Source organism: Myodes glareolus, chromosome 22 (genome assembly GCF_982192425.1).
Source record: "Myodes glareolus chromosome 22, mMyoGla1.1, whole genome shotgun sequence".
NCBI classification, from domain to species: Eukaryota; Metazoa; Chordata; class Mammalia; order Rodentia; family Cricetidae; genus Myodes; species Myodes glareolus.
Genome location: NC_142047.1, coordinates 6,398,005 through 6,470,093, shown reverse-complemented (window position 1 = coordinate 6,470,093; position 72,089 = coordinate 6,398,005). Strand labels below are relative to the sequence as shown.

Genomic DNA, 72,089 nt, shown 5'->3' with positions numbered 1-72,089 from the left:
GGCTCTCTCTCACACACAGTGTTAAATAACAGATAGGGCTCACACACATACAGTGTTAAATGACAGACAGGGCTCACACACATACAGTGTTAAATGACAGACAGGGCTCACACACATACAGTGTTAAATGACAGACAGGGCTCACACACATACAGTGTTAAATGACAGACAGGGCTCACACAGTGTGAAAGGACAGACAGGGCTCACACAGTGTTAAAGGACAGACAGGGCACACACAGTGTGAAAGGACAGACAGGGCTCACACAGTGTTAAAGGACAGACAGGGCTCACACGGTGTTAAAGGACAGACAGGGCTCACAGACAGTGTGAAAGGACAGACAGGGCTCACAGACAGTGTGAAAGGACAGACAGGGCTCACAGACAGTGTGAAAGGACAGACAGGGCTCACACAGTGTGAAAGGACAGACAGGGCTCACACAGTGTTAAAGGACAGACAGGGCACACACAGTGTTAAAGGACAGACAGGGCTCACAGTGTCAGTAGACGTCTCCTGGGCCACTGCACAGCACTCTTTTATTCAGTGCTTTCCTCTCTCAGGCAGTTGAGGAAAACAGGATCCTAGCCCAGAAACACAGGAAATGGACAGTCTGGAATTCCTGCCTGACTCTGGTGCACAGGACAGTGCCCACAGGCCCGCTGCATGCTATAGTTGTAGCGGCTAGAGATGCAGAAATGAGAAGATCTGGAATTGTCTCTAAGCCCACAATCTAGGAAGAGAAATCCTTGTATGATCAACCTTAAAAATTCAATAGGAACTCACAGAGATTCACTTGCCTCTGCCTCTCAAGGCCAGCCCCTAGTCTACAGAGTGAGTTCCAGGACAGCCAGGACTGTTTCACAGAGAACACCCTGTCTTGAAAAACCATAAGAGAAAAAAAAAAATGATAGGAAGCCAGGCAGTGGTGGTACATGCCTTTAATCCCAGCATTCAGAAGGCAGAGACAGGTGGATCTCATGAGTTCAAGGCCAGCCTGGTCTACAAAGTGAGTTCCAGGACAGGCTCCAAAGTTACAGAAAAACCCTATCTTGAAAAACAAATAAAAAAATTGATAGGATGAACAGAGTTCAGGAACAATTACCCTTCCTGCTGGGCCAGTATGAACATGTCCCATCTCTTTAGTGCAGTAGCAGGAAGAGGTGAACCAATAGGTGGTCAGTGAGGCCCCAGGAAAAAGGTCTGGGGAAGTGAGTCTGTGCCTTCAGCCATGGGAGGATGTGCAGAAGACACCCTTACCAGACATGAAAGTGATGTTGGACCTCTCAGCCTCTAGAACTCTGAGGAATACGCTTCTTTTTCTTCTTCTTCTTCTTCTTCTTCTTCTTCTTCTTCTTCTTCTTCTTCTTCTTCTTCTTCTTATTATTATTATTATTATTATTATTATTATTATATTTTAAACAATAAAATAAAGTTTTGTTTCAAAGAACTTGCAAATACATTTTAAAACAAAGCTGGTGTAAATGATATGGCATGGCCGTGATGCCTGTAATCAACACAGTATTGCAGTGACATATGAACAGATATATCATGTTACACCAGGTAATTTGAATATAATTGGCCACCCTTCATAGGGAGTGGCACAATTGGGAGGTGTGGCCTTGTCAAAAGAAGTGTGTCACTGTGGGGGCAGGCTTTGGGGTCTCGTTTGCTCAAGCTTTGCTCAGTGTGACAGACCACTTCCTGTTGCCTTCTTATCAAGATGAAGCTGCACCATGTGTGCCTCCATGCTGCCATGTTCCCTGCCATGATACTAATGGACTGAACCTCTGAAACTATAAGTGAGCCATTGCAAACAGTTTCTTTATTTTTTTAATTCTATTGATTTACCAGCATATTTTATAATTGGATTTTTCTTTACAACTGAATAAAATTCCATTGTGTATACACAGAAGATATTTATTAGTTAAAAAGCATCTAGGGGCTGGGGAGATGGCTCAGTGGTTAAGAGCACTGACTGCTCTTCCAGAGGACCCGGGTTCAATTCCCAGCAACCACATGTCAACTCACAACTGTCTGTAATTCTAGTTCCAGGAGACCCAACACTCATGGCAAAACACCAATGTATGTAAAATATAAATAAATATTTTTTAAAAAAGCATCTAGAATATTTCCATTTCCTAGTTAACATAATAGAGCAGCAAAGAACATGGATAAATCAGTATCTCTGCAGTTGGATATAGAACCCTCTGGAAATATGTCCAGAAGTGGATGCTGAGTCAAAGAGTAGCTCTAGTTTTAATTTAGTGTTGCTTAATTGTTTTGTTTGTTTGGGGAACCACAATATTGATTTCTACAGTGGCTACATCCGTCATCACCACCACCAGCAGTGAATAAGCACTCCTACTTCCCCCACATCCTTGCCAGAATTGTTTTCTTAATCTTAGCCATTCTTTCTGATTGTGATAACATAAAATGTCAAAGTAGTTTTGATTTGTATTACCTTAGTAGCTAAGGATGTTGTCTATTGTTTCTTTTTTTTAAAGAAATAACAATGTGTATTTATTAGGAAAATGACATTCAAAAAGTACAAGATTTAAAAAATTGATAGCACAAACATCATGAAATCTAGAAAATTAATAGCCTAGTTTTAAAATCAGTGCTTGGTCTCTTGATATTATTTTTCATTCCTTTTATTTTCTCATAACATTTGGTTTCATTTACTTTTATTTTTATTGAGCTATACATTTTTCTCCACTCCCTTCCCTTCTTCTCCTCCCCACTTCTTCCCTCTCCTATGACCCCATACTCCCAATTTACTCAGGAGATCTTGACTTTTTCTTCTTCTTCTGTAGATCCATGTATGTCTCTCTTAGGATTCTCTTTGTTGTCCAGGTTCTCTGGAATTGTGACCTGGCCTGTAGGCTATTTTTTCTTTCTTTCTTTCTTTCTTTCTTTCTTTCTTTCTTTCTTTCTTTCTTTCTTTCTTTCTTCTTTTTCGTTTTTTGCTTTATGTCTAAAAGCTGCTTATGAGTGAATACATGTTATAATTGTCTGGGTTACCTCACTCAATGTGGTTTTTATAGATCTACTCATTTGTCTGCAAAATTTCAAGATGTCATTTTTTACTGCTATGTAGTACTACATTGTGTAAATATACCACATTTTCTTATCCATTTTTCGGTTGTGGGGCATCTAGATTGTTTCCAGGTTCTGGCTATTACAAATAATGCTGTTATGAACATAGTTGAGCATATATCCTTGTGGTATGATTGAGCATCTTTTAGTTATACACCCAACAGCAGTATTGCTGGGTCTTGAAATAGATTGTTTCCTAATTTTCTGAGAAATCACCATATTGATTTCTAAAGTGGCTGTAAAAGTTTGCATTCTTACCAGCAATGGAGGGGTATTCTATGTTGTAATAAGGAGTGGCAGGCTGTTTCCAGCCACCCAGCACCTGACCGCCCAGCTACCTCAGTCTGTAGAGCATGAGACTCTTAATCTCGGGGTCATGGGTTCAAGCCCCACATTGGGTGCCACTCTGTTGTAATGAGGAGTGGTGGGCCGTTTCCCGCTGCCTGGCTCCTGGCCACCTGGCTAGCTTATACCCCAAAATAATAACACACAAATTGTATTCATTTAAACACTGCCTGGTCCATTATTTCTAGCCTCTTATTGGCTAACTCTCACATCTTAATTCAACCCATTTCTAATAATCTGTATGTCACTACGAGCTCGTGGCTTACCAGGAAACATTCAGCATGTCTGACCTGGCAGCTTCATGGCAGGTAGCTCTCTCTGACCATGCTTTCTTTCTCCCAGAATTCAGTTCTGTCCACCATGCCCATCTAAGGACTGCCCTATCAAAAGGCCAAGGCAGTTTTCTTTATTCAACCAATGAAAGCAACACATAGAAAGAAGACCCTTCTACATTAGTTCTCCTTACCCCACATCCTTTCCAGCATAAGCTGATATCAGTGTTTTTGATCTTGGACATTCTGACATGTGTAAGAAGGAATCTCAGAGTTGTTTTGATTTGCATTTCTCTGATGACTAGGGATGCTGAACATTTCCTCAAGTGTCTTTCAGTCATTTTCGGTTCCTCTGTTAAGAGTTCTCTGTTTAGGTCTGTACCCCATTTTTTATTGGATTATTTGTTCTTTTGATGACTAATTTCTAGAGTTTTTGTATATTTTGGAGATCAGTCCTCTGTCCGATATGGAATTGGTAAAGATCTTTCTTTCAATTTGTAGGCTTCTGTTTTGTCTTGTTGGCTATGTCCATTGCTTTATAAAAGCTTCTCAGTTTCAGGAGGTCCCATTTATTAATTTTTGCTTTCAGTGTCTGTGCTACTGGGGTTATATTCAGGAAGTGTTCTCCTGTGCCAAAGTGTTCAAGTATACTTCCCACTTTCTCTTCTGTGAGATTCAGTGTGGTTGGATTTATGTTGAGGTCTCTGAGCCATTTGGACTTGAGTTTTGTGCATGGGGGTAGATATGGATCTATTTTCATTTTTCTACATATTGATATCCAGTTATGCCTGCACCATTTGTTAAATATGTTTTTTCTCCCATTTTATGTTTTTAGCTTGTCAAAAGTCAGGTGTTTGTAGGTGTATCTGGGTCTTCAATTCTATTCCATTGGTCCTCCTGTCTGTTTCTATGCCAATACCAGGCTGTTTTCATTGCTGTAGCTCTATAGTGAGTTTGAAGTCTGGGATGGTGATGCCTCCAGAAGTTCCTTTATTGTATAGGATTGTTTTGGCTATGCTAGTTTTTTTTTCCCCGTATGAAGTTGAGGATTGTTCTTTCAAGGTCTGTGAAGAATTTCTCTGGGATTTTGATAGACATTGCATTGAATCTGTAGATTGCTTTTGGTAAGATTGCCGTTTTTACTATGTTAATTCTGTCTACCCAAGAGCATGGGAGATCTTTCCACTTTCTGGTGTCTTCTTTAATTTCTTTCATTAAAGATTTAAAGTTCTTGTCATACAAGTCTGTAGAAGGCCGCAACCACACTCTCCACCATAGATGGCGCTGCACCGCCAGGTGAGCTAGAAAGCTCACACGTGTTGGTATTTTTCCACTACTCCCAAGGTTTCACCTGGGACTGGGAGCAGTTGACCAATCCAGGAATGACACGTCCAGAGCAGGGTCTGTTTCCTTTATAAGGGATGGGTTCCATCTTATCTGGGTCCCCGGCCATGTTGGCTTATGCTCTAGCTCCCAAGAGGATTAAAGCCATTCCTGCAGAAGGATCCTAGTGTTCCGCGTGGTTCTTGCTGGCGAGACGGTAGCGTGGGACAACTGGTGCCGAAACCCGGGACGCCGAGGAATCCTGACCACCGCACCGACGGGGATCTCTTGGATTCACCTTGGATTCAGGAAGGATTCAGAACTGCGGGTCTGCATAATCAGAGAGGTAATGTCTGTTCCTGGATTTTTCGGTTTTGAGCTTGACTTGTCTCCGCATTGGGAAGGTTTCATACAGGCCTTGATGCTTATCTTAGCAATTCTCTTATTTTCCGTCAGAAATTGCTTAAAAGATGAATCTTGCCAAGCGGTTGTTGCAAAGGCGGAGGAAATTCAGGACAGAATATCAGAAACTGAATGCAGTGGGAGGTTAGATGCGCGCGTGAGAAAAAAAATTAAGGAAAAAGGACCCTCCAGGAATTCTAAGGAAGTAAAAATGGGGGAGAACATTGGCCCACAAGGCCAAAAGCTTTCTGGTATCAATAATAAGAAAAAAGGAAAGAACAGTAATTTGCTGATCGAAAGTGACCTTGAAAGTGACCATGAAAGTGAGTACGAAAGTTCTGGCTCAGGAGAAGAGGAAGGAGAACTGGATACAGAGGAGGAAGTAGAATTAGCCAACGGCAGGGCCATGAGGTCATCCCAAACGGCCCATCCGCCTCATTATAGGCTACGCCCTCCCCCAATTGCCCCTTCGGCACCTCCTTATGAGGAACGCCTTGGGCCAAAGACCTTTTCATTTATCCCTGACAAGGTCAAGAGAAAGCTACACTTGGCCTTCCCCGTTTATGAAGGGGAAAACGGGCGAGTACATGCACCTGTGGAGTACAACCAAATCAAAGAGTTAGCAGAGTCAGTCAGAAAGTATGGAGTGATTGCTAATTTTACCTTAGCCCAGTTGGACAGATTGGCCTTGTCTGCCATGACTCCAGCGGACTGGGAAGCAGTTGCAAAAGCATCGCTCATCAGCATGGGTCAATATTTGGAATGGAAAGCGCTGTGGCACGAGGTAGCCCAGGAACAGGCCAGAGCTAACGCTCAGGCCTTAACTCCAGAACAACAGCAATGGACATTTGACCTCCTGACTGGGCGAGGGCACTATGCCGCTGCCCAGACAAACTACCCTTACGGCGCCTACCGCCAGATAGCCGATACAGCTGTAAGAGCATGGAAAGCCTTGTCAAAAAAGGGAGAAGGGAGCACTCCGCTCACCAAGATTATACAAGGGACTCAGGAGCCTTTTTCAGATTTCGTGGCAAGAATGATTGAGGCAGCAGGACGCATTTTTGGCGATACTGATACGGCCACGCCCCTAATTGAGCAGCTCATTTTTGAGCAAGCCACGCAGGAGTGCCGTGCCGCCATAGCACCTAGGAAAAATAAAGGGCTACAGGACTGGCTCAGGGTCTGTAGAGAACTAGGAGGACCCCTGACGAATGCAGGTTTGGCTGCAGCCATCATGCAGTCACAAAAACACCCTTTTAAAGGGCCAGACAGAAGAGTTTGCTTTAAATGCGGGAAGCCAGGACGCTTAAAAAGGGACTGTAGGTCATCAGAAAAGGAGAGAGCGCCCCCTATGCTTTGCTCACGCTGTGGTAAAGGTTATCATAGGGCAGAGCTCTGCCGCTCCGTTAGGGACGCCCATGGTAAAATCCTCCCACCATTAGGAAACCCACAGATTGATGATCCAAAAAACGGGATGGCGGGCCCTCGGTCCCAGGGCCCCCAAAAATATGGGAACAAGTTCGTCAGGGCAACGACCGAGGGACCCTCGGAGGCAGAACAAGAGTGGACTTGTGTGCCTCCACCGACTTCTTATTAATGCCTCAAATGGGGGTACAGCCCGTTCCTGTGCAGCTGCCTGAGCCCCTACCCCCTGGAAGCGTGGGCCTGCTTTTAGGACGTGGCTCGCTTACCCTACAGGGATTAATCGTCCACCCAGGTCTTGTTGATAGTCAGCACACTGCTGAGATACAAGCCCTATGCTCTTGCCCTAGTGGAGTTTTTTCCATCAGTAAAGGAGACAGGATAGCTCAGTTACTGCTTCTCCCGGCAGACATCCACCAGAGGCCGGAGAATAGATTAATGGGGTCAACAGGACAGGATTCAGCCTACTTGGTTGTTAGCCTTCAAGATCGACCCAAACTGCCCCTTTGGGTCAATGGTAAATGCTTCGAAGGCATTTTGGACACCGGCGCGGACAAAAGTATTATCTCATCGCGCTGGTGGCCACAGTCCTGGCCAGTTACTGAGTCGTCTCATGCCCTACAGGGCTTGGGCTACAGTGCAAACCCCGAGCCAATAAATCTTAAACCTTATATCAACAAACAAGGCCTGGGTTTTTCCTAGGCGCCACTGGGACAGCACAGCCTATATCATGAAAAACAAAGACCCTCAATCAGTTATCTACCACAGTGGCTACAGCCCTGGATCAACAGGCTACCATAGATACATCTATTAGAGGTAGAATAAAGAACAGGTGGATATCTTATGGCAGCTTGCCCAATTGGACTGTAAATGGAAAACTCCAGCCTTATGTGTAACCAATGTACCATATGAGAACTTTATAAAAGTGGCTAACTTGTCCCGAGAATTGTCTTTGTATCTTGCAGGAGAATTTTGATGATTTGCTGTCCTCCTTGAGATGGTCCATCATGACAATCAACTCCACGCGAGTGGACATAAGCCTGGCCAAAGGATTCCAGTCCTGAATCGTGTCTCTCATTCCCCTACTTCAAAGAATGGGTGGGGGTGGAAATGTTTTGGAACAGTCCTATGTTATGGATTAGTGTTTCTCCTCTGGATGGTCTGCTGACTCAAATCCCAAAGTCGTAGGGACAAAGTGGTTTTTGCAAAGCGCTGGCTGCCCTGGAACAGGGGGCCTCTACTGATATGTGGTTATCTATGTTAAAGCAGTAAGGTTTAAGCCAACCAGCTCCTGCACCCCTAGGACTGTGGTCCATTGCACAGGGTGGAGTGCTTGGCTTAGCTAGCCCTGAAGGTTGTCGAGCTTAAGAGCATCGCACAGAGAATGACCCTCTCTGAGAGATAAGTCGCTCTGCTTAAGGATTTCCTGCCGTATATTCCCTTTCCCAGAAAATTGGCAGAGGGCAGGCCGGATAGGTTCCAGGTGTCATGAGCCTAGGGACAGATTCCGTGTAAGCCCATTTTAATGTTTTCATTTTGGGAAGTGCGACCTCTATCTTTACCTTCCTAGGGAGTTGCCTTTCTGCAAAGAAGTAAAATTAGGGGGAGATGTAGAAGGCCGCAACCACACTCTCCACCATAGATGGCGCTGCACCGCCAGGTGAGCTAGAAAGCTCACACGTGTTGGTATTTTTCCACTACTCCCAAGGTTTCACCTGGGACTGGGAGCAGTTGACCAATCCAGGAATGACACGTCCAGAGCAGGGTCTGTTTCCTTTATAAGGGATGGGTTCCATCTTATCTGGGTCCCCGGCCATGTTGGCTTATGCTCTAGCTCCCAAGAGGATTAAAGCCATTCCTGCAGAAGGATCCTAGTGTTTCGCGTGGTTCTTGCTGGCGAGACGGTAGCGAGGGACACAAGTCTTCCACTTGTTTGGTTAGAGTTACTCTGAGATATTTTATGCTATTTGTGGCTAATGTGAAGGGTGATGTTTCTTTGATTTATTTTTCAGCCCATTTATCATCTGTGTAAAGCAGGGCTACTGATTTTTTTTTGAGTTAATCTTGTATCCTGGTACATTATTGAAGGTGTTTATCAGTTGTAGAAGTTCCCTGGAGAATTTTGGGGGTCATTTAAGTGAACTATCATATTGTCTGCAAATAGTGAGAGTTTGAGTTCTTTTCAAATTTGAATCCCTTTAATCTTTTTTTGTTCCCAGGCGGAAAGCCAGCCCCAGAGTGTCCAGGGGCTGTAAACACAAGTACTATATTGAATAGATATGGAGAGAGTGGACAACCTTGTCTTGTTCCTGATTTCAGTGGGATCTCTTTGAGTTTCTCTCCATTTAGTTTGATGTTGATGGTTGGTTTGTTATATATTGCCTTTATTATGTTTAGATATGTTTTTGTATCCCTGCTGTCTCCAAGACTTTTATTATGAAAGGGTATTAAATTTTGATGAAGACTTTTTAAGCATCTATTGAGATGATGTCATTTTTTTCCTTTCAATATATTTACATAGTGGATTACACTGACAGACTTTCATATGTTGAACCACCCCTGCATCTCTGGGATGAAGTCTACTTGGTAATGATGGATGATTTTTCTGATGAGTTCTTGGATTCAGTTTGCCAGTGTTTTATTGAGTATTTTTGCACCAATGTTCATGAGTGAGATTGGTCTGTAATTCTCTTTCTTAGTGTGTATCTTTGTGTAGTTTGGGTATCAGGGTAACTGTAGCCTCATGAAAAGTGTTTGGCAATGTTTCTTCTGCTTCTATTATATGGAACAATTTGAGGAGTATTGGTATTAGTTCTTCTCTGAAAATCTTATAGAATTCTGCACTGAAACCCATCTGTCCTGGTTTTTTGTTTTTTTGTTTTTTTTTTTTTTGGTTGGAAGACTGTTGATGACTGTTTCTATTCCCTTAGCTGTTATATGTCTATTTAATTTGTTTATCTGGTCTTTATTTAATTTTGTAAGTAATATTTATCTAGAAAATTATCCATTTTCTTTAAGTTGTCCAGTTTTGTGGAGTACAGGTTTTTGAAGTGTGACATGATTATTCTCTGGATTGAGGGATATATTTGTACAGTTTATAAATTACCCAGAGAGGGGCATTGTGCTGCAGAAGCCTGAATGGTTTATGGCACTTACCTACCAAGAAAAATAGGAAAGTTTCAGCAAGGAGCCATTTGAAATCTACCTCAAAAGTCATGTAAGTCTTTCAGAGCAGCCTAGTTACGGTTGCCAGAGGAAAGGCATGAACACACAATGTTGAGCTTACCCAGGGGGAAAGCCAGCCCCAGAGTGTCTGGGGGCTGTGAACACACAATGTTGAGCACACCCAGAGGGGAAAGACAGCCCCAGAGTGTCTGGGGGCTGTGAACACACAATGTTGAGCACACCCAGAGGGGAAAGACAGCCCCAGAGTGTCCAGGGGCTTTGTGGGCAGAAATGTTTCAGGGACACAACTCCTCTTTCCCAGTTTGAAAAAGTTTTAACTTTTAACTCCTAAATTCTTATTAACGAATTTGTTTCACTCATACCTGCTGGCACACCTATGCACACAGTCCTTCTCCTTGGGAGTCACTAGTGTTCGTGTGGCTACATGGGAAAAGCAGGACTGCAGGGGGAAGAATTCCAAGATGGAAGTCTGATGTTTCTTATGATTTGTCACTCTCACGTTGTCCATATTAAAGCAGACCTGGTTATACTTGGAACTGGGATGTAACATTTGCCTGACTTGTCCAATAAGATAAGCCAGTTTAGGTAAAGTGTGTGGGTTTGCTCTAGACAACTCTCTGAGCCTGCAGTCCTTGCTCGCTGTTAGAAGTGTCTTGGTAGGAAAAGCAGGAGGAGCTGCGCCAAATCAGAAAGGTTTGGAGGCCAAACCAGGGCAAGGAGGGTTGGCTGCTGCTGATAGTCTGTTGCCTACATCTATGGCCAGATCTGTTAGCCTTACCAAATGCAAAACCCAGCAACTTCGGGGGCAGTGGTGGTGCAGACCTTTAATCCTGGCACTCAGGAGGCAGAAGCAGGTGGTTTTCTGTGAGTTCAGTGGCATGCTGGTTTACATAGTGAGTTCTAGACTAGCCAGGGCTATACAGTGAGATCTGTAGGAAAAAAACCCAAACAAATAAAAACATTGTTTTGGCTTGTAACTCCCAAAGGGACACCGTTCATTGTGGTGCAGAAGAAGGTGTGACTACAGAGATTAAAGCCAGCCTGGCAGTTAGGAAATTGAAGAACAGAAGCTGAGCCAGCCAGGTTATAAAGCCTCAAAGTCCACCTCCAGTGACATACTTTCTCAGTAAGGCCACAGCTCCTAAATGTTCCATAATACCAAACAGTGCCACCACCTGGGGACTGAGTGCTTAAACACCTGAGCCTGTGGAGGACATTGCTCAAACCACCACCGAGGTCTTCATGCATGTATTTGTTCAGAAATATTTCATAAAGATAAATAATGGGAAGGTTCCACATCATAAGAACTTTAAGTTAAAATCACTTTTTAGCAAGTTATGGGGTTTGGATTGTTTGTTTTAGACTTGTTTCCTTTTTCAAAGCTCACAGGCAATGAAATATAAAATCATGTGCAGATAAGCTAAGAGTCCTAGTGAGACACTCTCTTGTTCCTCATTCTTCTCTCCAGTCCAGGCTGCAAAGAGCCTTCTGCCTAGACTGGAGATTAGTAACAGGCGTGAAGCGCTAGGGGTGGAGCTCAATTAGTAGACTGCTTGTCTGGTATGCAGGAAGCCCTGGGCTCTGTCCCCAGCACTGGATAAACCAGTATGGTGGCGCAGGCCTGTGATCCTAGCACTTAGGAAAGGGAGGCAAGAGGATCAGAAGTTCAAGGTCATCTTTGACTACATAGTAATGCTAAGGCCAGCCTATCTAAAAATAACTATTTTTACTATGTGAGATTTTATAATATAAGAAATGGGGGGTTAAAAAGAGAAATAAGAGGAGGAAAAGGGAGAGAAGGAGGAGAAAAGAGGAGGGAGATGAAGAGAGGGGAGGAAGAAGAGGAGAAGCTCATCTCTTTGTGGCACTCCTAGCCTCGCAGATCCAGAGGAAAACTGGAACACTGTGCTACCTGCAAGCAGAGTTCTTCAAGGTGTGTGCTGTCTTCTGGTTTGTAGCAGCTTTCCTGCCCTCCTCCTGGGTCCCCAACTTAAGTCAGCATATTGAGTTCATGAAACCTGTTTGCTGCAACAAATGCTGAACATGCAACCACCATCACATCCCTGGAGGCAGTTGCAGTTGCTTGGGGCAGGTATATTTTGTTTGGTTGTGGGGATAGGAACCTGAAATGGTAAACTACAAAGAGAAAGAACACTTTAACATTATGATGACAGCCAGGATTGTCAGCAACTGGCAAGCAGCACCTGGGGTAGGTCCTTCAGCAGCATATGGCCTCTGCCAAGGGGTTAGCGCTGGTGACCTGGGCTGCATGTGGTGGATGGCGGCAAAGTGACCAGTGAACAAACTATGAATCGATGACTGATAGACTGCAGGAACAAACCCAGGGATTCACAGACCGAGTTTCCAGTAATACCCTGGACTACTCCAATACGGGAAAGAACATGCTAGAAGCCAAAGAACAAAAGTCTAAACGCACAGAACTATTTCCCATTGGGTGACTTCACATCTTTAAAATAGGAATTTGCTAGCCATAGGAGAGTGTCACTGGGCTTCTTAGTCTCACAGTCTCATGCTAGCAGCACAGAGTCTCATCTCACAACAACTGCCTGCAAGGTGGAGTCAGCTGCCAGCTGCCAGGAGCTAAGCGGTATGGCAGGTTTCTGCGGTCTCACACAGGCCTCAGTACAGAGAGGCTAATCAGTCTTGTGTTGTATGGAGGGTTTAGCCTTTGCTCATACAGACAAAAAAGATTGGTGGGCCAGGTGCATGCTACCTGATGGCAGCATTGGAGGGGGTAAGTGTGATGTTCGTTGCTACCTCTACCATGTTGAAAAGCAGAGCAGGGCAGAACCAACAAAGTGGCCACTTTAGTCCTAGCCACGCCCACTTACCTGTTTAAAACAGTGATCAAAAAACAATTACAGATAAACAATAAAGACAGAGTCAGACCAAATTGGAAAAAAAAAAAAAACAACTTTGAAGGGGCCACAGTGTATTAAAAAATGCATGTAGGCTTGGGAGAGAGGGAAAAGAGTATAGATAGTTATAAAAACAAAGAGTTTTAAAAACTAAAACAAAATCATTAACGAGACAGTAAAAATAATATAAAAGAAAAAACAAAGATGGAAAAAGCACAGGGAGTCTGGATCCTGTTTAGTATTGTGTTGACTGAATGTTTTGATGGCTGGTGGACAAGAAACAGCTGCTGGGAGACATGGGACTGAAAGAGAGACTGATACAATGTAACACCCTAAAGGTTTTCAAATACCTAAGCTTTAAGACAGAAGTCAAAACTATATTTGTAAAATGGAACTTAACAGATGCATTGCTTTGGAGAAGGGGTTCTGCTTTTGTTTCCACAGGGAGCAAGAGGCTGTGGATTCATTCTAGGTTAAGATGGACCAGTTTTGATCAAGGGAGACCTCCTGAACCTTGACTGGCAATATCAACAAAGGTTACCACTGCTCCTCCTAGGACTGGGTCATTATCTCAAAATTTTATTAGGGACCCTAAAGATACTTCGCCCACAGAGAGCAAGTAGCAGTTTGGAGAAAATTCTCAACAGTTTTGGGGGGTATGGATGGTCTTTGGTTATTTTGTAGGTTATGGATGTTTGTTATATTTAGGGGAATACAGAATAAAAAATGACTATTAATCTCAGATATTTTCATTGGCATGAATTTTGCATAGTGATACAAATTTAAAGTTAATTTTGTTATACTGTAATTATGCTTCTATTCTTGTTTAAAGAATTTTTATATATTGATACAAATTTAAAGTTATTGTCCTTATACTGAACATCTGTTTCTATTTTTGCTTAAGATATTACCTATACAGCTTGTTTAATTATGCAATATGAAATTTTAGTCCTTAAAAGATACTCAAGATAATAAAAAAATACAGGCTAATAGTCACTCATATCTATCAAACTTAAAAGTTATGTTAATTAGATTTTCAAGGTAATACAGAATTATATTTCAGATAGTTAGGTAATCTTCAAATACTTCAAAGACCTAAAGAATATGACAATTAAAATGTTTTAATAACTTAAATTTTCTCTACACGAGCCATATCTGCTCCTGGCAGCACCAATTACTTCAAAGAAATGATGGGCATCAAAGAAACTCATTATGGACTTTGCCTTGAATGTGGCAAACTAGCCATTTAAGCAAGAAACTGTTCTTGCCTGGACTGCTTTACAGTATGCTGCATAAACTGGACATGCAGAACCCACAGGGAAATGACCACTAAAGTTTGTCAAAACAAGGCAGGATGGTCCTTCAGGGTTCCTGCTTCACAGAAGAAATTGCCAGACATTATGCAGGACACAGAGAAAAATGACTGACAAATTGCCAATATAGGCAAGACAGTCCTTCAAATGTCCTGCTTCACTGAAAAGTCTGCCGGATACTATGGGCCTGTAGGCTCAAGATGGATGCCCCAACATTATAGAATTCTGGGTGACTGTCCAGGTAGCAAGATGTCTCTGTCATTTTTAGAATTCTGGAAGTCGCTTGCAATGCATTTTCTTCTGGGGTATCTGATGGAGTTGAAGACTAGATAGTTATAATTACAGTTTTCCCTAGTTATGATAAAAAATAAATTAGATATAAAACTTTAGACTCACAAAGATAAGATAGATGATAGAGTATTTTCTTTAACTTCATCAACTGCAAATAGACTAAATATTATACTGCAATTCTTGCTTGATAACCATTTTGCTATACGTAATTTTACAATGTTAAAGTTAAAATCCTTCCTTGTTGATTAGACAGAAAAAGGGAAATGATGTAGGATGTCTCTATATGCTCTGAATATGTTTTATGACCACTGGTTAATAAAGAAGCTCATTTGGCCAATAGCCAGGCAGAAGAGAGTCAGGCAGGAAATCCAAGCAGAGATACAGGGAGAAAAAAGGCAGAGTCAGGGAGATGCCAACAGCTAGCTACCAGAGAAGCAAGATGTGAGGTAACAAGCCATGAGCCGCATGGTAAAATATAAACTAATTGGGTTAATATAAGTTGTAAGATCTAGTTGATAATAAACCTGAGCTAAAAGGCCTAAAAGTTTACAACTACTATTAAGCCTCAGAGTGGTTATTTGGGAACTGGTAGGCGGGAAACAAACCTCCAGCTACACCAAAGCAAAAACCGAGGCTGTTATTCCATTTTATAGGTGAGATATTGATTCCTAGTCCTCTCACATCTTGCCCAAAGTTCATAGGGCTTTTAAACTATGACAGATGGGGGTTCCTCAGGGAGACTTGGCTTCTGAGTAGCATTGCTTCCTATAGAATGATAATAAAGATAATTCTACATTCATACACCAAGATACTTGTGACATGTCAATGAGGTGGAAAACAATACAAAGTTAGCAAGTGTTGTAGGGAATAACACACAGGAAGGGCTGAACACACATCTAAGGAGAGAGACAGGATACCTGTGTTCACAGCGGCACCCACAGGAGCTGGTAGAGTGTGACAGTGAGAGACAGCAAGGGAGCAAGAGCTAAGTCTGAAGCAAGAGAAAGCACAGAGCGGGCTCCGGTCTGTCCCCTACGGACACCCAGCTGTGTGTTCCTCCAAAGTAAGAAAGCATTGCTTTTCTTTCATAAATCTATCGGAGGTCATTTCACATTAGCAGTTTGGCTTGACCTGACATATTAGTGGGACAAAATCCATTACACTGTCATTCCTCAGCCCCGACTAGTATAGTTATATTAATGCCACACACAGGAAAGTCTTGTGGTGACGTCTGTGGCTATAAATCAGACATTTTGTGTTCTTTGGAAAATTATATCTGGGTTGCCTTGGGTATAAAAAATAAAATGTATGAATTAAATAATCTCTTAGATTTCTTCCAATCAGAGTGCTTAATGCTTTATTTAGACCAAAATAAATAAATAAATAAATAGAATAGAATAGAATAGAATAGAATAGAATAAGCTGCTCTTAAGACAGCTTTACGTGGATTCAGGTTTGGTCCATAATCGCCACCACTGACACCTTCTGCATCACTCCTGATCTGAGAGTATCCTCAGACAGCATGATGCTGTTGAGCTCAGGGTTCCAGGCTGGCTCTGGACCTGTTCTTCACACTCTAAGGAAAGTTCACCTGCAGGGACCCATCAGGACATTTTTTCTCTTCATTCTGTGGTCATGAACTTCCAACAAAACTGACCAGTATTTTTACATGGATATTGCTGACTCTGGCACCTTTATTATAACAAACATTTTAATGTTTTCATAGATTAAAATGGAAGTAAATAAATTTCCTACAGATTTCTTAAGTGCTCAGATTGTCACTAAGAAAGAAATTTCTGCATTTCCTTTAAGTTTAGCTTTATCTTTGCCTGTTTCCTAGGCAAATTTCTTACACTTTCTAACATCAAAAACCAGAAGACCACAGGACATGTGCTCAACTATGTTCATAGCAGCATTGTTTGTCATAGTCAGAACCTGGAAGCAACCTAAATGTCCCTTGACCAAAGAATGGATAAGGAAAACGTGGTACATTTACACAATGGAGTACTACACAGCAGAAAAAAATAACATCTTGACTTTTTCAGGAAAATAGATGGAGCTAACATTATTTTGAGTGAGGTAACCCAGACACAGAAAGACAATTATCATATGGACTCACTCATAGGTGGTTTTTAAACATAAAGCAAAGAAAACCAGCCTACAAACCACAATCTCACATAACTTAGACAACAATGAGGACCTTAAGAGAGACATACATGGATCTAATCTACATGGGAAGTAGAAAAAGACAAGATCTCCTGAGTAAATTGGGACCATGAGGATCTTGGGGGGAGGGTTAAGGGGGAGAGGTAGGGAGGGGAGCGGAGAAAAATGTAGAGCTCGATAAATATCAATTAAAAAAACCCTGAAGAATTTGGTGCTAGTTTCTTCACATATCCTTTCACTCTCCTTGCTAACAATGCAGATAAACAGTTTTTACACTGACATAGACGCTTTTCTTTCCCTCCCTCTTTCCCTTCCTTTCTTCCTTTCCCCCGGTATGCTGAGGACCTAACCCCAGGCCTGGTGTGTACTAGACAGACACTCTACCACTAAGCAATACTCCCTGCCAACCATCACATGGGAATGCTTACGTTCTGTAAAGCACCATGGACATACACTGTTGATAAAAGAACCCATCAACACAACTTTCCTAGAGGACAATCTGCTCGCAGTGAGGTAGGAAACTGGCCAAGTATGGGCACGTACTTATCATCAGAGCACTCTCTGAGGAGGCTGGGGCAGGATGCTGGACAGTCTGAGGGCAGACCAGGTTACTTGAGTGAGCCCAAGTTGATTATGGGCAACATAGTGAAATCTCTTCCTTACTATCTCTCTCTCTCTCTCTCTCTCTCTCTCTTTCTCTCTCGTTAAGCAGCAAATGTTAACTACATGACTGCATGACTTGGGCAAGTTCATGCTGAAGAGTCCCAGTTTTCCCATCTGTAAAATAGGACAAGAATTTGCTTTCTCACAGCGATGCTGTAAGGACTAGGCTAGGCACTATAGCAGTGCTTAGAAGCTGTTGTCAGAAGAATGATTTAAAAAAAAAAAACCACATTACCAAGGTCTAAGATGCCAGAACAACTCAAAAGCAAGAGAAGTTGGCCAAGAGAAGCTTGGCTACATGAGGAGGGGTGAGCAGACCAGCAGAGGGACCTGGAAGGAGGGTTGGTAGTTTGCTGCAATCACCCAGACATAAAATGATGCTCTAGTACCCCTCAACTGAGCTGCTAATAGAGGAAACAGAAGAAAATGGAAGAATACATAAACTATGAAAACAGATTGTTAAGGAGGCTAAAGAGGAGTCCAAAATGACCGGCAGTTAGAAAGCTAGGAGAAAAACACAATCAATACAGTACCTGAAAGGGGGCATTGGTGACAGTCAGTGTTATAAATGGTGAAATATAGTCTGGGCATTCTCTCTCCAGCCAGCCTTTACTAACCGCCAACAAGTGCTGGTCACATGCTAGGGGTATAAAGATGAACAGCAGCCCTGTCTCTCCAGGGCTGGCAATGGAGACCAATGCAGCAGTAGAAACTACAAAACGTGACCACACACTGTTACTGCAGCACATGTTTAAAAAGCGCTCAGTGATCACTATGTCATATCGCCGTGTATGCACTTGATCCTGCTGTAGGCACTTGGCTGATCAGCTCTAGGCCTGCTGTATTTTCTGGAAACCTATCTCTAAGCCCCTAGTGAGTAGGAACCATCTTACAATTACTTAGTCCCAGTGCAGGACCAAGCATGATGTCAATCACATGTTAAATAATTTAGCCAAGGGCTGGGCCGATGACTGAGTGGATAACAGCACTTGCTATACTGGAATGAAGAGCCAGATTGAATCCCAGCACCGCTATAAAACCCAGCTGGTGAAGCACGCTCCTGGAACCTCTAAGTCTAAGCAAAAACACAAGAGCTAGGGAATGAATTCTTTATACTCTCCCCCGTGACCACAAGGAGCGGAGTCTTTTCCCAATGGCTCCTGAGTACAGCTTGTTCAAACCCTTTAGGATTTGGAGAGTCTCAGATACACCAGTCGGAAGGGGAAGCTGTCCTGTCCTGTCACTTACTCAACAGTTACACACAGCAAATTCTTAGCTTTTTTGTTGTTGTAATTTCAATTGGGGCTTCTGATATAAACACTGAATGATGATTTGGACTAAGGTAAGCAGTTTGTGATAATAAACTTGTTTCTCTGATACTATTTTACGTAAGCTTTCAAAAACTGATTTCTCCTTTACCCAATTGTATTTTGCCAAACATGCCAGCATCTGTTCCATTAGCAGAGTTTGCAATAAAGGAGTCCACATGGACTTGACCATTTTTGTAAACTACTCTATCTCCATTGTTCAAACGTTGTACGACTTTTATAAAGTTCTAGCATATGTTTATACTTCTGTCTGCTGTATAGCCCTTAAACTACTGCCAAGAAAATAAAATCCTTCAATACTGCAGATGATAGTATTCATACTGGAAAAAACAAAACAGCATGACAATTTAGTTAAATCAGAAAGTCTAGCTTTTGCTAGATAGATAAGAATATGTAAAAGCAGGAAGTAAAACCAATACGTTCATGAAGAAACAACAGACAGAAGAAAATAATCAGATCTCAAAGTTCTCCTGTCCCACATTTATATGAAATTGTAAGGTATGAACATAGTTGAGATGATCAAATCCATTTATGAATTATGCTGAGCAGGGCCCTCTTGAGGACCAGGGGAAGGAAATACATTTCCCCTTCTTTTCACAATGACTTGTTTTCGAGGAGGACAAACCAACCCTAATAACTATTGTAGACTGGCTATGAGAACCTCAAGGCCACACCATGCTGAGATTGTTCTACAAGGGCAAGCCAACACTCTGGAGTACCATTTTCTCTCAAAACAAAAGTCAGTACAGAGATGGGCATGTCACTCTGCAGTGAAGGAATTCTGCAGACTGGACCCTTGGCCTGGATGCTGTCACCCAAGAGCCACTGTGATTATCAAAGACTCTGTTCCCAGGAGCTTGTTTCTAATGAAGTAGATTATACCCTGCAGGGTGATAAGCCTCACACACACATTGAAGCTGCTGTTTCCAGACCGTAAGGAAATCCCTTTTGTGTCTGTCACTATCTGTCACATAATTAGGAACTCCTAGCATGCATTACATACTGCCTCGAACAAGAAGCTCAAGATGTGAGCCGTCTCTGAATGCTGAGGGGAGAACACGAAAATCAGACCACATGTCCACCATCTGTATTTGTACTTGTCAACAGCTCTGTTTTGGGATAAACACGTTTGAAGTAAGAATCAATTCAGCTTGGAAGATTAGCCAAGGAACAGCTCACAGACCAAAACAAATGTGAAGTCGGACAGTTTAGAGACGGAGCACAAGTTGTTTCCCACCAAACATTGTGTTTGTCACAGCCCGAGAGGAAGATGGTGGCAACCAGGGTTTGGGGGCACAGGGACAAGGAAAATGTATTTACTCAAGCGGAAAAATGTTCACCCTAGAACAATTGTCTTTGCTACAATCCAAATGAAAACCATTCATGGACTACAAAGAAACTACAGTTAAGAAAAAGTAATTTTAGCATACAATCTGTTTCAGAATTCTATCACATAAAGGTATGCACAGGGGACGATGTGTACTGGTCCAGGTGCATAATGTGGTCCTTTATTACCATAAAAATGGTGGCATTTCCCGGAGTCAATCTTGATTAAAAGTGGTGCTGTGGATGAAAACACTGCTCTGCAGCAGAGCTATTAAGCTGGAAATGGCAAGGGGGAAATAAAGACTTACACAATGGAGGAGAGGTGGTGGGGGGAAGAGAGCAAAGCCGGGGTCCCACACACTGCAGGAGAGGTCGGGGAAGAAGAGAGCAAAGCCGGGGTCCCACACACTGGAGGAGACAGCAACAGAATTGCGTTCAGGGACAGTTGATGGAGTGAATGAAGGGACACAGTAACCTGGCAGCCTCACACACTCTACAAAACAAATGAGAACGTGTGCTCCACTCAGAGATATCCATTTTCTCCGGAAAAGCAGCCATTTGTAAAAGAGCAAATTGGTGATTTGTACTTACACATTAGTCCCTTTTCAAGTCTCTGTCAGGAAGTGATAAATTACTGAAGCTTCAGATAAAGTGTTTTATTTTCAGTGTGTACACCATCAAACCTTACTAAACATTTCTCTTTTTTCCTGAGTTATTAATTGTTTCTGATTACTGTTTAAGTGAGACAAATGTCACATACACCTCCCCTCTCTCCCTCCCTAACTTCCCATCTACCCCCAGATCCAATCAGGCAATTGTTAAAAAAACACACTCCATGTCCCAAGACAGGAATTCTGTTTAGATTGAAAGAGGGGTGAGGAAAGTCAGAACAGTCTCCACGGTCTTCCAGTGTCCACACAACCAAAGCAACCAAACACAGTCTCTAGAGTGCAAGCCTCAGCATCAGGAATCACACGACCTCAAGACATGCTGGTGCCAGGCAACATTTCACCAGAATACAACCCTTTCTCCAAGGCCACGTGCTAAGCAAGAGTCAGGAGAAACTCCTTCCCAGTTATATCTGAGCACTTGGAAACTGAGTTATGTACTCCACCTCGACCACAGCCCATTACACAGAAACAGCTGAAAACCTCCTGGCTGGGCAAACCAAGATTTACACCGATTTATGCCACTGCTCCTGAGAGGAAGCAAGTCAACACAAGATGCCTACCTGCACAGAACTGGTGGGGCATGGCTCCACAATTTCTAAATCAAGAGATTCCCAATCTTTTGTGGAGATACCACCACTAGATTGTTCAATAAACGACACTGCTGGAAACGGGTAAAATAATGCAGGAGAGTTGTATTAGTATTTTTGCTTTTTTTTAAATTTTAATATTCTGTACAGACAGGAGTAAATGTGAACATAAAACATTTAAGATTAGATTTGTAAAGTAACACTTCCGTCTTATTTAAACGTCAATTAAAAAACAAAACAAAACACACCAACCACTATGAAAACAGGCAGCAACTAGGGTCGTAAAAGAACAAAAAAACCAAGCTCTTCATAATAAAGTACATCCAAGTGTGAAGAGAGCTGCTCCTGGCGTCTTCACATCCTTCGCTTCTGTGTACTTATATACAGCACTGAAAAGACAGAAAGAATTAACGATCACTCCTACGTCACAGTAGCAGATTTAAAGACAAGTAGGGCCTGGCCAACACCTCTGCATAGGACTTCTAGACCAAGCAAGAGAAGATCAGTATAAAATGAGTTTTGAGTCTAAACCTGGCTTTGATATCTGACATGATTACAACTAGTCTTATGTATACATGTTACTGACTTTACAAATTATGACCAGAAATTAAAAGTGAATGTGCCTAAAAGACTTGTTTTGTAATTAGCTGTATCACAATTAAGCAGCTAAATCCTCTAGGCTAGATCTCACAAGGAGAATGGCCAGCACATGTGGCTGGAGAGATGGCTCATCACTGAAGAGCACTTGCAGATTTTACAGAGCATCAATGCTGGGTCCCCAGTACCTACAAAGCGGTTCACAATCCTCTGTAACTTGAATTTCAGGGAGTCCAGTGACCATGTCTGGCCTCAAGTATCAGGCACACATGTGATTTGTTTACATGCACGCAGAAATACTAAACAAAAGAATATTTTCATCTATCTCTCCAATATAAACTATAGTTTCTGTTCACTTTTATAATTTCTAGAGGAGAAAGAAAAAGAGAAGGTATTTTTAGGAATAAGCAAGTGCTTATCCTGAGATTGCTAGCAGTACCAACCTTTGGAACCAGCCAATGTTTAACTTTGCTGGCCACACCACAACCAACTTACTGAGCACAACAGAGCATGTGCTGCATAGAGACAGGTTCAAGGAGGCAACTGGGCCACTGGTCAAGCAACCACCTCAGGTGTACCTTTCTCCTACCCCACACATCCTCAGACACAGACACGCACGTTCCAAGTGAACAGCAGATGTCTCAAGAACCCAGCACAGACCAACCAAGTGAACCCAGATCCTCTTTAAGAGTCAAATACAAGTTGTTGGATAAGACAGCTGTCACCGAGTACAACATGGAAGTGAGAAGAGCCACTGCCAGGGAAACTACACAAGTTGGATGGACATCAGTGTAGGAGTACCTCCTGCTGTCAGTATCTTGAGGTGAGAATTTCCGAGCAAAAGATGTCAAGTAATACAAATATGAAAGTACAAGAAATTCTACTGAAATGCAAGCAAGAGACGTATATAAGTCAGGACTTTTTTTTGAGTTGCACACACACTTTCATATTGCTTATGACAGGGCTGAATAAAGCCATGCAGGAAATCCAAAGAGATATATAGAGAGAATAGGTAGAGTCAGGGAGATGCCACGAAACTGTTGAAGAAGGATGCCCAGAACCTTACCAGTAGGCCATTGACTTGCAAAGACACACAGATTAATAGAGATGGGTTAATTTAAGATATAAGAGTTAGCTAAGAATATGCCTAAGGTATTGGCTAAACCGTAGTAATTAATATAGTTTCTGTGTGATTATTCGGGTCTGGACGGCTGGGAAACTAAAGTACAGTCTCCATTCACATATTGGCGCCAACATGGGGCAAGAATTTTGACATACAGCCTAAGAAAGTTTAAACTAAAATAAAACAACAACAACAACAAAAATACGACTTCTAGACCTGCAAAAATGGGAGTCAACTGCAGCTTCTTGGTAGCTGCATTTTTCTCAGATAGGCTCTGTTTGCTGGTGGTGAGCGCAGGCATGGCTCCTTTAAGAGAAGACTTCCTGACTCAGCATTAGCAGCAAAAACTGCATGGCTTCTTTAAGAGCCGACTTCCTGGTTCATGCTGGTAGCAAAAATAGCTCTGGCTCTTTTGGGAGGTCCTCTGCATCCCTGGAGCTGGGTAGTGAGCATGGCTAGCAGAGGAGGCGAATACACCTCTGCCATGTTAAACAGGGTGGAGCCAACAAGCAGGTACAAGGAGTTGGTCCTAGCTTGCTGTAGGAAGTCTTACAGCTAGTAGTTACCCGCCCACTGGGGTGTGGCCTCTTATATTATATAAGCCGATGTACAATCTCTGTTCTGGTAGAGGAGTTCGGTTTCTGGTCTCCGTTCAAGCAGGATTCTGATTTATGAGTCTACCCCTAAATAAATAACCATCTATTTCTCAATTCTGAGCTAGTGTGGGATTTCTTTTAAGCATCCCTCTTCACTAACCATGCCCGCTTATCGTTTTAAGAAGTGTTTCTGGTCAGACAATGATTATAGATGCAGAATAGAGACAGATTCAGACAAAAGTAAACTTTTGAATGGGTCACAGTGTATTTAAAAAATGTACATAGGCATGGGAAAGAAAGGAAAAAGTATAGATAAGAGTACAGACAGATATAGATTAAAGGAGTAAAGATAATAAATCTTAAAAAGTAGTAAGTAAAAAAAGCCATGTAAAGATGAAAAATACAGTTTGCATTATGCATATTATTGTGTTTTCTTTGAATTTTTTGCAGAGAAACATTTGATTTTGGGGAAGCTGATAAGCTAAACCAACACACAATTTTAAAGATGTCTTGACTTTAAAACTTGGGTCTAAGGATATATTGCTTTGGAAAAAGAGGTTCTGCTTTTGTTTCCACAGAGGATGAGAACCTGTGGATTCCTTTAAGGCTAATGTGGCTTGATGGAACAAGACCCTCTGAAAGGACTCCATGAATCCTAAAAATACTTTACCCAACAAACAGCAGGAATCTAAGATATAAGCACAACAAACAAATAAAATGAAAGGGGCCTTACCATCACATAGAAACCCCCAGCGCCCTCACATAGGAGACAAAGTCTTATTCTGAATACTACCACAAGGAAGCGGTTACCATTGTTTCCGCGGATGAACGCATCCCCATACTTATTCTTCAGCTGCCCATTTACATACTCTTCCGTTTGCTCCAGTGCTATATTCATGTAGCCATCCAGGCAGGCCAGGACCCCTGGAGAAAAATAAGAAAGAACTGAAATTACAGGGGATATCTTAGAACCGACAATCACTTTATTCATTAGCCTCCAAACACATAATATAAAAATTCACACTGTAAACAAAACTCAATAGACTTAAACACAAAAGGAGCTTTTACTCTGTGCCAATCTGAATGAAGGCTGGATGGGTATAGCATGAGAGGAGTCACTGCATCCACAACTCCACAACAGGCAACCAACTGTCACTCCGCTCCTGGTATGTGTGATCACCACAGCAACTTTGAAAGCCTTCACAAAAGTATAAGCATTAGAATATTCCAACCGAAATGCTCTTCTTTGGGAGCTAGGGACAGACATAGCAACTATACATGGACAAATGAGCCTCCAACCCAGTGACATTTGTTACTTTAGTCACTGGGTGAAATACGGATCTGGCAGATTTATCTCACTCTTGCACGACGCGCATGCAGCAGATGAATGTGCTCCGGGTTAAGAGGAAGTCTCCACAATCTGTTAAGATAACAGACAGCAGGTGCTCCTGAAAGAACAGCTCAAAGCTGTGACTGCAGTCAAGAGCAGCTTGTGAACAGACAGCAACATACTGCATTACAACACATTGCATTCCGTTTTGTCAGTGTTAACACTATTTTTAAAATCAAAACTAATAGAGAAAAATGGCTACAAATATTCCAGAGAGCTTTCAAGGAAAACAGCTCAAGTGAATCATTATTTGTGTTAAGATGGTATAAATTTCTAAAATCTGACCAGGTGACGTTTTTCTAATGATGAAACCAGTAAGCTTCTAATTCTCAGCCTCTAATCTAAAATGGTATTTGTAAGAATAAAAACATAGTACAGATTCAATTGAATTAACTAAGCCAATAGTCCCATTTAAAATCTTAACTTCATTAATATGCTCCTCGCTCTCTGCTTCTGCCCCCATTATCCTCTACACAGAGGTTTCTTTTCAAACCCGTGTGTGTGTGTAATCAGAACACAAGACATTAACCGAGCAGAATTCTATGAGAAGCAGTAAACTTGCAAAGGATCAGACTGGACTGTCAACTATCAGGCACAATTACTTCTCAGCCAGAGAAGCTCAGGACAGCTTCTCAGTTGGCTGCTTCTCTAGTGGGTTACATTTAAAGACTATTTACAGATTAGCAAGAAAGTCTAGGATATGATATGGAATTAGTCAAAACAGTAATTCAAAACATAATGCAACTATTACTTGCTGTTACTAAAAATATCTAATCTTATTGCCTAGCACGTGTAAGGCCCTGGGTTTAATCGCTCATACTGCAAGAAACTAACACAAAACAAAACCGTTCAAGGTGTTAAAGTTGTAGCTCTTCCTCTTCTCCAAGAGCAAGAAGAAAAATGACAAGCCAGAGAACTGTTACAGAACACAGGTTCCGCAGAAGGCCTAAATAACAAACTAAAACATGTATTAACCTTTTATAAACAGAAACACTTTCCCTAAAGAGAAAAGAACAAAAGGCTAATATAGCCAACCTCTTCAAAGAGCGGATATTGAGAAAGTACCACACACAATGTGCCCATCTTACCGGTTGTCAAATACATGGAAATCCCTATCTCTCTCCTTTGGGCTTACCCAAAGCTTATGGCTGAAAACTGGGCAAAGCGGCGCACACAACCATAATTCTCATTCTCTATCTTTCTCCGTGTCCCTGTCTCTATCTCTCTGTTTATCGGACAGGGTCTTGCTGTATTAACAGCTCTGGCTGTTCTGGAACTCTCTCTGTAGACCAGGCTGGCCTCAAACTCACAGAGAGCTGCCTGCCTCTACCTCCTGAGTGCTGGGATTAAAGGTGTGTGCCACCACCGCCTGGCCACTGGGGATGGGAAGGGACCAAGACAGAAAGAGAACTGCCCGAAGACAGCTGGGTATTATAGCAAGATCCTGACTCAAAGGCCAAGCAAGACAAAAAACATTGGCAATATGCTATTAATGTCAAGAAACTAAGAATAAAACAAAGCTATTTTCCCTTTATTTTTCAAGATTTCATCTTACTTTAATGATGTGTATGTGTACAGGTACATGCACATGAGTAGAGGTGTCCTTGGAGGCCAGAGTTGTGGGATCCCCTGGAGCTGAAATTTCAGAGGCTGGGAGTTACCCAATGTGGACACTGGAAACTGAACTCAGGTTCTCTGTAAGAGCACTCACTATACACTTAACTGCAGAGCCACTTCTTTAGTCCCTGCCTTTTCTTTCTGATCTACTGGGGATGGAACCCCACCCTCCCGCTTGAATCCCCTAGTACTGGGATTTCAGTGAGTTACTAAATATTTATTTCAGTCTTATGTTTGACTGTATGTGCACGGTGTGTCTGAAGAGTACTCAAGTTACTGATGGTTGTGAGCTGCCCTGCGGGTGCTGGGAGGAACCGACTCGGAGTCCTCTGCAGGACCAGTGCTCCCACTGCTGCGCCAACTTTCCAGCCAACACTGATTTCTTAACAAAGCTCTCCAGTCAAGTCTGTGTTCGCCCTGGCTCCTCACTTCCTTGGTGAGGGTAACCACAAAATCTCAGATTATGGAAAACAAAATGACAATGTAGTGAAGTGACCAACACACACTGGGCTACACGTAAATGTGCAGACAGAGGAAAACCTTAAAAAAATGTAAGGAAGAGACAAAGAAATGTCAACAAAACTTTGCTGATGAATTAGCCACCACTCTGAAACAGTCTAAGTAGTTTAGCACACCTTAATTCGAGAAGAGTAGAAATTTCCTAACTGGTAAAACAGAATCTGGCATTATTCCAGAGAGCTGCTTTTGAAGCTGTTGTCACTAAGACCCAAGCTCTGCTTCTACTCCATACACAACATTCACCTTCAGTGGCCTCAACTTGGCTCTCAGTAGTCTTCATTACCCTTTTGGGTTTTTGTTTCTTTTTGTTTTGAGACAGGGTCTTATATAGCCCAGGCTTGCTTCAAAATCTGATATAGCTGAAGCTCTTCTCAAACTCCAAATCCTCCTGTCTCTTGCTGGTGCTGGGATCACAAGAATGTACATTTATTGTACCCAGAGCTCCTTACAAAGGATTCTAAGAACAAAGACGCATTTCTGGGTATACATTATATGACCGAATGGCCATGCTGTAAAATGAGTCTGTCTAAATAACAGTTGTCAATCTTGAACTCTTCTGCAAAAGCAAATACTGCTGAGCCCAGGTGTTCTTCGGTTCCCAGTGTTTCGTAGCAAAGCTACTTCTGCCTCCCGAATTGGTGCCAGGGACTCAGGCAGAAGAGCTCCCAGAACAGACAGGAGATGGACTGAGCAGACGCTGCGAGCCAGGGCCTACACTACCGGCAGGCTTTACAGTATGAAATGAGCCACCTCAGAGGCAGAAGACAGAAAAATTGTCAGTGAGCAACATTTTGGTCTACCGAGTACGTTTAAGAGGTTAAAAAAGTAAGAAGTCATAGATTCTTAGTTACGGTAGTTAGGATCAAATATGAAAATCCTACCTCGATAATCCACCCCAGAATTTAGCTTCACCACAACTGGCCGTCCAATGATCTGCTTTAAGAAGTCACTAGGGGTTTGCTTCCGCAGACTCATTCTTAACAATCCTGGTCAGAAATAGGAAAGAGCAATAAATGTATACACTAAAGTTAATTAGTCACCAAAAAACCAAAACCAAAACAAGGTAACACAACACTCTCGGGTCTCAACATATCTATAGGAGACAAGCCATCAAAGGACTTGTATGATGTCCTGATGCACAGGACAGTCGGGCTGCTGCGCACGTCACCTCACACAGCCCTGCAGCAGCCCAGCGCAGTCTTAGAGCTCTTCACAGAGCAGTTATTCCTAATCACGTGTACTGCTGTGTCACATGCAAGACACCCATATAGCCACCTCTGGCAACTCTAACACCATAAACACAACATGCGATCTCCGTGAGAACCCTAGGAGAAGGCATAATATTCTCATTTTACTGAAGAAAACAGAATAAAAAGATTAAATGACTTCTGTTAAATTGTGGTGAAACAAAAATATGGTACAATATTTAAGTTAAGTCCAACTTAAGCCCGCATTATACAAAGTAGGCCCACTCATCAACAACTGACAGCTAAATGTTTCTCTGAAAAGTCATAACTAAAACCTAAAGTAAAACCAGCACTTTTCCAAGTACTCTACATGTAAAGATTCATTTAAAGTTCACTATCCAATGAAGCAGCATTAGTGTATGCTATGTGCGTGAAAAGATACCTCCTGAGTGCACATGAGTGTGGAAGCCAGAGGCTGTTGATGCATGTCCTTCTCAGTCCCTACCCACCTTATTTTCTGAGATAGGGTTTCTCGCTGAACCTAGAGCTCACAGATGTGGCTAGCCTGGCTGGCCAGGGAATCCCCTCCAGAGCCCTCATCTGCCTGCTCTGCTCTCCACATAATTGCAAGGGATTTGAGGTCCTTATGCTTGTTCAACATCAACAAACAAATTTTCTGACAGCTACCTCCCCAGCCTCATTTATAGACAGTTGAACACCCTGCTCAAGGTCAGAGGTGGTTAAGTTAGACTGAATTGCTCAGGTACAATTGTGGTAGGAGTGCTCCGAGCAAACAGGGAAAGACTTAAAGAAACAGTATTGCATACCCAAATTAACTGGACCAGACATGTCAAGTCCCATCACACCTTTCAAGCTTTATCTTGTTATGCAATAGTTACCCCCCTAAAATGTTTCAATAAACAAAGAAAACTATTAGTCAAGTAAGCAAAAGTCAGAGACTAGAAATTGCTTTTGTTTTAGTGAAATTCAGCAACGTCTCTTATATAGCTGTCATGCATCACGGAGCACTATTTTAAGGACTTGCCCCATCTCCAATTCTAGATTTTTGTTTTTAATCAAGACCACACATTCTTCCATAAATAGCATTGTTGATTTCACTCCACGAATATCCATCCAATCCACCCAGTGTCGTGTAGACGCTCTCCATGTCCACGCATGGAGAAGTGGCCAATTGGTGAAGCTGGGATGCTAAGTGGTAGATCTCTCAGCAGCTCAACCAAAGTGGACACACACACACTGTGCAAGGCAATCAGAAAATATGTGCCAGACTTGCACTTCAGAAACTTAGAATCCAGAAGTCAAACTCTGTGTGTTAAGGACATGAATAAATCAAAGGGACAAAAAGGGAAATAATTCTCTTTACCCAAGAAGTATTCAGGTTAAATAAAAGAAAATACAAATTTTTAGAAATTATCACTTGAACCATCTATAGCTGCTAACATGATTTCTGTTAAAAAAAAATCAACTGATTATTTTGCTTAGCAATTTTTAACTTTTCCACTAAGCTGTCGGCTCATTTTCTTAGGTTCATAGTCTTAAAAAATGTCTAAAATTACAACTGCTATTTATCCAAGATGCTGGCCACACAACAATCTTACTTGTGTTGTTTTGAGTTTAAAGAGAAAAATGGCAAAGTAACAGATTCAGTACTTTTCATGAGTTTAGTAAAACAAACAAATCTTCCCCTTCATCTACAAGCCACATACATGTGTCTTGCACATGCGCTGTTTTACAGCTAAGAACTCCTAGGGACACCATTTGAGTTGGGGTTACTTCCAATCACAGAGGCCAAATTCTACTATTCCAGTTCACTCATGTACAATCCGGAATAAGAAAAAGGTCTATTTGCATTAGAAGCCAAAATCCAAACCTAGCAGGGAAGCTGGCTCACTGGGTAAAGTGCTTGTTGTCCAAGCACAAGGACCTGAGCTTGGATCCATAGCACCAGGTAAAAGCCAGAGGCACTGAGACATCTGTAACTCTGGCACTAGGGGGCAGAGACAGGAAGATCCCGAAAGTTTGCCAGGCAGCCAGTCTAGCTCCAGTGAGCTCCAGGTTCTCTGAGAGACCCTGCTCCTCCTTACACACACAGACACACACATACACACACACACTTTTTAAAACCTAGTTCATGGTAAATGCAGAAATTAATTTCACTGGTGCTGTATTTTTGGATGAAAAAACAAGTGAAAGAAGAAAACACAAACCTAGGCTTTAAAAATGTTAACGGCCCGCACCTTTTAGAAAGCAGAAATACTCTTCCTTCTAAGCTTGCGAAAAGTAACACCTCTATTGAACCTCATCTTTATTTCAATCACCATCAACCTCTTCCCAGGGCAATCCACACTTAGAGTGCCTACTAAGCCTCAGATGTAGGTGAGGCTGTAATGGTAAGAAATGGCTTTGGGGCCTTGTGTTTACTCTCCAGAGTCTACACTCACACAGAAGTGGCAAATTTCATAAAGACTGTATGCTTTCAGGTGAATCACACACAGAGGTCTACCAAGAGAGGACTGAGCCCAGATGTGGCACACCAGAGGAGGATTGCTGAAAACATGAGCCAAGTTTGACAGAAAAGTCCACTAGCTGCAGAGAGAAGCTCAGCAAAGGCACTGGATATTCTAAAGTGAAATCTACACAAGCAAAACAGAGACGCTGTTGAAGCGCAGGGCAGGACCACATTCGTTCTCGGATAACAGAAGCACAGGCTCAGCTGGAATCATCTGGACCATCAGGAGAACCCAGCCAGCATGTGCTAGCATGTCTTAGGAACTGGCTAGTTGGAGGATACCATGGTCAGGAAAACCTGAGGGCAGGGATCTGCTGTGTCCTACTTCCTATTTACGGTGGCAGAGTGCACATTAATTCAGACTCCGCCTCTGGTTTCCCCGCATGTGTCACTATCTGCACTTCCTAACAAAGGCCTTTTCTGTAGAGACTCCGAGCCACATGAAAGGATGGGCTGAAAGCAAGGCCCTCATTTGTTCTCTCGAGTACATTCTGCTAGATGGCTTGAAAGGGATGCCTTTGAAGTTAATCTGGAACAAGGATGGTTGCCTCAAATTCGCTGTATTCATCACCCAGGAAGCCAGACCCTTTGCATTACTCTTCATTAGGCTCCTTGGTACTCCCTGGTACTTAATGACTTGCCCATAAATCCATTCTGTACAAGTAAATTGGTCTTGACACCACAATTTTTCCCATCACTTGGCTCAAGTAACTTTAAGTTTTCATCTTTTAAATTGGATAAGGCAGAAGGAATAGTTCTGACAATTTCTGAAGCTGGAGATAAGACTCTTGAACCATAAACAGAAGAAAAGGTCTTCCTTCTGCCAAGGTCACCTTGGTAAACTTCTCCCTTCAAACTCAGCCGCATTCACTCTCTAGGACTCCATTCCCTCCAGATTCATAAGTGGATGCTAAGTCCCAGCACTCTATTTCCGGTCAGAAGTCACCAAGTGGCCTAATATGCCAGGATCTGCTCACAGTTAGCAATGGGTTGAAGAAGGTGGGGAGAAGGTATGGTATGTGTGTTAAATTCTATTCACCCAATGATGAGGCGTGTTAAATCCAGTCTCTTGCAGATATTTAAGGGGACTTTAAGGAGACAGAAAAATATCCTACTTCTCTGGTAGCCTTGGTCCCTAAAAAGACTGACCAAGTCCGTGGAAGAGACTTCAAATCCATCCCCTCCTCACCAATGTCCACCCCACAGGGCCAGCGCCTACAACACCATGCACTTCAACAGCTGTAATCCACAAGACCTTTATGAATGACCACTGACACAAGGTAGACAGGAGCACTCGGTGCTCAGAAGGTGCATCCAAGTCTACAAAGATGCCTGCACAAATGCAGATTTCTGAAGCTTGCGCAGCCAAAACACACTCTCCTTTAGGGTTTTTTTTCTGCGTTTTACTCATTCATTTTATTTAGTGGGACAGAAGTAACAGCATCTGCCACAGCATGCACACAGATGCAGAGGACAACTTTTGGGAGTCTGTTCCACTGAACTTCCTAACTGTAACGTTGCTACTCTTATGACTCATAATGTAAATACTTGACGTGTGACCTTTGTGAAAAGATCTTTCAACGGCCCCAAGGGGTCTTGACCCACAGACTGGGAACCACTGGTGCAGAGGAGTCCTTTATAACATGTGGTCCGACATGTCAACCGACAGAACATTAGCCAAGAAATCCTAACCACCACCCTCTCCTTCCCTCTCTTCAGGCCTCATTTTCTGGTTAAAATAACTAGGTATTTTAGAACAATCAAGACTTAAACGAGAACCAGATGATGGGCACATAAATGTCTCCTTAGCTGTGAGTCCAGCCAAGCTTGGCTCAACCTAGTAAAACGAAGTTGCAAGTCCAACCAAAGACTTTGCCTTTACAGACCTAAAGGACTTTTCCCATGTCATCTCTGCCTAAACAACACTCTACCGCAACCATTCACATTATCTTACACATGGGGAGTAATCTAGTGACCATCAACATAGGTTAGATGTGACACATATATGGAACTTGAGCACTTTTTGGTATTGGGAGCTCTGCATCCAGCCCCTCTGAGATACAGGAGTATTTTATCCAAACATGGAGAACCTGGGGAAAAAACATCAAAATCTCGAAGGGGTCGACATTCTAAGTAATAAATTTCTAGTGCTGGTCACAAAAAAAGATGACTTTTCTATTTTCCAGTCCTTCATTAGAAAAGAAAATAAGCCAGGGGAGTTTAAAAAAAAATTTTTTTTTTTTTAAATTCTACTACTTACTAGGCCACCCTTCAGTGAGAAAAGACCTGATGAGTAGTTAAGGGTACTCACTTGGGAGGCCAGGAACTGAGTTCTAATCTCCTCTGCTACTTAATCAGCTGTGCAGCTGGTAACTATCACCAGGTCACCTCTCATGGCCCCAAGCTCATCTGCAAAATAAGGGAGTTAAGCTAGATGGTTACTGACCATCTTTTCCTGTTCCAGCACCTAGGATTACTTATGCAGTAATACCAACACACACACACACCCCACACAAAGATTCTGCAGGAAAACCATGAAGGCAGACAGGCAGGCACTACAGTTAAAAAAAAAAAAAATGCCTGAAGCAATCCCAGGGCAGGATCCAGAGTTCAAGGTCAGATTGAGCTACCTGGTGCAATTTTAAACAAGCTCCTCAACAGTAATGATTCCAAAGAGAGGCTGTGCCTTGCTAACCTTGGAAACAAAGTAGGAGCATTCACGTCTGGGTGAAAGAAGCAATGTCACACACGAGCAAGGTAAATTCCGAACATTTTAAAAAGAATCAGCCTGGCAATGTGCAGGAATTATCTAACCTAATAATTTCTCTTCTGAGAGCTTGTCCAAGGAGAGTTACGGGGTGGGGGGGGGGGGGGGGGGAATGCATGACAGGGTCACACGGGATGTTAAAATGAAGAACTCAACCACCCAAAGGTGTCAGTCAGGGAAACAGCGGAGTAACTTAGGGGATCCAATGATAAAACAAGGGCCAAACAGAATAAATGAATTTAAAAATTATAACTTGCTACCTTTTTAATGCAAATAGAAAATATTACTGGTAATTGATTTAAAATAAATGGTGGTCTTAGCTGAAATAGACACAGGCACACTAGACAGAAGGCGTTGGCGTTCAGCAAGGATCATTCCCTTAGCTCGTCGTAGTTAGGGTTTTCCAGCGCGCACGGAAGAGGAACGCTGGAGGAGAGCACCGGAGTCACGAGCCCTCTACCCCTAGGCGCGAAACCCGGTCGGCCCGGGCACGCGCAAGAGGGGACCACGCCGGGCGCGCGCACCAGAGGACCGCCCGCGAGGCCGCGTGGCCCGGACGGCCTGGTCCTGCTGCAGGCCCGGCCGAGGCTCGAGCCACTCCCCCGCCCGGCCCGGGCCTCCGCGACCTAGGCCGACCGCCCCAGCGCCCACCAGCTCCCACTCGCCCCTCCCGGGCCGCGGACTCACCTCGCAGCCGGATCCGAAGCCTTCACGGGCCGGGCCTTTACGGACGCGCGCGGCGAAAACCGAAACCGCCCCCGGCAGCGCGCTTTCCCGCCTCATCCAATTAGCGGCCTCCTTAGCTACGGCAGCCCGCGAGGATCAAAAAGGTCATGCTGGGACGGAATGCTCACCTGCAAGAACTGGTTTGTTCAGTGAGAAATTTGGTGTCCGGGGGTGGGGGGAGTAAAGGTCCGGTGTTCTGATGTCCTCTCTTGCCAGAAAATCGAATACAAAAACAAAACAACCAACAATAAAATACTAGAAGTGATCTTTTGAGATTTCATTACAGTAAAGAATACCTTAAAATCATAGGAAACAAAAACGAATAGACTATTGTAAGTACCCGGAAATAGACTTAATTTGTTTTGTTTTGTTTTGTTTTATTTTGGCTTTTAGAGACAGGATTTCCCTATGTAAAAGCCCTGACTGTCGTGCAACTCATTTTGTAGGACAGGCTGGCTCGGAACCCACTGAGATCCGCCTGCCTCTGCCTCCCTGATGCTGAACTTAAAGGCCGGCGTCACTGCTGCTCGGCTTCATAAAATAATTAAAAAAGAAAAGTTAGAAGCCTCAAACCCCCAAGCCTACTTATAAATATTAATTAAATGGATAAAGTTTAAGTTACTGCTACAGATTGTTTCCATAGCAATGTTGCTACAACAAAAATACAAATCATTTAAAGCAACTGAATTATAATGGCGCCAATTCTAAGAAGACATTACAAACTAGTTTAATTGAAAATTGGATGCAGATACCATTTAAGTGTTGTATGGGAATTGGTTTGGGATATTGCATGAATTCTTAGTGTATGCTTTCTATTTATAGAACGAAAAGATTACAGGAAGACCTGATTCCTTTCTATACCCATGCTTTCATTTATAGTGACATTTTAATTTATATTTTATATTGTATTTTGAATTTATATTTTAATTATATTTCTGATTTTATCCATCACCACAGTTATAATACCGTCAAAGAACTGCTTCCCGCCCCTGTTAAAGATCTAAGATGCAGAATTGTTTCCTGAGACAGAAAATGGCTCCTTCTTTTCTAAGTTCCTCTTAGAGAAGGGCAAAAGCAATAGGCCTGTGACTGGTGTCATGGACAGAGAACAACTGGGTGAGATTTGATAACAGCCATATCCTTCAGTTCCTCTGTGTAATCCCAGTTGATGTCAAAGCCATCAGTTACAGACAGTAATAAGACAGCATTTTAGACTCTTGAAATGTAAAGTATAAAATTAACAATATAAGTAAAGTCGCATTTAAATCAAGCTGTCTACAAAGAAGAAGCATTCTATACTCTGTCCCTAAAATAAATTGCTTTCTAAATCAAACTTGAAGCTGAGGGTCTAGCAGTTGATGGCATGCTCAGTGTGTGTTAACATATCTGCCACTACATGATGTTGCACACACAAGTATGGGTACAGGGAGATTAAAAATTCAAGTTCATCCTCAGTTACAAAATGAATCTGAGACCAGCTGAGCTATTTGAATCCTTGTCTCAAAAAAGGAAAGTGAACTGCATTCCTCACTGATGATTCTGGTCATTGTGTGTGTGTTACAAATGTAGACAGAGACAGGTATAGTCATAGCTGCTTTCGCTTTGCATGGAGCTATGCTGCAGCCCTCAAGCCTGGCTGGTGAGCACGGAGTGAGAAGAGTTTTGGGGGCCCGGTTTGTCTGCAGAACAGCTGCCACTGTCTTCAAGGGCACAGCCCTATAAAGCCCCAAGGCAACAAACCTATAAATATGTGTTCATTACAAAAAAAAAAACCTCTCAGTTGCTCAGAAGTGGCCTTGCCAAAACACCAGACAGAGCTCCACATGCCACGGGTACGCTCTCCAGATCGTCATCCTGTGTTTACAAGGAAAACCTACCCAAACTTTTTCCAGATTCCAGTTCAAATGCCAGTCTTCAAAATTTCACACATAACTTTATTAGGGAGACTTAAACATCTTAAAAATAATTGGGCAAGCTTAGTCCAGTGTATTAGGTCAGATGTCACAGTAGTAAGCTGACAGTGTCAGGTAAAGACCATCATTGACATTGGGATGCACCCCTGATACACACTACATAGTGTAGTAGGAGGCTGCTTGTTCATTTCCGGCTGCCCAGACCACAAAATAATCACTCAGAAACTATATTATCTAAATCACTGCTTGGCCAATAGCTTAATATTTCTGGTTAACACATACCTTAAAGTAACCAATTTCTATTATTTTATATTTTCCCACAAGGCTTATGGCCTACTTGCTAGGTTCCTGTGTGCCTATCTCCAGTGGTGGCCTCATTGCTTCTCCCTGACTCCGCCTTCTTTCTCTCAGCAATCAGTTTAGCTTTCCTGCCTAGCTCTATTCTACTCTCTCACAGGCCAAAGCAGTGTCCTTCTTCATTAACCAATAAAAGCAACACACATACAGAGGACTTCCCACATCATCTCCCCTTTTCTGTCTAAATAAAAAGGAAGATTTTAACTTTAACATAGCAAAATTACATATAACAAAACAGGTATCAAGAAAGAATTACAGTTACAATATTTATTATTTTTTCTTTTTTATTGATTTTATTGAGCTATACATTTTTTCTGCTCCCCTCTCTGCCCTTTCCCTCCCCTTCAACCTTCTCCCATGAGCCCCATGCTCCCAATTTACTCAGGAGATCTTGCCTTTTACTATTTCCCATGGAGATTAGATCCATGTATGCTTCTCTTAGCATCCTCATTATTGTCTAGGTTCTCTGGGATTGTGATTTGTAGACTGGTTTTCTTTGTTTTACTTTAAAAACCACTTATGAGTGAGTACATATGATAATTGTCTTTCTGGGTCTGGGTTACCTCACTCAGTATAATGTTTTTTAGCTCCATCCATTTTCCTGCAAATTTCAAGATGTCGTTATTTTTTTTCTGCTATGTAGTACTTCATTGTGTAAATGTACCACATTTTCTTTATCCATTCTTCGGTCAAGTGGCATTTAAGTTGTTTCCAGGTTCTGGTTATGACAAATAATGCTGCTATGAACATAGCTGAGCACATGTCCTTGTGGCACGATTGAGCATCCTTTGGATATATACCCAAAAGTGTTATTCCTGGGTCTTGAGGAAGGTTGTTTCCTAGTTTTCTGAGAAATCGCCACATTGATATCTAAAGGGGTTTTTATCAGCTTGCAGTCCCATCAGCAATGCAGAAGTGTTCCTTTTACCTTACAACCTCTCCAGCATAAGTTATCATCAATGTTTTTGATCTTGGTCATTCTTACAGATGGAATCTCTGAGTTGTTTTGATTTGCATTTCTCTGATGACTAAGGATGTTGAACATTTCCTTAAGTGTCTTTCAGCCATTTTAGATTCCTCTGTTCAGAGTTCTCTGTTTAGGTCTGTACCCCATTTTTTATTGAATCATTTGTTCTTTTGATGACCAATTAATTTCTTGAGTTCTTTGTATATTTTGGAGATCAGACCTCTGTCTGATGTGGGGTTGGTAAAGTTCTTTTCCCATTCTGTAGGCTGTCATTTTGTCTTGTTGACCATGTCCTTTGCTTTACAGAAGCTTTTCAGTTCCAGGAGGTCTCATTTATTAATTGTTTCTCTCAGTGTCTGTGCTGCTGGGGTTATATTTAGGAAGTGGGCTCCAGTGCCAATGCATTCAAGTGTACTTCCCACTTTCTCTTCTATGAGGTTCAGTGTGGCTGACTTTATGTTGAGGTCTTTGATCCATTTGGACTTGAGTTTTGTGCATGGTGATAGATGTGGGTCTATTTCACTCTTCTACATGTTGATATCCAGTTATGACAGCACCATTTGTTAAATATGCTTTCTCTTTTTTCCATTTGATATTTTTTGCCTCTCTGTCAACAGTTACAATATTTATATCTACTTATTTTTATCATAACTAAGGAAACCTATAATTATTACTATCTATTCTTCAACTCCATCAAAAATTCTGGAAGGATATAATATTACCTAAGTTAATTAAGTTGCATTGTAAGCAACTTCCAAAAACTCTAAAAAGACAGAGACATCTCGCTGCCCAGACAGTCACCCAAAGTTCTGTATCATTGGAGCATCCATCTTCAGCCTACAGGTCCATAATATTCGTCAGACTTTTCCATGAAGCAGGAAATCTGAAGATCTGTTCTGCATTGTAATGGCAAAGTTTATCAGTTGCTTTTTTCTGTGTCCTACAGAAGGTCTGGCAGACTCTTTCATGAAGCAGGAACCCTAAAGGACCATCTCACCTTTAGGCAAGTTCAACAGTTATTTCTCTGTGGATCCTGGATGTCCAGTTAAGCTAACAAACTTCATAAGGAGCCTCTTTGTTGCCCATCATCCTCTTGAAGTAATTGGTGCTGCCAGGAACAGATGTGTCTCATGTCATGAAAAGTCATAAGTTTTTAAAACAATTTAAATACCATATTCTGTAGTTTATGAAAGATCTGAAGACTATCTATCTCTCTGGAGTACATCTCTGTATATCTAGAAAAACTAGCATGACTACAAGCTTGACTATTATAGATGACTCTCTATTAACCTATATTTCTTAATTATACATTACGTTTTTAAATGAGCTGCACAAACATAATATCTTAATCAAGAGCAGAAAAATATATATGTATATATATTAACAAAATTGATCTTTAATTTGTGTCTATAAACCAAGATCCATACCAATGCAAATTATTGATCTCTATATCAGCATAGGTTTTGACACATACATAATTCCATGTGTCCACAATTATTATATTATAGAGGATAGTTCCTCAGCCCTCAACATCCTCTTCATTCCTCTTAGTCATGCCAATCACTCATTATTTTTTTTCTTCCATGGAGATTTGCCCTTTATAGAGTTTTATAGACATGATATACTCTACACAGTCTTTTTAGATTGGCTTAAATTTCTCCATGCCTTTATAACTCATGTCTTTTAGGTGCTGAGTAATATTCCATATGGATGTACCTCGGTTGGTTTGTTCATTTACTTGCTAAAGGTTAGTCTGGTTGTCTCCAAGCTATGACAATTACTGAATCACCGGGCATCTCTCCAGCCCCTGGAATCAAGTTTTAAACTGTTAGTGAAAGCATCAAGAACTCTTCCTGGGAGCACAACAAGATGGAGGATGGTGTGCAGTAAGTGTGTTTTCAGTTCTGCAAGGATGGCTGTGCCGTCTCCCTTCTCATGGCCTCAGCAGTGAACAGCAACCTCTGTGCTCCTCGTTCTTACTCGAACATCATGTCTCCAGTATTGTAGATGTGGGCTGCTCCAAGAAATGCATTGTAGAATCGCATTGTTGTCCTAGTCACATGATGTGGAGTGTGATCTCCTACACTTGGCTTCCATCTGTACATCTTCTTTGGCCATGTAACTGTTCAGGCCTTTGGTATAGTTTTGAATCAAGTCATCCTTTTTGTTGTTGAGTTATAGGCACTCTTTCTAGATGTGAGCTAATAACCATTTGCCAACATGTCCTTTGCAAATGTTTTCTCTTGGTCTTAGCATTTTCTTCTCAACCTTCTAAAGCCGTTATTCCCAAGATAGAGGTGTGCTGCTGTAAAATGCTGAGGTTTACTCTTGCCATGCCATTGTTAGCTGTGTGCTTCTACAATTCTTTGTGCCAATTCTTTTTTTTTTTAATTTGTGTGTACGTGGTATGGGACAATGATCTGTATTCTGTCGATGATATTTTAAATAAATGCTGATTGACCAGTAGCCAGGCAGGAAGAATAGGTGGGACAACCAGACAGGAAGTAGAGGTGGGTCAATGAGAACAGGAGAATTCTGGGAAGAGGAAAGCTTGGCCGGCAGTCGTGACCCAGCCACAGAAGAAGTAAGATGTGACTGCCTTGCTGAATAAGGTACTGAGCCACATGGTTAACATAGACAAGAATAATGGACTAATATAAGTTATAAGAGTTAATAAGAAGCCTGAGCTAATGGGCCAATCAGTTTATACCTATTGTAAACCTCTGTGTGATTTCTTTTGGACTTAACAATTGTGGGAACCAGGCAGGACAGAAACCCTGACAACATGTATGTGCATGTGCACCAGAGGACAACATTGAGTGTCATTTCTTGGGACCTGCATTTTGAGACAGAATCTCTCACTATGACCTAGGACTTGCCTAATCAGCTAAGCTGACTAGCCAATGAGCCCTGTGGATACATACACCTGTCTCTGCCTCCCCGGAACTGGGAATACAAACATACCCACCATGCCCAACTTTTACATGAGTTCTGAGGCTAAAACTTAGGTCCTTTGCTTGTTCGGTAAATACTTTAGTGACTGACTGACTGAACGATCTCCTTTGAATAGCTATGTTTTTGAGTGTCATATTTTTTGTTTTGTTTGGTTTTTTTTTTTTTGATAAGAGAAGGTCTCATGTCTGGCTTATTTCATGAAGCATCCAACAGCCCACTGAGTATATGAGTGACTGGATGATAAAACAGACATTGGACTGGATTTGCCAGCATTTTCCGAAGCATATTTTAATATTGAACATCAGTGCGACACTTCCGAGAACAGTGACTGATGTTGTTTGAGCAGTGCCTTAGCCAGTGTGCTGTGCTGGTGGGGACCTAGGCCTCTCCCGGGCCTGCAGCCTGGGTAATAACAGCATCTAAGCCATGCTGTTCTCTGTCCACTCGTCTACCATTTTCAAGGAAATGTGAAAATTATTTGTTACAGCAAATGATAAGGAAAATATTTTTCATTTCATTCTAGAATTAAACATCTTCTGAGATATTCCTGCATTAATTGACGGATAGGCAAATGTCACTGCAATAAAACATGACCCAAAGGGACTTACAGAAGAAAGACTTTATATGGTGCCTGAAAGAAGCGTTCACAATGGCGAAGAAGGCATGGCAGAAGATGGTCAGAACTGAGAGATCACATCTTCATCCACATGTATGAAGCTGGTGTGGGGGAGGGAGATGCAGACAGACAGAGATACCGACAACAGACAGAGACAGACAGACAGAGAGACAGATATCAGAAAGCTGGGGCCAGGATATAAGACTTCTGAAACCTGCCCCCCACACCTGCAGTCCCAGCCCAGTAATACACTTTCTCCAGAAAGTCTGTACCTCCTAAAAGCTCTATACTTTCCCCAAACAGCGCTCCCAACTGGGGACCAAATATTAAAATCTTTGAGCCTACAGGAGGTATATTTTCATTCAGACTCTCCACAAAAGCCAATATGTCTTTTGTTTAACCTAAAAAGAGTTTCTATTCTACATTATGAGTACTTGGCTTCAGATATAATATTTGATATGTTTACACGGTGCTTGAACTTCGTCAGCCATCACTTTGGTGGGACTTGGATTTCAGTAGATGGGACCTGGGTCTGAGCCCCATGAGCAGGGTGCCCTAAATGCTGTAATGTTTCATCCCGCGGGACTTCAGAGAGCCTCTCTCAGCTGGAAAGTGCGGCGAGATTACTGTGCGGCTGCCCTTGTATTCTAATCAAGATGAACTTGAAAGGTGAACATTATAAGTGGTAGAAATTATTTATAATTTGGTAATAAAAGTTTATATCTAACACTCCAGATTTCATACGTCTGCTATGTGCTGGCTCTGGGTTATAAAACAATTGTAGTTGCCTTTACGTTTGGCCTTATAAGAAAGGTCGTAAATTAGAATGATAGCATTCGTCCTCTTTCTGAGCTCAGAAAATTTCCATATTAACATCTTCACCTCAAACATAAATGGTTACCCAACTACAAAGAAAAGAGTTGCGCTGAGCTTTATGAATTACAGTTTATGTTGAAAATCTGTGTACACACGGCTGCAGTAGTGCATTCCAACTTCAGTAAAGCTGGTTTTACCATAGTGGAGCTAATTCAAACTGCATGGGCAACTTAAATAAATAAAGAACAGCATATAAAACTTGGGAATATTTTAGATGTCAGCAAAAGGTTGCTAGGGTATGCAATTATTTTAACTCTTAACATGCATTTTTATGTCTTCAAGGGTTTTTTCCCCTTCCAGAATATCTCTACCTCACTGCTTACAAATAAGCTTTGCTTTCAGTTTCAAATGTTTCTTTGTAGTGTGGTTTTAACTGATAACGTGACAGTCTGGGTTTTCTCCCCCTTACAGAAAAAATACACAGCGCATTCTATTATGACATATAATGGCTAAAGTCTTCCCAAGATATTGATGAATTGGACCAATGCTTTATGTTTAGACTTTCAAAAAATGTTTACAGCAAAAACCAGATGTCCTTAATTTTCCAGTGTGGAATATCAAATCCATGTGCTTTGCTGGTGTAGGCACTTTCACCATCCTGTCTGTGTAGTTAGAATACAGTGAACTGTAAACAAGCAGGATCAAGTTCTAGAACAATCACAGGGGCCCAGACTTTCATCCACAGAGAACAGAGAATGTTAGTTCTCGGTAACTTTCAGCATTAGAAACTGTCTTTCCCATGGGGGATTTAATAGAGCTAGAAGTTCCTAATGAGTTAGCATGGCTTAGTCTATGAGGGCTGCTGTAGCAATATACCCTAGACTGGGCAGACTGGGCAACTCATTACTCACTGTTTTCTAGACTAGGAAGCCCATGACAAAGGTACCAACAGTTTTGTTCTCTGCGGCTTTGACGACACCTTCTGAATTCATTTTCATGAGGAGGAAAGTAGCAAGGGAACTCACTGTAGCCACTTAAATAAAGACACAGATCCAGTCGTGAGGCCCTGTGACTTCACACAGATCCAGTCGTGAGGCCCCTGTGACTTCACACAGATCCAGTTGTGAGGCCCCTGTGACTTCACACAGATCCGGTCGTGAGGGCCTGTGACTTCACACAGATCCAGTCGTGAGGCCCCTGTGACTTCACACAGATCCGGTCGTGAGGGCCTGTGACTTCATCACTTCTTTTCTGTTGTTTTAAAATGTGTTATTGTTGCTGCTATTGTTGCTGTTATTGTTTCTTGTCATCGTCATGATTATGTTGGCTCTGTGTGTAAAGGCACACACTGGTGGGTGAAGGACTGCAGCCACAGCAGATGCGAATCTGAGCAAACTTTGTGGAGTAGTTCTCACCTTCTATCTTTCCTTGGGTCCTACACTGTCAAGCTTGCGTAGCGGTGCTTTTCCTGACTGAGCCACCTCATGCAACCAGTTCTTAATGCACAGCTGTGCTGGTTCGTCTGTCAACTTCACATAACCTGGAGTCATCTGAGAAGAGGCAACCTTCATTCAGAAAATGCTAACATCAGACTGACCTGTAAGGAGGGCCCAGCCAGCCGTAGGTGGTGTCCACGCGCCCCCACTCCCGGGCAGATGGTCCTGGGCTGTGGAATAATTGCAATTGCAGCAAGCCAGTGAGCAGCATCCTCCATGGTATCTGTTTTAGTTCCTGCCTCCAGCTCCTGTGCCGAGTTCCTGCCCTCAATGATGGATGTCTAGAAATGTTAAGTCAAATAAACCCTGTTCTTCTTAAGTGGCTTTTGGTCAGGACTTTATTACAGCAATAGAGATCCAACGAGAATAATAGCCCAGCCTGGCCGCAAAGGTCCCTCTTTACTGCTGGCATTACAAATGGTGGCCACCAGCCCTAGCTGCCCACTCTAATATTATCATGTTGTGTGTTAGCTCCCAACATATAGATTATTATATAGATTATTACTGTCCTTCAGACTCTAACAAAGCAGATCCTGAAAACAAAAACAAAACAACACAGCAACAATCCATATCTGTTGTTCCTTTGAAATCAAAGAAAAAATGGTGCATTTGTTTCTCTTTTGACAAAAGGCACTTCAGCATCTGGACATGATTCTAGCAACTTCCCAAACACAGAGAAGATGAGGGGAGTCTCACAAGAACAACATTGTCCACACAGAACTGGAAGCAGACACAGCCGTGCACACCTGTAGTCTCGGGTGCCTGGGAGGCTAGGCCAAGAGATAGCCTAAGCCCCAGAGTTCAAGATCAGCTTGAGAGGCACAGTAAAAACCTCATCTAAAGAAATACTTAAGCAGTAATATTAAAAAGAGATTTGGGGACCGAACAACTTCCTTCATGAATCATAACTAGAAGTAAAATAATGATATCTATGCCTTGAAAGTCTTCGTATGAAACCAGATGATAAGACTCTGCCTTCGGTTGGAAGGGGCAAGACATGCTGACCCATGCTAAAGACCCAGACAGTTTGTAGATGACACAGAGTGTGGGGAGGACAGACAGCTTCCGGTTTAGTCAGTGATCAGGATAGATGCTGCTGGGTGCATTTCATCTCGGTGTACGTGTCAGATACCAGGCACTGGTCCTGGCTAGGTAGCAGGCACTGGCTACATTAGGCTCCATCGTTTTCAGATTGCAACCTGTTCCTTTGAAAAGCATTTGTCTATTTTCTTTCTGCTTGGCAAATAAAAGGTGCTTTTAAATATAAACTGGTGAATACAGGACTAAACGAACAAGCCCTCAATTGGTCCCAGGATGAGAGTCTCTGAGTATCACTGATGGAGTGATATCAAGTGAAATATGAAGGAAAATGATGTCCGATAGTGGGTCCTAGAGGAATTAGACTGTAAGCGCTCCTTGAACTTTACCCTCTCAACCCCAATCATACACAATTAATTAATAGATACTTCTCTGTCAGTGATTAAGTACCTAAAACTGATGACTACAGCCCAAGTCTAACGTCTCCATCTATTTCTATTCAGGAGCCTGAAATACGCTAGACCCTTCAAGGACACATTCACTCTCCAAAGGAGACCCCAGTCCTAAGGGCGAGGGAGATAGCCCACAGGTAAACTGAAACTGTGAGGACCTGCCTTTGGGTCCCCAGCGCCTATGTGAGAAAAAGGTCAGGGGTGGCTTTCAGTGCTGGCGAGGCAGAGACAGGATGAACCAGAACTCTCTGTCTGGCCAATCTAGTCAACTGGTGCACTCCAGCTTCAGTGAGCGCTGTCTCAAAATGTGGAAGTGGAGAAGTGATTGAGAAAGGTCCTTGGCATCAATCTCTGATCTCCAGCTGCATATATACATGCATATGCACACGCACATACACACACAGCATGTATGCATATCTTGATATTCGTGCACATGACATACGCATACATGCACAAAAAAGTTAACTGTATATTGGACTTTAAGGAAGACTAGAGTGTTAGGTATACCACCCACCTCAAAATAACTCAAATTACTCTAGTGCAACCTATTCTGAGAACAATTCAACTGTATATTTATAAACATTCAAAATTCAAGAAAAAATAGATTCTGAAAGAACTCTAAAGAAAATTGCTGCTCCCTCAAAAAGAAAAGAAGGAAGGAAGGAAGGAAGGAAGGAAGGAAGGAAGGAAGGAAGGAAGGAAGGAAGGTGATTTTATTTTCTTAGGCTGTGTCTAGGTATGTAAATAACACTTTATTAGGCTTCACTAGTTGAGGCGGAGCTCAGGAAAGCTCTGTTTCCTCTTTGGTGTCCACTGGTGATGTTTCATTGACCCAGTGTACCCAGCTTTGGTATTGCCTGACGAAGCATAAAGCCCTGAACTCCACTCAAAGCTCACAAAAGCCATGAGAGTTTTCCTAGGCTTAGGTGCTGAACAAAACAGGGGCTGAGATTATTTACATCCCTTGACCGTTTTCCAACTTTTTTGTGCACAGACACATAAATAAACACAACTTTAAAGTAAAATATAAAAGAGTAAACCCCAACAATCCCAGTTTGGGGATTTGTTGTTTTAACTTGGGCACAGTGACTGCTCCTTAATCGACTGCTCTTTCAGCCAGCGATTGGGACTCTGCAGGTGCTGCCTGCTTCTCTGCCTGAGCCCTGCCTTGGAAATTCTGTTCCTGCGGGCACTGGCTCTGCCACTGCCACTAAAAGTAGATTTAATTAAATCTGCATTGTTCGACTTATAAATAAAACTCGGGATTTAAAGGTCGGGGTGGAAACCTGCTAGCTCAGGGAGGTTGGGTAGCACTTAGGTAACCTGCTGCAGGAAGGTTTACCCGCCTACTGGACACTGAAGTGCGCCCGGCCTCTCCCCCACTCCCTTGTTTTTATTTGTTCATTTGGCTGGTTTTGGATCCAGTCTTTATCCTTCGTTTAAGCAGATAATCCTGATTTGAAAGGTTTTTTTTCCTAAATAAATAACTATTTATTTCTCAGTTTTGAGCCAGTGTGAGTTTTTTTTTTTGTTTTTTGTTTTTTAAGTATCCAATATCTCTGTCTTCACTTGGTGTCCACATGGATTTAAACTCCATGATATCCCCTCTCCCAGCAAAGTTTGTCCTCGGGCGTAGGGACATCATTTAGGGGTTGATTATAATTGGTATACAGTTGAGGGTTGTGGGAGGAATTTTATAAGCTCAGGGATCTTTTTGAAAAAAAAAAGAAGAGGGAAAATTGGATGATGGGATAATAGGTTGGTATTTGTGAGTTATTATTTATAGACAATTACATTGGTATAAATTCTTGTATATTGAAACAAAGTTAAATTATATTAAATATTGTATGCATGCATGCGTCTACCTTTGTTTAAAACATTTTAATGTATTGTTATGTATATTTACCATATTGCAGTGTACATTTCTACCTCTGCTCAAGATACTTCTACATTCTTTACATTTGGAGGTTATTGTCCTCATTTATTGCACAGTTGTTTATTATCTTAGTCTTCAAGTTATATAGGTATTAAGAATTATAGATCAATAGTCATCTATGTCATATTTATAATTAGACTAATCAGGTTCTTTAGATACATAGAGATTATTATTCTGTAGAGATAGATAATCTTCAACCACTTCAAAGATCTGTAGAAAATGGCATTTAAATAACTTAGAGTTCTGCTGAAGTGAGACATGATTGCTCCTGACAACACCTGTCTGTTCTCAAGAGAATGTTGAGCACCAAAGACACTCTACTGGGAGCTTGTTTTCTTCTTGGCAAAACCGGCCTTTGGGCAGGGAACTACCCATGCCTCAACCACTGACAAAATACATACTATCCAAAAATGGATAAGCAAGACTGTCAAATCTTGCCAGGACAGGGTAAGATGGTTTTGAAAAATTTCTTGCCTTTAAAAATAGTCTGTCAGTTATTCTAGGCCTTAGCCAAAGTTGGTTGCTCAACGTTGCAAATGAGACTTTGGGTGATTGTCCAGGTAGCCAGTTGTCTCTGTCATTTGTTTTGGAAGTTGCTTGATTGCGCTTCCTACTCACTCAAGTAACATTATTTCCCTTCTTGGATCTTCGATGGGGTTTAGGACTAGATAAATGTAGTTACTTTCCTGTCATGACTTGGCCAAGTTATTTATTATTACAAGACTTAAGCTATTTAGAATAGGATATTTGTTCTTATTGATTGTAATCTTGTATTAGGCTTAGAACTCTCTTATTTAAACAAAAAGGGGAGGTGCTGCGGGAAGGTTTACCTGCCTACTGGGGCGTGGCCTCATAGACTATTTACCTAGATGCTGAAGTGCGTCCAGCCTTGTAGTGAGGAGCTGTGGGCAGGCCTGCTTTTTGTCCCACCTGGCTCCCACATGGCTACCTTAGCCCCAGAAATAACAACACATAAATTGTATTCATTTAAACATTGCCTGGCCCATTATCTCTAGAGAGTTATTGGCTAACTCTCGTATCTTGATTAACCCATTTCTAATAATCCGTGTAGCACCACGAGGTCGTGGCTTACCAGGAGAGATTCAGCATGTCTGACCTGGCGGCTGGTTCCATGGCGTCTGTCTCATTGCCCTCTTTCCAGCATTTTGTTCTGTTTACTCTGCCTATCTAATTTTCTGTCCTATCAGAGGGCCAAGGCAGTCTCTTTATTAACCAATAAAAATAACACATAACAGAAGGCCCACCTACATCACAGCCTCTTCTTCTCTCCACCTCCCTTGTTCCCGTTTGCTCGTTCAGCTTGTTTTGGATTTGATCTCCATCCTCCATTCAAGCAGATAATCCTGATTTGTAAGTTTTCCCCCTAAATAAATAGCTATCTATCTCTCAGTTCTGAGCCAGTGTGAGATTTCTTTTAAGCGCCTGATATCTCTGCCTTCAGTAACCTCCTCTTCTTGCTGGTGTCCTCTGTAGGAGAAGGCTGCTTGTTTGTCCTGGCCGCCCAGAGCCAAAATAACCACACAGAAACTGTATTAATTAAATCACTGCTTGGCTCATTAGCTCTAGTTTCTTATTGGCTAACTCTTACATTAATTTAACCCATTTCTATTAATCTGTGTATCACCATGAGGTTGTGGCCTACCAGCAAAGTTTCAGCACATCTATCTCTGCCTTCCTTCTCCCAACATTTAGTCTAGTTTTCCCCGCCACCTAAGTTCTGCCCTATCAACAGGCTAAGGCAGTTTCTTTATTCATTAACTAATAAAAGCAACACATAGACAGAAGGACCTCCTATACCAGTCTTCCACTCTGTCAAACAAAAAGAGCCATGCCACTCCAAATCCCTACTGGATACTTCCAGTGCATGTCTCTCTCTCTCCCAGATGCCCTCTGTTGCTCTATGAAAACTTTCTGTTAACTGGTTGTGAACTCAGCCTCCTGATCCAAGGTTAATTTTAATTAATGCAAGCACAAACTTGGGGTTCACACTGTGATTGAATATCCCCAACAGGGATTACCCAAAACAATTGAAGTCAGATTGTCTATGAAATGTTTTCTTTTATGCTTATTACTTTAAAATAGTGAGGATATGCAGTCAACCTAAGTATCCATTATTACAGGAATAAACCACAAGACATGGCATGTATGTTCACTGAAATGCTATTCAACTTCAAAGAAGGAAGCATGTAGCAATATAGATAAGATATCATAAGATAAAGTATCCTAAGATACACAGTCCTTTCTTTTTCTTTTCTACAGAACCACTTACAGCATCTAAAGGAGAAACAGCCCCCAAACCCAAACGATGGCTGCCAGGAGTTGGGGAAAGAGCTGATGGGTGGTGGTTGCTCAGGAGGTAGGAAGTTTCACTCTATCGAGATGGATTCTAGAGGTTTGCCGAGAACACTGTGTGTGGACTCTGCTGATGGGCTACATCTTTGGTTGTTTGTGTGCACAGCTGTGGACTGGCTATAGTAAGAACAATGAATAGTGACTAGTGACTGCTTTTTGAGAGGGAAGGAAGGTCATGGACTGTATTTTACTCAGTTTTAATGTTCTACAGATTTATTACTCAAAATATTTGAGCCACTCATTACCACCCTTAAAAGATCACACACACACACACACACACACACACAGGCACACACACACGCACACTCACAGGCACACACACACACATACACACATACATTTAGAAGGCTGGCAGCTGTGGTCAAGCCAAGAGCACCAAGGACTTTTGAGATAAATATGCCTGGGATTATTACTAAGAATGCAAATCCAGTCAAATAACAGAGATGATTTACTGTTTTTATAATACTGTTAACTATTTATTTACTCATGTTAAGGTTTGCACCCAGGGCTTTTCCTATGCTGTTCAGGTACCCCACCACAGAGTTACACTCCCATAACCCACCACAGAGTTACACTCCCATAACCCACCACAGTTACACCCCCATAATTCACCACAGAGTTACACTCTCATAACCCACCACAGAGTTACACCCCCATAATCCACCACAGAGTTACACTCTCATATCCCACCACCGAGTTCCTCTCCCATACCGCACCACTGAGTTTCATTCCCAGCTCCCATGTTAGCTCTTGATTCCCTTCATTGAAGATATGAGCATGCTTCACTCACAGACACAGACTTAGAGGGCTGGTTTTCCAGAGATTTGTGTATTAGTTCACATTCTGTTCTTCCCAACAAACCTGCATCTCCTTGCTCTTCCAGCACTTCCGGATTCTAGTCAATAGGTGTGCCCAGCCCAGAAAAAGTGGCAGTTTATTAATTATGTGTTTGAACCGAAGACGGATCAAGAACTGAGAGTTAGTGAGAAAGGTTCATCACCCTAAAGCAATAGGCAAGTTTTAATAAGATGTAGCCACCCATTTTTAAAAGTTTTGTCTGGCCCAGGTGGTGGGGCACATGCCTTTAATAATCACAGCTCTTGGGAGGCAGAGGCAGTAAATTCAAGACCAGCCTGGTCTACAAGAGCTAGTTCCAGGATAGGTCCCAAAGCCATAGAGAAACCCTGTCTCAGAAACAAACAAACAAACAAACAAAGTTTCATCTGCGTATATCATAAAAGTATGGCAGATCTTCTGTAAATAAGCAGGAGGAATAATAAAAAAATCTCAAAATTTGCCTCCCAGCAAAACAGTGTTTCAGGGAGGAACCACTCTCTCTATGTGTCTCTTAACACTGCATCTTACACACTGTTCTATCATTTAATTTTCTTAATTATAATTTATAAAAATCTTTACACGATGTGACTATGAGATCATTTTCATAGCAGCATAATACTCCACAGAAACTTAACTTCTTTATTATTATATAACCGTGTATTTTTATTTACACCAGTCATAACAACACACACTTAAATGTATACGCATGGGAACATTCTGCCTAGATATCTGCACACATAAATACATACACAGATATACAGATATAGAAAATTCTCATCTGAGTATTTGCTTAGACAAAGCCCCTGATGTAGAATCACTGTTTTCAGGGTTTATATTTGTGGTGGTGTGGCTGAAACCTGGGACTTTAGTATGCTTACCCAGCCCTCTACCACTGAGTTCCTTTCCTAGAGATCTGCGCACTCTTAAATGTCAGTTATGCTTTAGGTGGCGTTGTGGGAAACGGCCTCATGACAAGTGAGGATGCGTTCAGACAGCTCCTTTAAGGCATAGCCATTGTGGAGCAGACACTCCTACAATACAAGGACAGGGCTGAGCCACAGTCACCCCCAAACACCTTGCCACAGGCCTAACCCCAAGTATTCTGAATATCTGGAAATTTGTATATTTGGATTTTGAAAGAATATGTATTTACTTATTTAGTGTGCCCAGGTGTGTGTGTGTGTGTGTGTGTGTGTGTGTGTGTGTGTGTGTGTGTGTACCCGTGCCACGACATGGCAAGCCAGGGGGCAACTGTGGCCATCAGTTCTTTCCTTCCACCTTTATGTTTGTTCCAAGGACTGAACTCCATCAGACTTGGCAGCACGCACCTTTACCTGCTGAGCCGTCTTGCCTGCCCTCTCTTTTTGTTTTAGGGGACACTGAATTGAACTGTACATGTTTCAGACTCTACAGAACCTGGCCTTCTTTGCACAGCATTCCGTCAGCACTTGCTAGTTGCCAGGTTTTTCTCTGAGCACATTTTCCGGGTCTACAGCAATTTAACCCTCATATAAATCCTGTGAAGTGACGACCATTAACATCACCAAGCTGTAAATGAATTGATTGAGATCAGACGAGTAACCTGCCAAAAGTCACGTGGCTAATGCATTGCAGATCCAGAACTTGTACCCAGGAATTCCTGATCACTAGTACACAGCTGTGACTGTAAACTTGTGTTCTATAGCAGTTGTGGGCCAGATACTTCTTTACCCCTGTCAGTGGTTGCATTTACAGTCGCCATGTCAAGTAGCAGTATTTTATCACCTTCAAGTGTCTGTGCAATTTTGAATAGGCCTGGGTTTTCTGACCCAGGGTCTCTCAGAAGGCTGCAGTCAGATGGTGGCTAAATCTGAATCAACCATAGGTGTGTGTAGTTGGGATGTGGCTGAACCCGTGTGTGTGTGTGTGTGTGTGTGTGTGTGTGTGTGTGTGTTTGCTCACGTCACCCTGCACAGTCTCTCTGCATATGGTATCTGTGCTTCTGCATAGCACAGCCGCCTCAGCAGGCAACTAACATGGGAGCTGAAGACTTTCTGACATGAATGCTCTCACAGACAAGTTGGTAGTCTTCTGTGACCCACCCACAGAAGCAACATGTGTCCTTTCTGCTGTCTTCTATTGGTCAAGATAGTCACAAATCATCTCCAGTTTCATAGGGGCCTTTGAGGCCACCTCTCAATTGGAAGAGGAGCAAATTGCAATATACCTTGCTGCTGCCTGCTTTGAGAAATGCTGCCTTCTGCATAACTAATTTCTGTAGCCCATGGAAAGCTTTAAAACTCATTTTTTTTAAATGCTACAGAGCTGATCACGTGTTCACTGATTCATTACAGTTTGTCAACAGCCTGCTCTTCTGATTGATAGGATGTATGCAAGGAACAACACATTGGCAGCATGTACTTACAGGACAGTGCTGTAGCTTATGGCCCTGGGACAAAAGGAACCCATCAGCCTGTATATAAATGGAGCCCAGGCCCCTGGCCTCTATGTTCAAGATTCTTAAGTTATCTGTAGAATTTCGAAACATCCTCTGCTTCTAAAGCAAAACAAAAACAACAAAAACCTTGTTATTGAACTGTAGGTTGTAGTGCACTCAGAACCTAGAGGCTGTGCTGCTGACGGCGGCAGAGCCAGGGGTCCCTCTGTGGGGCCACTGCTGTCTAGTCGAGTGTCTGCCTTTGGCAGTTGGCCAGGAGTGACGGATGGGCGGGCTTGAGCACATCTGTGATGTAGGACACCCGCTGCATGGGTCTTCCCCTTTAGCTCGGGTTTTCTTTACCCGATTCACAAGAAGGCTGATTCACAAAGATGTTTGGAGGTGAGCATCCTACTCACCCTTGCAGTAGGCAGAAAAGGTAGTGGTCCCCAAAAGAGAAATGTTTGGAGTGATTGCATCGCTCCTCCGTGGCCTTGGGGATGCTGTATATCTTTCGGTCGGTTGGTTTCTTTGATACATCTTGTCATTTGTTTGGAACTGGTGGAGTCCCAGAACTCTGCATGCTGAGTGTGTTCTAAGCTCCAGCTGTTGTCACCACTGCCTTTAGCAGCTAACTGGTCCCAAGTGGGTTGAGGGCTCAGTAACCACTCCCATGCCTGACCCCCTACTTCCGGGGTCTCAGAGCACTTCAAAATGTAGGGGTGACCAATGAAAGCATTTCTTGCTGCTTTCCTGGGGTACCCAGGACAGCTAGCCTCATGAGCTTTCTAGCCCCAAGTCGAACTCTGAAACTCCAGAGACTAGGGCTGCCCAGCCGGAGGATCGCTAAGTCATGAATTCTCCTGAGTGCTGGTCAGATTTGATGTTTAGGATGGGAATGTGTTTTGGTTTTGAATTTGTGGTTCAGCTGGTCCAGGCTCCCTGTAGATAATTTACCAGGTGATGATTTCTGAACTGCCATTTCCCACCATCGGCTCCCACTCAGTATTGTTAGTCTGGCATTGCTAACTTCTGTAACACGATCTACATTTTCTAAGATGGGGAGATGGAGGCTGAACAGCCTCTTGAGAACATCCTACTTTTTTGGCTTAGACAGATGAGTGTCCCAAATTCCTCATCTTATCAAGAGGACTTTTTGCTTTGAGGGAAGTGTAGAGCTGGTTACTGTTCTTCATTTCACTCGCAGGAATTCTTCATTGGTGTTGGTGGTGACCCTCCTCACTTAGGCTGCTTCTTCCAACGAGACAGGCCCAGAGCAGGTCCTATCAAGTAAGGCTGCCGAAGGGACAGACAGTCCCTCACACATGGCAACAGGGGCCTGAGCTCCAGTTATCTCGGGAGAGAGTTTGCCAGTTTTGTTCTTAGTAATTCGATGGCTGGTTGTAGATCCAAGCCATTCTGGGCCCCTGTGAATGTGACTCTTCAGGTTTGAATTAACCCATCAATCCATTTGTGGCTTTCTACCCATGAGCCAAATGGCCTGTTCTAACTAAAGGACAGATAAACACCATCCATACAGCTACTTCACAGTTCACCTTGGAAACGTTCTAATGGCCAGTTTACATAGCTCTGTGTCCAAGCAAGACAGGAAGCACTGGGCTGTTCCTATTTACTGCTACTGTGATGCCTCCAGAGATATTTAGATGTTAGCCCTTTCTGAATGTAAAAGGAATTAATCCTGGCCTATGAAAGGTTCTCCATTATCAGGTCTAGCGGGCAGGATTATCTGAACCTTCTGAGTCCTTAGAAAGTCAGATGCCGAGCACAGCTGGGCTGCTTTGCTCTCCCTTCAAGCCTCGTCTTCAATAACCCGCTTTGATCCTGGGGGCCTCTTTCAGTGACAAAAATAAGGAAACCTGATGTATCCTTGCAAGCTCCCAGGTCAGAGCAAACTTCTAACAGGTTCCTAATGGCACCACTGAGGAGTTGTGGCTTTCTTCACAGATGGGCACAAGGCTATTGGAGGGTTCACTTGGGTCTTCAGCTCTGGGACGTCACAGTTCCAGTGACCTCGGTGCCTGTGTCTGTTTGCCACAGTTCTCGAGCTCATAAATCCATTCATTTACAAGAAGGGCTCAAAGTCTTTCAATTTTTTTTCCAGTATTTTTTGTGGTTATATTGAAATTTACCCCCACGTTTCCTGGGTCACACTTCTTTTACCTCAATGACCATTTGTGTGAAACACATTCTAGCCAGGAAGGATATGCTGCTAGGCTTAAAAGAAGGAGTGACCAGAAAGCTATTCCCGCAAACAGGCAGCTTCATCTGAGGGCTGAAGGTGAACCGTGGGGTGAGCACTCTGCCCCTTCTCAGACTGGACAGCTCCAGAGGAAGGCTAGCGCTGCTGGCTGGGCCGCCTGGCGTACTGCGAGAACGAGGGTGAAGTACATGTCTTCATAAATTGTCCTCTGCTTCTGCTTCCCATCTGAGCTACGCCAGCCAGCTCTGTTAAAGCTTGGATTGGAAAAACTTTTTATTTTTTATTTTTAAAGAGATCTATCTTTTCAAATTTTGCTTATATAGCATTCAGCTAAGGCAATGTATATTTATTTCTTCAAGTAACATTATTGCTTGAAGTCTACCTCTTTGCCTTTGACAGTAAGACAGACCGCTTATCTTCATATTTTCATAATGAAAACTCCCCAAGCTCGGGCTGCTGTGGCAGATTTACTGCTCTGGAGCAGGAGAACTGACAGGCGTTCTAATACGGAAGGAGATACGATGTCCTTAATGTACAGTGATGTCACTGCTAACGAGGGAGAAGCAGCCAGAGCACTCGCAGTCAGCACCACGGCTGTCCTGGCTGGGGTGGAAGAGACCTTGTCACCCCCAGAAAGGACACAGGCAATGAGGAAGAGGAAACCAAGCCTCAGGCGCAAAGGCACCAGCTTACAGTGGACGTGCCTTAGCTTCAGGAAGTTAACTAAAACTGTCCCTGACAGAGCTGACCTTGAGAAGGGACAGGGAAAGGCGTGGTACTCTGAGTGTAATTAAAACCCTCCTGGGAGTGCACAAAGGAAAGCTCGGCCTTCTGACCTTCATCTCTGTCCCCTTTATCCTGCCCCAGAGTGGTCTCAGAACTTAAAGAGGAGGACAGCTACACTGTCCTTAGCAGGATGCCCCTATTGTTAGGGAATGCCACACTCTCCTGTCTTTTATTTGCAAATGAGGCCTTAAAGGCTTAACTTTGCATGGAGAAAGTGCTGGTTCCAGTTGTGAAAAGAAATTCTTAGAGGTTGCTTTTCCAATGTCCTTGTCCTAAGCTCCCACTCAAAGGGGCCACAAACGTGTGACTAGGGAAGAAACGCTGTAATGAGGACAATCTAAGAAGGCTGCACTCTGCAGGCCTCCTGCGTGGGTGTGGCTGCAAAGGGTCTTTCAAAGGTTTCAAGAGCGTATTCCACTCTGAGAGAATGGGGCTGTATGTTGGTGGCAGGGAAAACAGAACACTCAAGATCCGTGTCGGTTTTCGCCATTCCCATCAACTTCCCCAGGAAGTATGAGGGTTAATTTAAGACCTGAGAGGGCTTTTGCCAGCTCTGAGGATAGCCAAGCTCTTAAAATTTGCCAGCTCCATTAAATGTACTTCTCCTTAATTAAACGTAGACACATTCAGCAATCTACATGCTCAAAATTAAGTATCAAAGATTTATCATATGAAGGAGCCAAACAGCAAAGGCAGAGGTCAGAACTGACCAATATCACAAAGGACTATATTTTTTATTATGTTATTATCTAATGAATTTTAATGCACTGAGACAATGGTTGTGAGCTGGGCAGGCTTTTCTGGGCTGCCGTCTACTCTGCCACTCGCGAGTTACAGGGTACAGGAAAGTTAGCTATTTCTTTAGGGCTCAGTTTCACTGCTTGTGAAAAGGGAGGGTCATCTTACTTCTTTCATGGTAATGAATGAATGAAACCAACAAATAGCAAACCATTCACTGATGTGGGATTCCCCTCTGTATGCTGTGAATATCATTGGTTAAAAGAAACTGTCTTGGCCTGTGATAGGGCAAAAGAATAGAGGTAGGTGGGGAAAACTAAACTGAATGCTGGGAGAAAGGAGGCAGAGTCAGAAAGAAGCCATGAAGCCGCTGGAGACAGATGCACTGAAACTATGCTGTTAGGCTACGGCTCATGGTGATACGCAGATTAATGGAGATGGGTTAAATTAAGATGTCAGAGCTAGCCAATAAGAAGCTAGAGCTATTGGGTCAAACAATGATTTAAATAATACAGTTTCTGTGTGTTTATTTCGGGTCTGAGCAGCTGGCAACAAACAAGCGGCCTCCTTGCAACAATTCACTATTTTGTTCAAAGCATAATTAAGTGAAAAATTAATGTTAGCAATGTAATATGTAAATTGTTATTATTAAAAATTGATATTCATTTTAGTCACATTTGTTACATGTAAAATTGCACCATTTGCAATTAGTGTACAGATAATAGCAAAAATTATTTTTACTCAGCAAACTAGAAGAAACAGTTAATTTAGGCTTATGGCTCCAGCATGGTGGTGGAGTCCAGCATGGTGGTGGAGTCCAGCATGGTGGTGGAGTCCAGCATGGTGGTGGAGTCCAGCATGGTGGGAAAACATGGCAGCAAGCTGCAGACATGGCAGTCAGAGCAGAAGCTGAGAGTTTACACCTTCAAACACAAACACAAAGTAAAAAGAGATTTAACTGTGATGTACTTCCTGTAGTAAGCCTGCACCTCCTAACCCTAACCTAACACCTGAAGACCAAGTGTTCAAATACCAGAGCTCCTGGCGCAGACATTTATCATTCAAAGCACCACACACTCCACTGGTGAACATGAATCCATACCACATAAACACACTTGGACACACATATGTGCCCGCACATGCACAATGATCAAACAAACAAAAGCTGTAGCATTAGGGTCATGTCCTTTCTTGTCTGATGCATTTGACTTGTGTGGCTATGAAAGTGTGGGTATTCAGTCTTGATGCTGTTCACTGCCTCTCTTGTCAGCCTTTCCCTCCCCGTGAGACTCCAACTCAGTGACTCTCAGTCTTGATAGACATAAGAACACCAGAGGTGCTTACAATAACTTCACAAGTTCTGGTGTGGTGACAGGGTCCAGGCATCTGTAGACTCAACAGATGACTCTGATGGAGGTGGAATGCAGACTTAATCACATCCTGGATCCCTAATGTTAACTGCTGGGAAGCCTCTGCTCTTCTCTGTTTTATGTGAAGACTTGGATTATCTTCCCTTTAGGAGGTATATTCAGGTTCACAATGATCCAAATTAAGGCTGAGTCAGAAGAGGTAGATTCTTTTCTTTTTTTCTTAGAGCTTTGTTTTGTTTTTAAATTTTATTTATTTATTTCATATATCTGGGTGTATGTCTGTAACATGCCTGGCCAGAAGAGGGTGTTGGATACCCTGGAACTAGGCTTTGAGCTGCCATGCAGGTGCTGGGAGTTGAACCCAGGTCTCAGTGATCTTTGTCGCTGAGCCACCTCTCCAGACCTAGTGGGTTTTGTTTGTTTTTTATACATAGTGTGTGATGGGTGAGTGCCATGGTGTGTGTTGGAGGTCAGAGGACAACTTTAGGGAGTTGTTCTCCCCGTCCATCGTTTGGATCCTGGACGTCAGACCCAGGTTTGCTGGCTTGGCAGGAAGTTCTCCCCTGCAGGTCCAGCTCACTGGCCCACGGCGGAGTCCTCCAGTCCTCTCTTGCCGAGATTCTCAGAAGGAAAGAAAAGATGAAGGGTAACTTCAGTGAGACCATTTGAACAAAAAATTAGAATGTTGGCACAGTCTTTGTGATTGTCCAGATGGAAGAGCCTTTGCCTTGTCTTTGGGTTGTGGGTGGGCCTAGGTTGTAGGAAAAACGCTTCAGGGTCTGTGGATGAAAGCCAACAGCAGTCTTTGAGCACAGGTGCTCACCTGTCCTGTGGCTGTGACAAAACACCTGGCAAAGGCAATTTCAGGAAGAAAGGGTACATTTCAGCTTCCAGTTCAAAGGTGAAGTAAGTCCCTGAGGGCAGGGAGGGCAAGGTCACAGGCTTGACACGGCTGCCACTGTTGTCACTGTGCGTCTGCAGTCAGGAAGCAGAACGATGGTGGAATTTCTTCCGTTCACTTCTTCGGGAGCCACAGCCCATGGAAGCTGTCCACCTGGCTGAGGAGCCTTCCCACCTCAGTGAGTCTGACCCAGATGACCCTCACAGGTGTGCCCAGAGGCTTGTTTCTCAGGTGTTGCTGGATCCTGTCCAGTTGTCAAAATCAACTATTAAAAACCATATTGGTAGGGAAGTCATAAGGTGCTTCTGTGGCCCCCGGCTTGGGCTATGGCCCACTCAGGTAAACACTGGAAGACTTTGTGACCCACATGTGAAACCAGTTCTTGGCTTTCAGTTTGTCTGTTCTTATCACTTGTATATGGTCACATATGTACAGAAGAAATGGACAAGATTGCAGGACATGATAGGCAGTCTTATTAGTAAAACACTGGATCAAAACTTTCACTAAAAGCTTTAATTTATAAATATGAATTTAAAAAATTTACCTCCCAGTTTCTGCTAATGTGTAAGACTTGTAAAAGATATTAATTCCGCTGTCTTAGTTAGGGTTTCTGTTGCTATGAAGAGATGTCACGACTATAGCAACTCTTATAAAGTAAAACATTTACCTGGGGCTTGCTTACCGTTTCAGAGGTTTAGTCTGTTATTGTCACTGCAGGAAGCTCTGTGGCACGCGAGTGGACATGGTGCTGGAGAAGGAGCAGAGGGTTCCACATCCTGATCTGAAGGCAGGAGAGAGAGAGAGAGAGAGAGAGAGAGAGAGAGAGAGAGAGAGAGAGAGAGAGAGAGAGAGACTGGGCCTGGCTTGAGTATTTTAAACCCCAAAGCCCAATCCCAGTGACACACTTCATCCAACATGGCTACACTTACGAATCCCTTTCAGGTAGTGGCACTCCCTAATGACCCAGCACTCAAATATATGAGCCTGTGGAAGCCAGCCCTGTTCAAACCACTGTGTCATACAAGGAAATAGAAAGGAAGCTACACGTCTTGAAAAGTAGACGCTCTTCTTAAACCTAACAGAAGACTGAGATCATCGGATGAACTGCTGACATCAGAGCTGGGGTGGGGAAGGCGACGTCAGAAAGCAGAAATGTTCTGTCAGGTCTTCATGTGGGCTCGTGTGATTCATATGCAGTTCATTTGGCAATGACAAAGATTTCAGAACATGTAACAAACAAAGCTTAATTTGAAATCAAACATGTAATTAATCCCAAGTATTTCTGTTTCACCAGATAACATCACTTCAGTCTTGTTTCTGAACGCAAATATGTGCACTTAGCGTGGCACGTGTCTCGTCATGAAAGCCAGCGACTACAGACTGTGATGCCCAGGCGGTGGGAACAGGTTTTACTGTTCACACACAGTTTTATGCTCCCGTAGAAACAGTGGTTTAATTACAGAACTATTTCCCAACCATCGTATTTCAGAATGAAAGTGTCTAGTCTGGTTATCGGGGGACTGTATTTTATCAGAATGTTTGACTATAAGAATTGTTGTTTGAGTCATTGTATTGAATTTCATAAAAAATCAATGCATTGTAGTTTGAGATTGGAACAGAATTTCTAGAAATTTCTGCAATTGCCCTAAAATATTCCTGCTGCCTTTTTTATTGCATATTTATATGAAGTACCATTCTCAGCATCGATGATTATTAAATAAGTATTCATTAACCCCACAAAACATTGAAGATGCTCTAATCCTTCAGGATTGAATATTCAGCTGAGGTCTGACTCTTTATGTAAAACAAACAAGCACATCTCATTAATATGCAAATTTGCTTTAAACTTCAATGAATGGTGAAATGATATTAATTATATGTGTACTAAATAATTGTTTTGTAATAAATTTCTTAGGATTTCTTGTCAGTAAATGTTTGATTTCCTCACCTATCTGATATTCTTGTATATATACTGGGTCACATAAATATTTCTCAGGCAAAAGGGGTTAAAGAAGAACCTTAAGCCGTGTATAGAGACTGGAGAGGTAGTTCAGAGGTTACGAGCATGTGCTGTTCTAGCAGGGGACCCACATTCACTTCCCAGTGCACAGGTCGGGCAACTCACAACCACCTGTAATTCCAGCTCCAGGGCATCAGGTGCCCTTTCCTGGCCTCTGCGGGCACCTGCACTTACATTCCCGTACCCACACACTGACACATATGTACATATAATTGAAAAATAAAATAAACTTTTTTAAATAAAGAAGTCTTGTACTAGAACAGAAGACCAGGAACACACACGGCCACAGGAGCCAATGACAGGTCCAAGAGATCTAAGCTGCGACTGACGAACTCCTGGGGATTCCGTATGGACAGTTGGAGAGTTAAAATACCAGCATTTTTCATGAGGGAAATGCAAATCGAGAGTACATGGAAAGTCCGTCTCAGCCGTCAAAATGGGCATCATCAAGGAAATAAGCAACAACAAGGCTGGGGAGGATGCCAAGCGCAGTGGGGGTCAGGGAGGAGACCAAGAGAAGGGAGTGAAAGACAGTAAAGGGCAGAATATGGTTGAAGTATGTTATATGCATGGGTGAGATTATCATAAAGGCACATATCGTTTCATATAATTAACCCGGGCTTGTAATGGAAATCTCAGTGCCAACCTGGAAGAGGTGGGGCAGTCTTAAGGGACATCCATATTCTCACAAATTCTTCCTCCTGGAGATATATAAAGTTCTCACAGAGAAATCCCATTTTGCTTCTGACGTAGGAGGAGGAACGCATTTATCTTGCAGTCTCCCAGAGCACTGCTCTCCTTAGTAAGGCCTGTCCTTAAGGAAGGTCATCTAGGAACCCTGTCAAATGACTCCTGCCAGATCTCAGCTGACTTGTAAAAAGACAAACACCAAAAACTTAGTCCCTTCTCGCCTTCCTGCTTCAGCTAAGAGGGAAGAAAAACTTGATAAGTGTTTGTAAAAGTCACAGTCCAGGGGCATGTTCTCTCTCACACAGTGAGGTGTATCTCAAGGCTAGAGTGCTTTTCTCCACATCTTACCAGTTCCTCAGCAAATCCCCTCTGAATACTGAGGAACTTCACCTGGACTGCTTTTATCAGGCCTAAATTATGGAACTGTCAACTAAGCGGAGAAACACTAGGAAGGGCTCCTGGGATATTTTGGCCCCTGATGTCTCCACCCACGACAAGTTATCTAACACAAATAAAGAGAAAACCTTACACTGCTTCCTGGAGCCCTTTACTTAGCCCTTGTGGTCAGCACATCATAGTCTACATTCAACTGAAAACAACAGGGCACATTCAAAGTGATCAATTTGAAGAGAGATCTTCAGCCCAGATAGGGGTGACAGAGATTTTGGGATGATGATTCTCAGACATGTCAATCAACTATGATTGTGTTTCGGGTCCTCAAGAGATAAGTGAGCAACCGGCATAACAGGTGGATAATGCAAGCAGAAGATAGAAGTTAGAAAAATAAGTCAAAGGAAAATCTTACAATCAAAACCACCAAACAAAAGCACTGAGTGTTTTGAGAGGCTTTGCAAAGGACTAGACATAGTTGAAGAAACAATCTGTTATCTGGAGGATATGCCAATGGAAATTCCCCAAAGGAAACACCAAAAGAAAAAAACCAGAAACTGTACAAGATATTTAAGAACTGTGGGTGAAGTGGCAAAATTGTCAGTCGCCTTATGAAGTCAGAATCAATCATACTGACTCTTCTGCTTTGTTTGATTAGACTTTTCTGTCTTTGATTTGTTTTGTCATATTTGTTTAGCCCTTTTGTCTTTCAAAGATTTGTGTGCTCTTGCTTCGGTCAGATGTGCTGCTGATGCTCTTGTAGAGGACAGAGAGCCCACAAAGGGCTCTGTTTAGGAGCAGACTGAACTGTCGGAGGCCTGGGGAGCCAGACTCTGTGAACCCAGCCACAGTCCACTGTGCTCCATGACCACGAGTTAAGAGAAAACCAATAGCCTAGCAAAGGAAGGGGACACTGAGATTTGGGTGACTTATAGGCATAAGCTGGGTAGGTTTTGCTTGCTTTTTGTTTTATTCTTTTACATTCATGTGAGTCTTGGTCTGCAAATACCATTGCCATAAATAATCCTTTTTTTCAACTTGATAAACTCGTCATTAAGAAATACTTTGGATCTTTTATTGTACTGAAATCACAAATAAATATCATTTGGCCAACTTAAGGTCGCCACTCTAACACTTGTCCAGGCCCAAATTCTAAGAGTCTCAGTGAACTATATGGTTGGAATGGCCATTCTGAAGCCATGGAGAGTCTCATGGGTTTTAAGCTTTCGCTACTGATTATATTTTGTGGCCTTATCTACCACAAGAGAAAGAAAGATATAGAAGAGTAATGACATTATTGTTCTTTTAATATGATATGATGGCCCGAGCGGCCTGCGAGCCAGGCAGAAGCTGCCGCCAGAGCAGTACAGGGTCCCCGGGCGAGCGGCAGAGTCAGGCAGCTGGATACGGTGGACGGCAGAGTAAATGGACATAAGGCTATACATAAAGCTAGACATTTATTACTTAAAGAAAGAAAAAACATAGACAAACAGAGAAAACAAAGACACACATACATACATACACACCACACACACACACACATGCCCGCGCTCACCAGAGAGAGAGAGAGAGAGAGAGAGAGAGAGAGAGAGAGAGAGAAGATGGCTGCAGGGTAGGTCTAAAAGTGGCTGGGGTGGGCGTGGTTAGTTCTTAAAGTGGCAGCAGAAGACTAACAGCATGTCCGGGTGATATGATTCATGACAGAGATGGACAATCACACAGCATTGAGGAAAGACCACAGACATGTCCTCACTACACGTGTTAGGCTCTCCGAGCTGCCAGAGCAGAAATACTACAGACTGAGTGGATTAAAAGACAGCAATTTATTTCTGAGTCTAGGTGTTATAAAGTCCAAGGCATCAGAAGATTCAGCTGAGAATGCTGCTCCTGGTTTGCAGATGGAGGCCTTCCTTCTGCAGATTCCCCCACAGAGGACAGAAAGATATCGCCTTCACGTTCCCTCTTTTAAGGTTATATCACATTCACGAGGTTTCCACCTTCATGACCTAATTCCTTCCCAAGGCCCTAGCTTTTGATGTGGCCACACTGATAATTTAGGCTTCAACACATCAGTCAGGACAGGAACACAAAGAAGCAATCCATTGCGCCACCTGTAGCAGGGGTAAGTCCACCGTGAGTCCTGAGTGTTCCTGAGCATCATCGCTGCATGCAGTGCATGTCCCTGCCCTCTGCTCACTGAGTGGCATCTTTTTGCTCTGTCGGCCCTAAGAAGACTGAAATGAGATTGCTCATCCTCCCAAACAAAAAACCACTTAGAACCAAAGCTGCAAATTTCCCAGATTCAGAGTTCCTTGCTAGCACGTAAACCACCAAGTGAGTAGGAATATTCTTGGCCTGTCTGTGTCATTTCTTTTCCCTCTGTGGGACTTGGGAGGTGTGCTGGAGAGTTTTATGTCAACTTGACGCAAGCTAAAGTCATCTGAGAGGAGGGAACCTCAGTTAAGAACGTGTCTCCATAATCTCCAACTGCAGGCAAACCTGTAGGGCACTTTCTTTATTAGTGATTGATGGGAGATGGCCTAGCCCATTGTGGGTGGGGCCATCCCTGGGCTGGTGGTCCTGGGATCTATAAGAAAGCAGGCTGAGCAAGGCATGAAGAGCAAGCCAGTAAGCAACTTCCCTCCATGGCCTCTGCATCAGCTCCTGCCTCCAGGTTTCTGCCCTGTGTGAGTTCCTGCCCTTACTTTTTTCAGTGGTGAACAGTGATGGAAGCCTAAGCCGAATGGACCCTTTATTTTGGTCATGGTCATTGCAGCAATAGTCACTCTGACAAAGACAGGAGGTGTGGGCCACTCCAAGTGAGCATAGAGCTGTCACTACCGCTCATTTGACAGTGATAAAACCTTTGTGTTCAACTCAGGAAGCTCACGTCCTCCACCACCATGCGTGAAACCAGAACAGAGTAAGCTGCTAGCTTGCACATGAGGCAGAACTTGGGGCCCAACATAATTTCTGGCAGCCATACCAAGGCAAGAGGCTTCTTTTCTTCTCTGATAACAGCCATTGAGAAGAAAAGCGTTGCTAGGTCACCAGCTCTCTCCCACGTGTTAGAGGCGTGTTAGCTGCAGTGATGTACATCCAACTCAGGAACTCTGCTAGCAAGACACCTTGAGTAAAATCACGATAAGCAGTTCATTGTCATCCTCTGTGATCCTTCAGAGTTTCAAAGAAGCTGGGGTTAGACCAGAAGAAACTTTTCAACTGTGATGACGGTGCCAATCCTCATGATTCTTCGAGGCTTTGTAGCACTCTTGCAATTACTGAGAGCTAGGGCAGTTTCAGGTTCATACAAGGCCAGTGGCTCTCAGTCAAGATGGATTTTGCCCTCGCAAGTGACATGGCAGTGTCTAGAATCAAGCTTTGTGTTATAACCTGAAGGTGTTGCTGTCATTGGTGGGTGAAGGTCAGGGGTCTATTAAACATCGTATAACACTCAGGCAAGCCCACAGCAAATCACACCTTTTAGAGGGCAGCTGTGATGAGTCTGAAAACTTTGCCCTTCTTACAGTAGTGATGCTGATCCCACAGGGTAGGCAATCCAGTCAAGGGTGCTGCCAGAAGCAGAATATTACTGTCTCCATCATAATCAGGAATCAGGGAAGTCATTGAGAGTGGGTACCCCAAGTCCCTGAACCTGCCAGTAAACACTTGTCTCCATAGTCTGTCTTTGGGTGCCAGGACTGTGGCGGTGTTTCTCGTCTCCTGCTGTCTGTGTCTTCTTGTGTGTGTACTATGGCGGTGTTTCTATGTCTTGCTGTCCATATCTTCTCGTGTGTGCACTGTGGTGGTGTTTCCATGTCTCCTGCTGTCTGTGTCTTCTCGTGTGTGCACTGTGGAGGTGTTTCCAGTCAGCTGTCTGTGTCTTCTCGTGTGTGCACTGTGCCAGTGTTTCCCATCTCCTGCCGTCCGTGTCTTCTCGTGTGTGCGCTGTGGCGGTGTTTCTATGTCCCTTGTTGTCTGTGTCTTCTCGTGTGTGCACTGTGCCGGTGTTTCTATGTCCCCTGTTGTCTGTGTCTTCTTGTGTGTGCACTGTGCTGGTGTTTCCATGTCCTGCTCTTCGTGTCTTCTCATACACTGTAGATGAGGCTTTAAAACTCTAAGCCTCACTCTTTCCCAAGTGTCCAGTTACCTAGAAAATTGCTTTTTCCCTTGAGGGGATGACTGAGAGGAACAGTTACAGTATACACTAATAATGTAGAGACCTCCCTCCAAAGGCCCCAGAATCAGTGGGTCTGCGTTTGTTAATCGACCCAGATCTGGAAACTTCTTAATGGAGCCAGTCAGTCTTCTAAGACGAAAGTCAGTCCTCTGCTGAACAGCCCTTGATTTTTAGTTACCAAAATCAAGCATCGGCTTCATCAGTTTTTCATTTCTGGTTGGCCTGAGAAGCAGGTGCCCTCTCTCACCCTGGGGCCTGGCTGCTAATAGTGATAACTAGGTCCTTGCTGCTAATAGTGACAACTAGGTCCTTGCTGCTAATAGTGATAACTAGGTCTACCTTTCCTCGGATGGCTAAAGACACTGCCTGGTCCTGGACACTTCCTGCTCCTTTTACCACTATGAATGCAAGAGCCCGGGTTTCGTAGCTGCAGCTCTCACGGAGAACGCTAGTCTGTCAGGACAGCACCACTGAGCTTCTTAAAGGTAACCAGTCTGACTTTATCCCATTTCCCATGGACTCCTGAGAAATATAATCCAGTGGTAAGCCTCACAGAGTGCATCAACCCCTCGTACCCACTTCATTGAAACTACTGATCCTTTTTTCAGAATTGTGTCTAAAAAGTGCCAGTACCTCAAGGTTGCAGAGAGGCTCCAGAGGATCAGTGGCTAAGAGCACTTGGTATGCAAGTATGAGGTCCTGTGTTCAAATCCCCAGCATCCCGTAAAAGCCAAACCTGGTTGTGCATGTGCCCATAATACCAGAGCTGTGCAGAGACAGCGGCAAGAGTATTGCCAAGGCATGTCAGCCACCAACCTAGCTCCAAGCTCAGTGATAGACCCAGACTCACGAGGATACGGTGGACAAAGAGGAGAGCAGGACACCTGTTGTTCTTCTCTGGTCTCCGCACATGTACACATATGTCCCACTGTCACCACACACTTCCGATAGCTCTGTGCTCCCTTTAGGCCACCGTGGTCAGTAGCCTTGAAGAAGCCATTGCAGGAACCTTCCTGGAGTCAGAAATTAGCATCTACCAAGCATGCTCAGACCCAGCATCTGCTTCTGGCTGTCTCATACCCTCCAGGTCCACCACCACAGATGTCCAACAGGTCAAGACAGCACATGTCCCCCTCTTCAATACTGCTTCTTGCCAGTGTCCATTTCTTTCCCAGTGAAGCCTGCACATCTTGTGGAAATACACCTGTGGAAGTGAATTACCCTGAATCTATATCCAGGAGACACTTTGGTAGGTCTTGAGGAAGACCTGTAGAACAAAGTGTCCTACAAGATTCCTGCTTCCAGTGAGATTGCACACTGACAAGAAAGGTTTGCATCTTTAGCCCTCTTGAGGGGAAGCCATCTTCTTCCTACAGCCAGAAGGACCTAAGCCCCTCTGTGTGAATGTCCCCAAATCACATTCTGCTTCCACTCTTCCTACCAGACCTTGGCTTTGACATAGGAGACCTACTGAAGTTGCACGTCCAGTTCCCCCTTCCTCCCTCCTTTCCTTTCTCACTACCTGCCTCCATCCCCTTTCTCTCTCTCTCTCTCTCTCTCTCTCTCTCTCTCTCTCTCTCTCTCTCTCTCCTGTTTTTTCAAGACAGGGTTTCTCTGTAGCTTTGGAGCCTGTTCTAGAACTAGCTCTTGTAGACCAGGCTGGCCTCGAACTCACAGAGATCCACCTGCCTCTGCCCCCTGAGTGCTGGGATTAAAGGCGTGTGCCACCACTGCCTGGCTCATTTTCTCTCTATCATTTTCTCTCTCTTTATGTCTCTCTGAGACAACATCTCTCTGTGGGTAGCCTGAACTGTTCTCAAACTTCAGATCCTCCAGTGTCAGTCTGCTAAATGCATAACAGGTGTGAACCAGCATTGAGTAACCCACATTTACTTGTATTTACAGCCTGACCATGCTTGTGTTCACACCCTGAGCCAACTTTGCACACAGCAAGCTATGAAGACCTTGCTTCAGATTCCCCGTGAAGGATTGTCGGCGTTCAGAGTGTGACTTGAATTGGTCCTTAGGCACTCTGAGCCACACTGCACTTTAATTGTTGCCTTTCAGGGATGAAGCAATTACTTGTTGCCTAGAAAGTCACTGATGAAGCATCGTAGCTCTGTACTGGAGCCTAGTTAATGAAGGGTGAAAGAATTGGTAAGGGAAACTGCTGTGAGGGCCATGATCATCCCACATATTTCAAACAGATGCCCACAATATCCAAAATCTCAGTCTAGGACACTTTGCCTGGACTTTCTTACTGAGTAAGTTTGTGAGCTAACCCTTTCTTTGGGGATTGTGTGATCCCAGGATAACCAGACTCAAGGCAAAGGAAGTGAAGCCGGAAAGGAAAAGGGACAACTGACATCACCCCCCAGCCAGAGCTTTGAGGAAGAAAACACAGACGGATTTTTCTGTCCTGTCCGCCAGACCCCAAACCATGACATGGAAACTTATCATTAAGCATGAAAGCATGGCCAAAAGCTTAGGCTTGTTTCTCACTAGCTCTAACCAGAGATTTAAATTAACTCCCTTCTATTAATCTACCTGCTTCCGCGTGGCTCATGACCTGTTACCCTGTCTTCTACATGTTGTGCTTCCTCCATGTCTCCTTAAACTCCACCCTTCTTCTTCCCAACATCCTCTGTGCCTGAAAATCCTGCCTAGCCGTTGGTCATTCGGTTCTTTATTAAACCAACCAGAGTGACATATCTTTACACAATATAATCAAATATCTCTCAACACACAGCCAGCCACTTTACCCTGTGGTGAATATCCAACCATCTGGTGAATATCTCTCTCCATCCACTTCAAGCGTAACGGGCCAGCCAGCTGCTTTCTATTGCCTCTTCACATCTCTCACTTGTGTGTATCTGCCCTGTTTGTGGTCTGGAAGACTGGCTGAGGTAACTGTACAAAGAGTCAAGGGGAAATCAAGGGATGAGATAAGGTTGCAAGACAGACTGGCATTCACCACAGCCGCTGCCAACCACCCAGAGCTCTCAACCTAGAGAAGTGCCCCCTCTTCTAGTCCTGACAGCAAAGGGACTTTCAAGGTGGCCCTGGGTGCTGTTTCCTTTACTACAGTCTGCGTCTTTGCAAAGAAACCCTGGCCAAGCTTGATTACAGGTTGGCGTGTGCCTTGTTTCCCGTTGGTGTTCTAACACATAAAGGTTTGCCCAGGAATATAGAGGTCAACCTCAGATCTCCCCTAAGTAAGGCCTCCTCACTCTCAGCAAATCGCCGGTAGATGTCTTCAGTTGTATGTAAAAATAAAAGCTGTGTGATTGGCACATTGGTCTCCTCTAAGTAGGAAATAAAGGGCTTCATTTTGCCAATCATTTTGGGGCTTATCAGGAGAGCCCCTGGGGCTCAGCTAGTTCCTTCGTTGGCCAGAGTAAAAAGTCAGTGGTATTCTCAAGGGGATAGATGGAGTTCTCATTTCCACCATCTGCCAGGGAAGAACTGGAAGGGAAGAGGCAATGAAAAGAGCTAATTTACTCTTTTTGGGAAATTAGGCAAATCCCAATATTGATTTTACAAAAGCGAAAAGAACATTACTGCGTGGCAAGCTTCCACAGATACTTTTATCCAAATATAATTCAACCAATGATAACTCTAGAGGCAGGAGACCAATATGCTTGCTACTCTCCATGTGTGGCTATTTACATCTAAATTAATTAAAACTAAGTATAATTAAAACTCTTACTCCTCAGTCGCCCCTGGACATGTCAGGAATGCTCAGTTGTTGCAAGTGACTGGTGGTCACAATTACCACCAAGTATTTCCACCTCTGAAGAGCATCCTTTGGTGGACACCATTACTCCTAAAAAGTCCACTCTATATAGCTTTTTATGATGTGCTTTAAAACTTATCATATTTATTGAATTTTCAAGACATTAAATTAACAGATACCAGTAAAGTATTTTAAATGTAGATGTGTGGTGGCTAATCCCACCAATCATGAGGTTGAGGCAGGAGGGCTGCTGTAAATTCAAATCCAGCCTGGGTTATATGATGACATGAGACCCTGTCTCAAACAAAGGCAAAAGCAAACAAACAAACCCTTTGAGTGTGTGATGTGATGTGCAGAAGCTGGAAATTTCTTTCTGTGGTGGTTCTGAAGGTAGCAAAGTTTAGCTTACTTCATAAAAATTTCAAACCAGGCGGTGGTGGTGCACGCCTTTAATCCCAGTACTTGGGAGGCAGAGGTAGTTGGATCTCCGTGAGTTCAAGACCAGCCTGGTCTACAAGAACTAGTTCCAGGACAGGCTGCAAAGCTACAGAGAAACCCTTTCTCGAAAAACCAAAATAATAATAATAATAATAATAATAATAAAATTTCAACTATTTTATTTCAAACTTCATATAGTTTTTTTTTCTCTCCAGATATCAGAATCAACAGCAGGGGAATTAGACTGATTTTAAAATTAATTCTTTCATGAAATTTAAATCTTTTAAAAAAGTGTTGTATAATGTATTCAAGATTTCTTCTGTTCTAAGTTTTAAGTAAACATATAAAAATAATCATGGAAGTTGATACTCTGCCCACCTGCTCAGACTAAAGACCAGCGAACTTTGTTGCCACAACAGAGAAGTGAAAGTCTTCATGCATTCTAGTTACAAAAAAAAAAATTCCACAAAATAGCACTATGGAAAAGAGGGGGGAAGTCTATGTGAGCCTGACAAAACTAGAGTTCTGATAGTCTGAAATAAAATGTTAGAGTGGGTTAGTATACACGTAAGCCAAAATAAAGGGCAGACTTCACGTTAGTGGAGCTCTCTAGGTGACACTTGCGTGCACCATGGTGTGTCTCTTATATATTCTATGTGAAACCACTTGGCCATTTTTCCCTTTGAAGTTTTAGCCAGAGAAGCTGGGTTTTCTCAGAAGGGGGCTGTCATCATGGCCAGCTATAGCGTCTTCTCCCAAAAAATACATTAAATTCCACGTTACAATGGAGGGCACCGAGAGAAAACTGTTGACTGCTTGACATTGACAAGTGGTTTTTCTGGAAAAACAAAATCAAATCAAGGGACTTGGGGGAAAGGAAAATTGAGATAATTTTAGCTAAAGCTGACTAAGATTGACTGTGAAGATTTTTTTTCAAGGATTTTAAAAAATTACAGTCTTTGCTTTTTATTTTGAAAAGATTTTGTGTGTGCCTGTGCGTCTATATCCCACCTCTGTGTGTATGTGTGTGTGTGTGTGTGTGTGTGTGTGAGTGTGTGTATGGTGTTCCCAGAAACCAGAGAAGAACTATCAGTGTCCCTTGGAATTGGAGTTATAGTTCATGTGGGTTCTAGGATCCAAACTCCAGTCCTCTGGTAGAGTAGCAAGTGCTCTTGGCCATTGAAACATCTCTCCAGCCCCACACTTTTTAAAGTTATAGAGACAAGTCATGCTTGTTATAGATGTGTTAGAAAACAGAAGTGAGCAGACTGGAGGACTTAACATGATCAATGAATCTCCCAAGAGGCAAACCCCGCTCACAGTTTAAGATGTACTCTCAAGATTTATGTCTTGGACAATATTAATCTATTGCTCGAAGGGGTACAAGTGACATTGTTAAGTTGAAATCATATTTTAAATATTGTTTGTCAGCTTTTTCACATACTAAAACATCTCATATTGTAAATGTTTAAAACATTGATTTTTGAACAGACTTGTTCTGCTCCTTCTGAAGTGCAGGGAGATTTGGTGTGGGTCAGGAGTATTCTGCTCTCATCAAGCCGGATCTGGACTGTCGGAGTCCCTGAGTTCTCAGTTTGGGATCTGGACTGTCGGAGTCCCTGAGCTCTCAGTTTCGGATCTGGACTGTCGGAGTCCCTGGGCTCTCAGTTTTGGATCTGGACTGTCGGAGTCCCTGGGCTCTCAGTTTGGGATCTGGACTGTCGGAGTCCCTGAGCTCTCATTGTAGAAACACAAACATCAGCAAACACCTCCTGCGTTTGTGCTCCGCACGCCCCTCTTCAGTTCTCCCACTGCTTTCCCAAATCCAAGACACACACGTTTGTATCTCTGCAGGAACTGGAGAATCTCCCCTTTAAATCACAGGAAACAGGAAAAGACAGTGCCTCATCTTAGATTAAACATGGAATATGTGATTGTACCTGAGGCTGACAGAGCAGCAGTGTTGGCAGGAGGTACTGTCAGTCCGTGCTTGGGACCAACCATCAGAAGACACAAAGGTCCCAAGAAACAGCACAAGCAGAAGGGGATTATGGCTCCCCATCGTGCAAAAATGGCACCCACAAATGAGACAAGATTTGAGTGCAATGTTATATGGCCTGAGCAGGT

The 72,089-nt window shown here is 42.9% G+C and overlaps 1 protein-coding gene and 2 long non-coding RNA genes across 6 annotated transcripts; 2 read left to right on the top strand and 1 right to left on the bottom strand.

Moving 5' to 3' along the window:
* Positions 1-21,382: 21,382 nt before the first annotated feature.
* Positions 21,383-34,387, bottom strand: Lsm6 (LSM6 homolog, U6 small nuclear RNA and mRNA degradation associated). 4 transcript variants are annotated; one of them, XM_048450267.3, is made up of 5 exons: positions 34,282-34,373; positions 33,139-33,236; positions 27,992-28,096; positions 24,395-24,508; positions 21,383-21,657 (listed from the first exon to the last, which is right to left on the bottom strand). In XM_048450267.3, exons 3-5 carry the CDS (start codon positions 28,083-28,085, stop codon positions 21,623-21,625), a joined length of 243 nt encoding a protein of 80 aa, XP_048306224.1. In that variant the 5' UTR covers positions 28,086-28,096; positions 33,139-33,236; positions 34,282-34,373; the 3' UTR covers positions 21,383-21,622. The 4 variants fall into 4 exon arrangements, with proteins under 4 accessions (XP_048306224.1, XP_048306227.1, XP_048306225.1 ...); XM_048450270.3 differs by lacking the exon at positions 34,282-34,373 and adding an exon at positions 33,855-34,055; XM_048450268.3 differs by lacking the exon at positions 33,139-33,236 and having other exon boundaries at positions 34,282-34,387.
* On the top strand, positions 34,325-60,440 carry LOC148118397 (uncharacterized). Its single transcript, XR_015735905.1, has 4 exons — positions 34,325-34,460; positions 44,982-45,067; positions 49,147-49,243; positions 59,803-60,440. It is a non-coding gene; the product is annotated as an uncharacterized LOC148118397 (long non-coding RNA).
* LOC125410637 (uncharacterized) lies at positions 38,978-41,857 on the top strand. Its single transcript, XR_014999188.2, has 2 exons — positions 38,978-39,443; positions 41,036-41,857. It is a non-coding gene; the product is annotated as an uncharacterized LOC125410637 (long non-coding RNA).
* Positions 60,441-72,089: the final 11,649 nt, after the last annotated feature.

Excerpts from the sequence above, each read along its gene's own strand:
- Lsm6 (XM_048450268.3), bottom strand. The coding sequence starts at position 28,085 with ATGAGTCTGCGGAAGCAAACCCCTAGTGACTTCTTAAAGCAGATCATT. Across the intron at positions 24,509-27,991 it reads TTCTGGGGTGGATTATCGAG|GGGTCCTGGCCTGCCTGGAT; the intron begins GTAGGATTTTCA and ends ATTTTTCTCCAG. Across the intron at positions 21,658-24,394 it reads GTTCATCCGCGGAAACAATG|TGCTGTATATAAGTACACAG; the intron begins GTAACCGCTTCC and ends CTGTCTTTTCAG.